Raw genomic sequence first — 71,881 nt, forward strand, 5'->3', positions numbered from 1 at the left:
TAAATCACCTTGGTTTATTTCAGTTAAATTGTTCAAGGTTTATATTACTGTGAAAAAAATTATATATGTAGCCTTAATAGGATTCTAGTAAAAGGTAGTATAAAACCGTAAGATGAAATAGTATACTGCTACTAACTAATATGATTATACTTTTTGGATAGGAATCTTAAATTCTGGTCTGAAAGCAGAACTTTTGGTTTTGGGACCTGATATGTGTGCTGAATGTTGAAAGCATCTGGAAGCCACTTAATTTTATATCAAGTTTATCTCCACTCTGAAGAAAATACTTCATCTTTGGTTATTGGTAGAGGCAAATCAGAAGTTGAGTGGCAGTATGCCAGTGAAAATTTCCCACTTCTTTGTCCACTTGCCACTTAATTAAAAAAAAAAAAAGCATCAGTCAGCACCCATTGCTGTCACACTATGAGCCATGCAGCTTGCCCAACCCCAAGTTTGTTCATCTGCTGCTATTTTCCTTTGTGGTATTCAGATTCTTCCACTAAATGCTTTCTCATGTACTTTCTTATGTCTTCAGTGAAATGAAGGGAATTATACCTCTACGTCTGGGGGCAGAATCTGGCTGTGATGTATGCACGGACTGATTTGATAAGGAAAAAGGACCAGTACAGTGCACGGACTTCCCGCAAGGGCTGGGTGAGACATGGCACTGAGAAGGGCCAATAGTGATGGACATGGAAGCACACTGACAGCAGTGAAACAGGAGCGAAGCTGCAGCCAAAAGTCCTTGCCCAAGTCCACTCCAAATGTCTCTGCACCAGTCTCGTGAGAAACAAACTATGTCAGAGACTCATGGAAATGTTTCTGTAGAAATACTGTTTGAGATGTGCAACACAGCACCAAGCAATTTCTATTTATCTAGTGCTATTGGTGTTATTACCGGAGAGTGTTTGTGGCCACCCTGTTTGATTTGTGAGTAATCCTAGATCTCCCTAAAGCTGATTGGCATGACAGCTGCTTGTCTCTCCTGCAAATGAGAATATTGCCTGTTCATATCCCTTGGGAAAGGTGTGGGATAGAAAGGCCTGATGGGATCTGAGCTGAGCCCAGGAATAAGTATGAGAAGGGTGGAGAATGATTTGTTGCTGAGCAGCTAAGCAATTTGAAGATGGTGGTGGATGAAGCCTGAAGTGAAAAGGATTAGAAGATGAGTGCACAGTAAAAGGCACAGACTGGCTAAAGCCTTGGGAAAAGAGCAACCCAGAAAGAGCTTTTTGGCAGGGGGTGAATGCTTGAAAGTAATTTCTTTCAAGAGAACAGAGATACCTTGCTTGTGTGTGGGGACAGGAACCTTGGTACTGCAGACACCCCCACCCACTGAAGGGCTTGTTCCTGGAGAAGGCTGCCCATGTTGGTGGACAGGCATTGCAGCCTCTCTCTCCTGTTTCAGCAGCTTTGGTGCTGGGCACAGCTTGCTGGGGGACTGCACTTGTGCTGGGAGGGAGGCTGGGGCACCTCTGCTTTAAGCACCATGTCAAGGTCTGTGTCCAGAAGCAGCTGCTTGCTGGGGAGCAGGAAGACACCCAGGGAGGGGAGATGGAGTGGCATGGAGGATCTGAATCCCAGAGGCAGGCATGAGTTTTGTATGCTGGGGTGCAGCAGAGCAGCAGGCTCAGGATAGGGGGAACACAGGAATTGCGGAGGTGAGAAGAGTTGAAGAAGTGAGGCTGAGGTCTTGTTTCATGAATTAGAAGGGCGTGGGGATGCACTGAGCCACTGATTTCTCAGAAACACATTTTCCAAAACCAAATTTACAGGAATGACTATGAATAACAGTTGTTTAGCTAAAGGATGATGCCTTCTGCTTTTGGTACAAGGGCTAAGACATGTTTTTGTGATTTTCCCATTTTACTCCTCCTCTGGCAACCTATGACTTATTACTGTATGTGTTTATTTCTAAGACAAGTCTGTGGGATTCCCCTGTTTTGACATAAGTAGTAAACCAACTCCTCCTGCTGTCTCAACACTACTTCCCTGAGGACTTGGTGAGTTATGAGGTGAAATATATCCTATTTATAGTCTCATAGAGCACCAGAATGTGCAGTAGTGAATATTTTATTGACATTTTATTTTCGCAGAATAGATATACTAACATCTAGAGAGCCTAGATTACAAGTGGAAAGCATAAAAATTCATTAAGATATATATAGAAAGAGTGTGATTACATGAGATCCAATCATCCTAATATACATCTTAAATGCATTGACATTAAAGAAATTATTAAAGCCAGAACATAATACAAGAGAAGATTTACTGAATATCACAGGGATCCAGTCAGAAAAGCAGGGCATTCATTCTGCAGGTGGTGAAGAGATTGGCCTTTTGGTTGGTAGTTATCCACTTCATGTCATAGCTTCCTACATTTGAAGTTCTTGTTCTCTTGGCTGCTAGAGAGCAGGTGGGTGTGATGTTCAAGTCAGTGTGCACAATGAGGAGATACACCAGCACCACTCCACTTCAGCCCTCTCCCTTCTTACTCATGGAGCAATATTTAATGCTATCATGGATGAGATTTTACTTTCTCTGTCAGGGGAATCATAACTGTGTAACTATCTAAACAGCAGCCAAAGAGAGAGGAGAGCAATAAATCTGTTGGCCTGGTAAAGTTTTGCTGGTCACGGCTTCCCCTGCTGAAAAGTCCCCACTGCAGTACAATGATAGAGAAAGGAGGTATTGAACAAAAATTTCTATCTGTTTCTGAAACTCTACCTTCCAAACCAGAGACTGCAAGTACTGCAATATTGGAAAGTTCATACTAGTGCTGTGGAAAAAAACCCATTCTCCTTCCCAGGAGACTTCTCCTTCCTATCTGTTTGGTGGTTTCTGTTATCCCTTTGAAGTGCTGTAGCTGGTAGTTGGTAGCTGTATTTCTGTCCAGGCCATATAGATTAGGTGGGAAAGTGGTTTTTTTCCAACACAGTGATGAGTCACCTCAAAAGATGAATAGTCATTTGCCTTGGAAAGAAGTAGGCTTGTAGAACTCTGGGTTTAGGAATAAGACTCATCCTTCATTCACTGTAAGAGTCAGCAGTAGGACTGAATATCCTACTGCTGTGTACAGCAGTGTATGTATACTTGTCTGCTGTCACTGGAGTCCTATATGCCCTGTTTTCAAGTACTACATAATTGTTCTAGGGCAGGAAAAAGCCATAGGCAAACAATTTGGAGGAGAGGTTTCTTTCAGAGTTATGGTGTCACAGGGAAAGCAACAACAGAGGAAAGCTAATCTCTCCTTTTAACTCACACTGATTTTGAAAACTGAAAAGCTTATGCAGAAGACCTCCCTGTCAATTTCTTCATGGTTTTGTTATGGATCCTGGCTCTATGTCTAGATGCATTTTCTCCTTTCTTTCACATGTGCAATGTACATTTTAATATTTTGTCCCATCTTGCTTTGGTCTTGCACTTTTTTCTTTTTTTTTTTTTCTTTTCACTGCAGATTATGTTTGGCTAGTGATGTTGCTGACCGCTGCCCATACTGGAAAAGTATTCAACTGGAAGAGTCTAATGCCCCAAGTGTTGATTGCCACCATGACAACTGCCAGGCCAATCAGATTTACACCCAGGCCAGCTTTCACCTACAAAAGCATCAGAACATGATCAATGACAACTTGATCAAAACTAGTTAACATAGAAGAAAGAAGGCAGTAGGGTGTATATATGTATGTATATTGATTTATGTACAGTGTGATTTTTACAGTCAAAAAAAGCACAGTGAGTGTTATGTATCAGAGTGTATGTTGTGGGAGTATTCAGGAGTTAGTCAGAAGTTGATGCAGCTCATTGGAAAACTGCTCAGTTTGTCACTTGAACTCAATCAGATAATCAGAATGGGGAGTTATACTACACATAGCAGGGTGATAACTACGTGACTTACTGTGGAACTATGTGATAAATCTAATTTCTGATGCTCTCCGGTGCTTGTCTTAACAGGTCAATCCAAAGGACTGTTTACTCCTGTTCTCTGGTACCTCTTTAGACCATTACATTCATAAAAAATAAAGATGAGAAATGTGCATATCCTACAGCAGATGTGGGGATGTTCTTAACCTGACAGCTTGGTTGCATAACAACAGTGCAGATCAATATGACTTTATATTAGCACCAATATCATCATCATTATTATTGCCTGCTGTATGTGGGGACAAGGTGTTCTGGTTGGGAAGCATGGGAAGATACACCCGATCTTAAGACTTACCATATCTTTAATCTGGCAGTGCCCATAACTGAAGACAATGGCATTTGGAGGATTACCCACTGGCAGCATCACCGCAAATGAGATACACATGGTGACAGGAATCAGAGTGTATAAAGGGTTGATAAGCAGGGTTTCTGACTAGAAGGAGAGAGGGAGAGAGGGTTTCACTTAACCAATAAAAGCCACTGCTCACAATTAGGATGAAAGGACCCTCTCTGCTTTATGTGAAGATCAGATTCTGTGAATGTCACTGCCCTACTTTCTAAACTTAAGTGTGGAAGGTTTATTTGGTGGTTTGGGTTTTTTTTTTAGAGTAGTGCTATAATTTGTAGCTGCTCCAGGGATTTCTTGAGACATTTCACACTGAGGGAGGGTGGAGATTGCTACTATTAGGCTGCCTTTGCTCTTTCTTCCACTTGTTCTCCATGTCATTCTGTGTTGTGTCTTCTGGATCTTAACACTAACTGCCACTTCAGTCTTCATCAAGAGAAGTCACAACTGATTGACACAAATACCTTCTTTCTGTTGCTGAAGATACTGAGACCATTATGTAAAGTCATCCTGAATGATGGTTAAGAATACTAGTTGTTCATAGTCCAAACTCACATGGTGAGAAGGCAGTAATGATGGAATATTTGTTACAGTGGACTAAAGAATAGTCCTTCCACTGCACCCTTCACTGCACCTTTCACTAGTGGTGAAATTCTGTATTTTTGTTTATATTGCTATGGCCTAGTTAGAGGGGAAGGGGAGGAGGGTGTTCACAAGGCTAACTTCATTTTGTAGAGGGAAATGTTTCCAGGTTACTTTTACAGTCAAAAAAGATACACTGTCTTAAAATGTCAGTTCAGACTCCTAAAGGTAGATTACTGCTCTAAATTTCTCTTTAGGAGAGTCTCTTTCTGCATGGAGGAGAAATAAATCTGAACTCATAAGCCATACAAACATAATTACTTATTTTCATCTGACCGTATCTTCCTATTACCTCAGAGCTGTTCACATAATGTACTTTGGGACAATCCCATAAAATTTTTGTAATAGGGAAACACTATTAATGACCTGCGTTCTTGGTAAGAAAAGTTTCACATAAAGGAAAAGAAAAGAAATGACAATTTTCTATAACTGCTATTCCAATATAGGATGAAATTTGTATCTCTTTCCTCTGCTTTTGTCACAGGTCTCCAGATTCTTTTCTATCCCTTACAAACATCTCTGCTTTCCATGCTGGGTGATAGTACACTTACCAGATCACCCCCTTGAACACATTTAAATCTGGAGGGATTTGTCTGAGAGGTAGTGAATAAATTTCTTGGTGCTAAAATATGCTTTTGGCTGCCCAAGTTTATTGTTTTTCCAAAGCTCAAGACTGCAGAACAGTAACTTGGAAACTGAGTCTGGCTTTCATGCAGAGTGCCAATACCCTGACATCCTGAAACATTCTCATAAACATGTCAGGAAACAGCAGAGTAAAAATGTCGTTGTTTTTACTCACCATGCTGCATAAAATAGGCAGAAAGATGGTTATGGTTGCTGGATTACTAACAAACTCTGTTACCAGAGACACCAAAATGCAGGCCAGCAGAGTTACAGCCCAATAGGGAAGGCTGCTCAGGGAGAGCATTTGTCGTCCAATCCATGTAGAGAGGCCAGAGGTCTAGGGAAAGGACAGAACCATAAGAATTAGTAAATATTCAGTGTGTTTGTAAAACAGATTCTTCTCTTTGGGGCAGTTTGCATCAGAGGATCCCACCAGTAAATAAATAAAGTTTAGGTCAATGCTTTCTTGCATTTCCTTTTGTTCAGTAAACTGGATTTCACTGCAGTGCCTAATAAATAGTTGTCCGTAGTAGCAAAGAGATACATTTGGCAGTTGATAACATTAAAAAGGCACCAAGTCTGATCTTCCCACTTTCTTCAGCATGTGGAGTATTGCAAATTGGTGATGAAGGTTTGCACAGGCTGAGTAGAATTCATTTTGAGATTAAAATACACAGATTTAATTGTGTACATGTAGGAGTCTATAGGAGACCAGAATGTGCACTCATGAATTACACTGAGTTTAGATACAGTCAATAGAGCCTGGAGTGTGATTTGTCCAGTCAGGGCTAGGAGCTTGACTCAGTTGCCCAAAGAGGAGCATCCAGTGGCAGCTGAGATGTTCCCCCTCTGTCTGGGTAGCTGCTAGTTGAGAAGGTGTGAGGTCTCCCTCAGATCTCATGCCACATCTGCCGGTCTTGCAGGAATATGTAGATATTCTAAAGCATCTGAAATTGCACAATTGACTTAAATCCTAACCATCTTTTTGTTAGCTAGATCACTGTCTATTGAGTGAAGAGAGTAGGGACTAGGTTATACACAAACTTGAAAGTATCCACATTGTAAATCCAAACTAAGGAGCATACAAAGGCACAAAAGTACAGGTTTATAATTTTTTTTTAGGAAGGAGGATAAAAATCTAAACCAGAACCTTGCATCCAGCTGCTAAGGCATAACCTCCTCCAACCAACACTACAATCTCCCAGGGCATGGTCTTCTGAAAGTCCTTCCAGGTAATGATGGGATCCACTGTGTTATTGTCTGTTGACTTTTCACCGTTTCCTATATCAAAATAAAACAAGTGTGTGACCAGTATTACATTGACCTTTTTGCAAAGATCTTCACATTTTTCACACAGGTAGGAATAATGTAATATCAATGGGAGTTATGTTCAGAACTATCTTATCTGTGAGAGAGGTGAAGAAGAAGTGTGAAGCATATTTCTCTGGTTAGCTCAGCCTCAGAAAAGGCAGCATATTAATTCCAAATGTCCTGACTTCCTCTTGGCTGCTCTGTTGATGTGAATAGTTATAAACCTCTGTGTTTCATTCGATCGCTTTTTGAGGGACTGTGTGCTCTGTTGTGTACACTGTGTTGTGCATACACATGTGCAAATTATCTGTAGAGTACAAAAATGGAGCTACAGTGGGATTATTTTCTCCATGAAGGGCTTTTTCTCTCTCCAGTAGGCCATGAAGCTTTATAAAGTGCATTTATGTCCATAGGTTTTATCTGAGGACATTATTTTTGTAGACTTCTGAGTGTTTTCTTCAAGTAGGAGTTGCAGCGTGTCATTTTTACTAAATGCTGCATAATATATGTCAGTATAAAAAAACCCACATCAATATACATTTGTAATCTCTACATAAGACTATGCAGGCGATTCTGTTTTCATATAGGACTGCTGAAAGTCTGGCACAACATACTGATCAATACCACCGAGTGTTACCCAAACATGAATGTGAAATAACAATTCTTATTATCGACTGTGAGAGAAGCATTGCTCAAAATTGGAACTTTGTCTGACATTTACTGACCTCTTTTATGTTTATGATATTATCAATGATTTCTGCTGTGTAAGTGACAGACAGATTATTTACTAGAGCCTATCTTCAACCAATTTTACAAACATCTGCCTTATAGTTCTCTGCAAGGAACTCTATCTGAACCTTTCCTAAAACTCAGTCCTAAATTTTGATAACTGTTAACAGAGAAGAGATGGTAGCCTCAGGTACAAGATCTATTTGTCATCCGCTGGTTGAGACAATATGAATTAAAGCAACAAAAAAAGGGAGTTTGTTGTAGGAAGGGCTGGTGTCAGAGGAGAAACTGAACCCTGACCGTTCACAGTAAAAATCTCTTGCTTGTACATTTTACAGAGAACAGAAATAGGCACTGGAAAACATGCCAGATAGCTTGCCTGCTGCATCTCCCTCACCTTTTTCCTGTTTTCCAAAACATGGCTTTTTTGCTGGAATCAGGAAAAGGAGAAAACCAAGAAATAGAGAGACAGTGGCATCAGTCCGGTAACCTTTCCTACAAAAGAAACAATGTGGTTAACATAAAAACAATGAAACATTTCCAAACAAGGTACATGGCTCCAAACAAATCGTTGCAGGTGAAGTTGTATTTCCACATCTTACTAGCAGCCCACTAGAAAAATGTCTGCATATTAAGGATACAAATTGGATTTTATTCCCATTTGTTATACTGACTCCTGTAGCCAACTTCAATCACTGCTCAACAATTTTTAACATTCCAGTGAAAAAAAGAAATCCCTTTTGGTTTACAAATGTATTAACTCTGAGGTACAGAAAAGTAGTGTGTTTACTAGAAGCAGGAAACAGTAAACACATTCTGGGGAAAAAGCCAAACCCAAGTGATCTTTTGAAAATGGACTGTAGATTGATTTTAAATTAAATGTTTAAAACTCATTCTGAAAAAGTATTTTGAGGAGTGCCAAACTTCAGAGTTCCCCAGGAAATCCCAATATTAGAAACTGTTTTTCTGACAAAATTAGGATGAAAAATTAAAATAATTTTATTCAGTAAAAATGTAAACAAAATTTCAAATCACTTATTCTTTGGTATACATTGTGTGTTATAGTTATTTTTAATATAATTTCTTTAAACATTAAAAAAAAATTACTTGTTTCAGTCACCATTCTGTGTAATATTTAGTTGTACATTTTCTTGATAAAATTTATCTTCCAAATAATACAGGTTTTGTCAAAAATGATTCTTTTTAAAAAATAATGAACAAAAAGAGTTTGAATTACAGTTGCAATCTATTCCAGTGACAGCTTCTCTATGAATGCAGTAAAATGTTTTAACTTTGGAATCTGACCCTCCTATTTTTTTACATCTGAAATATGTTTATTTTACTTTCTGAAGTCACTGCTTACTGAGAAACAATACAAATTAAACAGATGTAGGTTAAAAATCAAAAAGTTTTATTTTTGAATAAAGACTTCATTTTTTACCTCCTTGTTAAAAGTGGCTGATAGTGTTTTTAAGGCTAAAAGTTATTGCAGAAAACCAGAAGAAGCAAGGCCATATTCTTGTGAAGTTGTTTAGGGAATTTCACTTACTTCTCAAAAAAAGATGACCATCCGGGTACAAAGCCAGGTTCACGAGTAAACCAAAGCAAGGTCATTAGAATGAAGAAAAATCCAGTCACCATCTCAGGATAGCTAGAAATAAAGGCAAAAATAAAAGCTAGGAATTAAATTAAAGGTCTGTTTGAAAACTGCAGAGTAAGTTCCAGAAGAAGTAAGAAAGGAGAAATTGGTTCAAAAAAAAAAAAGAATAAAAAACATAGGGAAAATAGAAAGGAAGATTAGTTTGTATTAAGGAATTCTACATTTGGCTCTCAGCTGGGAACCATCTAAATCCAGTTGAAAATAGACTAAAAATTTCCATTTGTATTTGCAGTTCAATAATTCATGAGTCAGACCTGAAGGAAAATATTTGTAAATGCTTGTTTTGTATTTGCATTATTATCTGATTAAATGTGTTAACAAGGTAAAGCTCATGTTAATATTTCACTGTAAACACTTTCTATTGTGTATTTTAAAGTTTAGAAAGCGTAAGAGCAAATGAGAATGTAAATTAGCACAGATATTTTAAACACGTGGTATAAATACAAGGTGACTTGAGGATACTGAATTTTAATTTAGGATAGATTTAAATTATGTATGGTATCATATTTAGGCACAGTCTGAACAACGGTCTGGATTCAGTGTTGATCGTATTCAGCAAGTTGATCTGTCAACATTTCAGCTGAACACCACAAATGTTTTGGGAAAAATGGATTTTATGAGGTATCATCCCTTTTGAAAAATGAAAATCTTGCAAAATAATCTTTTCAAGACACATTTCTTGCCACCATGAATAAAGATTATGGGCAACTGGGAGGGCTGGACATCTCATGGCATGGGAGATTGCTGCAAAGCGCTTGCTAACAGTGAGTGTCTGAACTGGGAAGAGGGGTGCTTTAATGATTTAGTTTGTTCAAAGATAGAGACAAACCTTGTCTCAGATAATCTTTGGACCCTGGTATAAACCTGAATGTTTCCTTTTATTTACTTTTTCTCTAGAAATAAATAAATGAGTAAATAATGCATGCTTGTAACAAAGTCTTAGATTTTAATTAATTTTTGCATTTAGTTCTACTCCTATCCTGGAAAAGAGAATAAAGAGCTGACAGTTTAAGAATAATCTACATGAGCCAAAGGCAACGTGGAGGATAATATGAGAGGATGGTCCTGCCTAGAGAGGTAAATTCCTGAGGAAGGCAGGTCTGTTTTACCTAACATTTCCCAGTTTCTTATATTCTTCTTGAATTCTTCTCTCTGACATTTCTTCCCGTTTGGTCTTCTTCTTCTTGCTCACAGAACAGGTCTCTTTAAAACTGAGGTAGATAGCACAGTAAAATTAGACAAGGGCATAAAGTGAAAAAAAAAAAAAAAAAAAAAGTAACAGCAATGAAGCAAACCGAGAATTCCAGTTGCCAGGGGCTCTTGAGCGAAGATGTGGCTGGGGCAAGGCCTGATTGCAACGGAAAGGGAAATTACTGCGTGTGCTTTTTGCATAGTCTAGTTTCCAGATCTTCTGAGAATCAATCCTAAACATAGTAGGAAGGTCCTCAGAGTGCTCTGACTAATACTGACTGGTATCACTGAGCCATTTTGAGCTGTGACTGGTCTCCCTTTGTGCAGGCTTCCTCAAACAGCTGGTGGTGGCCAGATTTTTCAGGTGCCAGAAACCTCTAAAGGCTGTGACTAATTTCTTCATCACATGGAAAGACCATGACAGAGGACAGCTATCAATAGATCTTTTAGTGGGGGAACTGTAATGCTTTCCAGTTGGACCAGGGGTGTCCAACACATATGGGGCCTCGTCTGACTTTTGAGCCCAGATTTGACATGAATATTCAGGATTCACAGTAAGTAATAGGGGAATGTGCTGAACGTCCAAATAGCTTTCATGACCTGTCTGCTTCTACTAATGATGTTTATAAACCAGGCACAATCAGTGTAGCACCAAATTGCCTCTGTCACAGAGGCCAAGGCAATCAGCCTAGTGTTTTGTCATGGTGAAAAATACCTGCACTTCTGCCAGGAGCATACGAGCACAAGCACATTTCATAGCTGAATGTATTTAAATCTGTTATACCTTTGTGTGAGGATTAGGTGAAGTGCATAGTCTATTCAGACTGCCTTCATAACAAAGCCTGCACATTCCTAATTGAAGTTAAGTTACTTGCAGGCTCACTTTATCCTTTTTGGTTTATTCTTTTGAGCAGCACTGCTTTGCTGTGCTTTGAGCCACAAACCTCTGCTCCAGCTGTACCCTCTGTCACACAGAGGTGTGCAGTGGGTTGAGAAACCTCTGCAGCTAAACGAGTCTAAACTAGGCTGTAGCAGCAGGGACTTCAGTGACTGAAGTACCATGGGAGCACAATGGCCTGGTTTTATAGCTCCTTCTGTTACATTTTAATATCTCATTTCGTACCTCACCAGAGATCCATGCCATAGCAATGGCCAAACCATGGGCTACGATCTCCCTCCATGTATCTGGTTAAGGCCAGATTGTCAAAGGAATTTGCATAGGTCAGGATGCAGGCAGGCCCTGTCTGGTTAACAAAAAGTCTTAAACAGGCTTTCCATTTCACTTGTAAATAGCCGTCTATGTGACAGTTGGTTTTAGCACACTGAGCACTGCCCTGCACTTAAGGGCATTTAAATTTCCTTGCAAACCTTTCTGTTAGACTCCAATAAAATCCACCAGCAATAATGCAGCTGCTGGAAGAGAGGAGCTATATGGTTTATAATGTCCAGTTCTATAGTAACAATTCTACCTTCAGCTCTGCTTTGCTCACAAAAATCATTTTGTGATTTCATTATCCTTTCTCTTTGACCTAGTCTGTAGCCTAAAAACCAAGTCTGACATGTTCCAGCTGAGCCAAATAGACTAGACTGGTGACATTGGCCTTCCTAGGGAAAAGCATGAACATTACGGGAATTCAGTGCGCATTTATTCACAGGCATTAGGCAGCTCTTTCAACATTTTATAAGTGTTTCTAGGCTTAGAAGGATGTGAAGACAGACTATCGTAACCAAGCTTCTAACATAATATATTCTTTAATGAACTGCCGTGAACAGGAGTCAGAGATTAAGGAGGCTTGGAATCAACCAGTACTTCTCAAAAAGTCAATAATGCTTCAGTCTCTGGTATTATTTAGAACAATATTAATCAGCATGAGGTCTTGGATGCAATGTGGAATTTCAATTATATTTATTTTGTTTAAAAAAATAAAGTAATTGAGGGTCATGTTAGGGCCTGTTCCCTCTCAAGATAAAAAAAAAAAAAAAAGGACTTATTTTAGCCTTTTCGTTTGGAACTACAAGGTTCAAGAGACTGACTGAGAGAAGGACATGGAGCTCTTCACCTCTAAATTACCTCTTCAAATCTAGTCAAGGTCAGCAGCAAACAGAAGTCATTATCATTTTATTCAATGTCTTAGGTGAAGTAAATTAGTGATGTCAGTTCAGCTTACTTTTAAGAGTAAACTAAATGAAATTAAGGTCACTTTAATTCTGAGTAAATATGTCTGCACCACAATTTAATGCAGATTAACTAATCCACTCTAAATGCACACATTTAGTCAATTTTCATTAACTTTGCTGAGTACCTCTGCAAAGAGAATACATGGTGCAAATTAACTAGGAGACTGAACCTTGTTCTTATTTTGGGGCTAAGGGACTCACTGGTATCAAAAGGTATTTGTCTCTTAGGCTGTGAGTCCTTTCCACTTTAAAGAGAAATATATATGGAGTCTATTTAATTTTAACTGGCCTTCCATTAATTTTACTGAACTGGGGGCAGATCTGAAAAGTAACTTGTCCCCTTGCAGTTATTTTTCTATTCATCTTTTAAACTGTACTTTTCCAAAAGGACTTTTAATAAGATTTTTGGCCCACGGTGAGATCCTCATGGTCATGAGAGTCAAAAACTCAGTTGAATGCATAGTGAGGATTTCCATCAGCTATACTTAGGCACTACACTCTCAAGCAATTATACTGTACACTGCTGTCTATGCAGCACAGCTAAGCAGTAAGATTTCCTCTGGTAATTGTTCTTGCAAGAAGAAGGAAGTTGTGCCTTAGGTTTTGTCATTTCCAACCAGAAGCATCTTTATGAGACAGGTTCTAGATGAGCCACAGATGACCTGCTTTTGTAACCCACGCATCTTGAACAACCCGCACTCACTTGCAACCCAAGAACAGCCAATGCATCCAGAACCAAGTCAGGACCAACATGATGAGGGAGATGGGAAAACTGAACAAAAACCAAGTTCCAAAATTCACAACTTCAGCATTTGGGTAGTGGCTGTAAAGTTAAAAAAAGGAAGCAGAAGAAGTTAGAACGGTAAAAGCACAGGCACCTCCAGTATGCACAGATGCATACACATATATATGTATATATATTTGTCATGACATGATAGAAAAATTGCATCAGTATGTATTTGCAACAGCTGTGTTACATGTGCATAGTGAAACCAATTGCCAAATAAAGTCAATCATTGACTGTGCCTCACCAAGAGTAGAGCAATATAGCATTTGACACCTTTAAGACCAGATGGTATGGATTGTCTAGTGAGCTTCAAAAACCCTTAGAGTTAGCAGGAGTGAAATTCTGACTTTACCTGTGGTTTTTGTTAAAGCTCTTTTTAGTGTCAGCAGACTTCAGAATAATTTCACACAGAATCTCTTTGTATGTCTTATTGTGGACCACACAAATAACTATAGTCTCCTGGCCTCTGACAAAGATGTCTGATACATACATTTGAGGGAATTGTCATAATAGCAAGATCTTTAGAAATTCTGTAAAATCCAAACCCCCGTGTTAAAGATGGCTTCTGAAATTAGTTTTCTTTGCTACCATCATTTTAGAGGGAGAAACGAAGGATACCATGGCAGCAGGGGCAGAGGTAAATGATCAGAATCCGGTTTGAGTTTGGACGCATATCTGTTCATGATGAGAAGTACCACCGGTCTTCTGACAGAGGTAACATTCATGTCTTTGAGAGCCCTGGGCATATATGATAAAGGAAATAGCTGATCAGAGAGCTGCCTCCCATCTCGGAAGCAAAGGTGTAAGGCCACACTTCTAAGTTTATTTATTTTTGCACTACATGTTGAGCAGCCCAAGTAACACTAATGATGTCTTTAGGTTCACCATAAGAGCTTGGTTTCTAAGAACCCATAGAACAATTTGAAGCCGATTTTAGGACATTTCTTCTTTTGTGGGTATTTCTCTTTATCTTCTTTACTGTATCTTCATGGCTTTAGTGTTTACTTTTCCAGAGTTCCTGCTCCCTTCATGATAATTTGTTTGTAAAATCAAAAGAAGTTGCTGAAAAAAATTAAATGCTACCACATGCTGAGGAATTTTTATTTTGCATGGAGAAAGACATAGATATGTATTAATTTAAGCTCCCCCTTTCAATCATTAACATTAGTAATAACATTAGAGTAGGAAACAAAATTGCCTTCAGAGAGATGCTGTCTTACAAAGTTTCCTTGAGGCAGTAAATAACCCATGGGGAAAGCCACAGAGGTGGTAACGACCCAAACACCATTCTCGCACAACCACAATATCACTTACTTGTTGAAGTGCTCTAAGAATATGAGGCTAGTGGAGGTCCCTATGATGGTTGTCAGTCCTCCAATTGTTGCTGCGTAGGAGATACTCAGTGAGAGGCATTTACAGACCATGTGGTCATGTCGGGTTTGATACCGGTACTTAGTGTTCAGGCCCAGTTCTGAGGGCTTAGGAGGCAGGACCAGTATCTGAGCCTGTAAGGGGATACATTCACCAGAGAAAGCAAGTGATCAGAACAGCAGCCCAACTTGCTCTAATGCCAAGGTGATACTGGTCCTAGAGAAACAACAGGTTTGTGTAAGAGGGGACAGGTTTTTTTCTTCAGGGATTAACTGGGATCAGAACTAGAAACCTGTCCAGGGGCCTGAAATTGCCTGGTCTGTGGCAGAAATGTAGGACAAACAGTAATCAGACTTCTGGCTGTGGTTTGGGCCAGCTCCAGCTCTGACTGGAATCTCAGCAGGATACCAAAGCCTTTGTGGGCTTCAGGGGAGGGATGCCAGCACTGCAGCAGTAGAAATCCATAATCCTTGAGGTTTATGAGTGGTCATGTTGGACTCAGAGCCTCTAATTAGGAATGGAGTGCTAGAGGTCTCAGAAACGGCATGAAAAAGGCTGGACAATAAGAATATAGAACAAAAAAGATGCAGGAAAATACTGCTCCAAAAGAAGCTTTCTTAGCAGTGCCAGGAAAGTTTCCGTGTTGGTTAATAAAGTTCTTGTAGTGGAAAAAAAGGTACAAACCTTCCAAGGACTTCACATGCAATCCAAGGCTGTCATTTAGGATCAGGAAAAAGGCAGCAAGTGGTTCAGATGGATTTGTTAATTTATTAATTTGTGTTTATGTAGTAAAATTAGTCATGCCATAGGTTCATCATGATTGTGTGGGTACCCTGTCTGCAATCTGTGTAGGTTAAAAGTGAAGTGAGTAAACTAGTTACAAAATAACCACTGTATGTGTATGGGAAATGGGTATAAGAGGAAATTAAATATCAGGAACAGTGCATTAGCCTATTTTGGAAACATATTCAGATTCTTTTGAACTGTGAGTGCAAATTCGTGTGTTGATTTTAGCCTAATCTTCAGGACATCAATTAAGATACTACATAATTATAGTCTAAACAGAAATCACTTTTTGGATCCACTCACAAGAAGTAGAAATACTGGAATGGACTGCTGTAATGGAGGATTTTGAGGGTAAAAGGAGATGGATACTAAGACTACCTAACGAACTGGCTGAACAGTTCAATGGTCCATGCGTGCTGCTGGTTTAGTTCTGAATAGGATTTTGTGTGACAGGGACTGTTATTTTTGAGTTGGGCTGCTTTCCAAGAAGGCTTTGCAGAAATAAAGTGGGTAGAACAGCCAGATAAGAAGGGAAGCTTGTGATCACATTACTGAATGTAAAGCTAAATTAATTGTATTAGCCACTGGGGGAGAGGCTTCTGAACATACCTTTGCTGGGGGCATCTAAATGGGAGCAAGAACTAGCAAAGGGCCCAGCCATGACTGCTGTAAGATGATGGAGAATGATTCCATGTAACACAGCTTACAAGGAACAAATACGAAACAGTTGGGAGCAGATGAAGTTCATGTCTGTCTTTTCCCTCACCCCCCAGGTCTAAGATCTCCTTACCTGAGGTAGGTGCTGCCCATTGCTCTTAGAATTCATTGTTCCAATAGGGTTGGCTATCATGTGCACACCATTCATACTCTGTAGGGAGTAAAATGCCTTTGGATTAGTATTTCTTCCATTCCTAGGGGCACTTAGATTAGAATTTATGATGGTTTCTAAAGGTCATGGATAGTGGACTTTTGAAAAAAAAAAAAAAAAAAAAAAAAAAAAAAAAAAAAAACCACACTAAAATTTCAGCTGCAAACTTTACACTGAAACAAAAAAAAAAAAAAAGGAGATTCTTTTTATATAAATCTCTGGTTTTATTTTAAAGTGATCTTAAAAGTGAGTTTATAATAAGTTTAGGTCTTCTCCCTCTGCCATGTAGGTGAATCTAACAGGTCTTTTGCTAGAGACTATGACCTCGTTATATGCTTAGTTTCTAGTAACTGAGATGTCTCAGCTGCAGAAGCTGGCAATACCTGGACAATAAAATATCATTATTTGAACTTGCTAGAAACCATATGGAATTGTTAGTGTACTGACTGGATCTCAAGATCTCCAGAAATAAAAACAACGAACACTACAGATCTAATGTTCCCCAACTTCTTTTGTGCAAGTAGGCTGATAGTTTAAATGCAAAGCAGGACACTTTGCCAACAACCACTACTTCCTTGAAATAAAGGAAACAAGTTTGTTGCACAGCTGTGTGGACTCTGCTCTGATGGTTCCTGCATTAGAATACAGTGTTGCTCAGAAGATACTACCTATGACAATACCTTTGAGTGCATCAGGGAGCTGAAGTCAGTAGTAGTAGCACTAAAAACAAAGAAAGAAAAATATACTTTAAAAATGCGTGTTCACCCAGCTCCCTCAAAAGGCACACATCATGGGTAGGAGAGGCAACATCTGCAGGAGAGCTAGTGCCTACTGAAATGGTGAAGAATACCATTTATTAGTGCCTCTTATGTTGTGATTTAGCCAGACACATAAGAGTCATTACGTTTCACAGCTCTATCTCCAACTGTGTAGCAATGGGGTTCCACCTTCCATGCAAGAAAAAAATATGTATTTTAGGTAGTATATACCCCATTATAGCAATGGACTCCATTCACATTGGATTAAATCACCATGCAATCCAGCTCTACCACTGTCTTGTTCTATTCAAGTTCTTCTGCTGACCTCTCCAGTGCTGTTTCTGAACACCTACCTGTAGTACATTAAAGCCTTCACTAAAATCTGTCCTGTGCAGCATGTGGACCATGCAAACAATCTACTGAACTTCTACTTTTACACTGAAAACAGATTTAATTCCAGAAGATGAGCTACTTTTCTTTTCTGAACAAATTTCAAGCTCTTTTTACAGTAATTTTTATAATAGCTCTGTTGTGCAATATCACATATTCTTCCATAGGGATTAAAGGGATTAATGGCACAATGCCAAAATGAAAAATTGATTCTATACTGCACAGAAAATATAGCTGGGATAAAAAGAGATAGCAGAGGAAATATTGGAGAACCTGTTAATCTCCAGAATAATAAGAAAATTATTTAGATCTTGCAAGTCATCAACATGTGCTCTTTGAAAGATAATGCTTATTTCAAAGTAAATTTTTAAAGGTGTAACAAGAACTTGTTTTACTTTTATTTTGAACACTTATGAACAATATAGAAGGATCTTAAGAACAGACTCTGTAATTCATTCTCACACCTTGTAAGAAAATGCTCCTCAGGATTTATCTATAACATAGTTTTGGGAAAATTACTTTGTATATTCTCCTGTATATCTTGAGCTGCTGATTAATTTGATAATTTGACAAATAAATTAGTCCTTTCCTGAATCTGCCCTTTTCACTTTACTAGATTTTACTCCAAATAGAAACCAGATTGAAACTGTTAGTGTTTCAAACTTCTGAAGAACTTTGTCTATACTAAAATAAATATTTTACATTTTTTTGGGGGGGAGGAGGGGTGTTTTTTGTTGGTTCCTTCTCCCCCCACCTTAAATGCTCTTGACAATTCACATTTTCCTCAAGAATCCTCTGTAAGTGTCTTCCTTCTGGATATGTCCTGTGGACAGTCCATACTGTGCTTGAGTCCTCTCCATCACTGTTCCTTCAGGGGAACAGAAATAAAACTCTATGGATAGCACTCTCTTATTCAGCACAAATACAGACTTCAACAGAGCTTTCAAATCCTGAAAAACAATTTCCTTCTTTCTAAAATGGACATGGTGTTAAAAAATAAATGAATACTGGGAAGCTGGAGTGAGATCCAGACCATTACATTAATCCAATTTCTCATATAAGCCTTCCTTGTCAGTCACATCTGAAATATTCAGTTGTAAGCTTCTGCTTGCCCTTCCTGACTCTATTCCTGGGTTCATCTCATTGCAACCTGTGTAGGGCTCAAATCTCCAGCCGTGATGTACAAGGTTCATTCTTACTCCTCATTGATGAAGATAAGCTCCAGTGAAGGTTGGCCATGCTTTTCGCTGAGACCTGCAACAAAGAAAGAGAAAGCAGCCCTTGGGGTAAGAACTGAGTTGAGCCCCTGGGCCACAGCACTCAACACAGAGAAGCTATTGCAAACAAAAGTTTGTCCAAACCCTCTCAGGTTTGTGACTTTTATGAAGCATTTTATTGTGTCGTACTGTCCCGATCATGTGCCTCTGGCAATTAAAAGACTATCATACCTAAGTATGGGCAAGGTTAGATGATATTATTTTCAGCCTGGTATCTGTGAATTGAAAGAAGATTTTTTTCCTTCCCAAATCCTTTCTTTCTTGGAAGTAATGAACAAAATGAACCTTAGAGCTCTTATCAATGTTTTTATGTTGCACCTGCTCTGACCTGGGCAGCCTGGAACGTCAGGGGTAGGATGGGCAAGCGTAGGATTGTCACAGAGTACGCTTTCAGGCCTCTTCTACATTTCTTTGACTTTCTTCTCAGAGATTTCCTTCCAACCTCATGAAATCCTATGACCTAAGCGTTTATCACACAGAAACTCCAGTACATGGCCTAATTCAACATAAATAGTTTCCCAACTCCAGTTTTCCAATTACATCTTGAAACTTTCTTTCATTTTTTGAAAGAAGTATCAGAGTACTAAAAGAAAGAGTCTGGACAAACATCTTTGGCAGTACAAGTCAGACAGCTCTGACCTTGATAGAATTTGCATAATGTGTATCAATGAGTGTGATCACTGTTACACAAATGAGAAAAGAATGACCAATATTGACAAATACCTATTGGCTCGTTTTCTTCAGTAATGGTGTTGCCTGCAGTACTGATGACCTCATGCTCCTCCTCAGCATTCACTAGCTCTTGGAGCACTGCCTCCACGATTGGCATCACCATGGCTGTGGTGGATGTGTTGGAAAGCCACATGGAGAGCACCGTGGTGCAACACATAAAGCAAAGAAGCAACCTGGAGTACAACACAGGGAAATCTCTTTGAGGCACTTTCAGAAATATTAAAGGTCTCCTTGCCTAACATTTTCATTAATAAACTGATAACAACATGAGGTCTATTTCTTTTTGTGGGTTCCAAAATATCATGCTGGGCACAGATAAAACACTGACAATATATCATTGGAAGCTGTTTGCTGCCCCAGGTGAAAATCAGCATGTGATGTGACAAACAGTGATTTCAGCATATACAGGATTTAAGCATCCTTTTGTGTTTACTAAACAACAGGCAAAGAAGGAACAGAGAGACTAATATCAGTATGAGTAAAAAAGCAAAGGGACAAGAAGCCAAGGAATGGGAAGTGGCAGAAAGAGGATGAGAAAATTTTTAAGCTTTCAAACTCTGAAAGGAAAGGTGGGTAGGAAGAAGAGCACCAAACCAAGGTAGATTTTGCCCAGGGATGGGACAGTCAAAGTTGTTATTTGCTGTTTCAAGCTGCTGCTGTCAATCTCAAATTACTCTGAAGTCAAAGGCTCACTCACATGCCTGGCTTTGCCCCAGCCATCATGACCATGCGCAGGGCGATTCGTTTGTGGAGATTCCACTTTTCTACAGAAGCTGCCACACAAATAACACCCATGAGGAGCAAAGTGGTGTTCTTGAAATATTCAGCAGCCACCTGTATTAAGGGCATGGGGGAAACAGTCAGTTAAAAAAGCAGTAAATAACCTACAAAGATAACATGCTGAATGAGAGGAAAAATAGTCTTGTAGATTTTTTTCCCCTAGAGAAAGATTGACAGGAAGCTGGAGAAAATGAGGAATTCATAAGTTAAAATGTTCTTTTTAATCCTTTCATGTTGTGTTTACAAATAACAAGGCTCTATGCCCACTTGTAAGTAGGTTTCTCAGCTTTGAGGAGATCAAGAGAAATGTTACTTCGAGTTCACTGTTCCCTGCCTGCAGTTAATCATACTCAGCTAGGTCCAGACTGAAACAGTCACAGACAAACCTCTGTACTGAAGGCAGCTAATTCGTGTGCTTCATCTGCTTTTTCATTCTAGAGAAGTTGTTGTCTATGTCGTTTGTATTTCTTACATCTTGTACAACAGTTGGGCAGAACGTGGCATCCCTAGAACTTACAGTTTCAGAAAAAAAGTGCTTTGGGACATGCTCTCTGAATGCAATAAAGAAAGGTTGGGATATTGCTGTGGTGATCCACAAACCCTGTGCCAGAACTTTTCACAATGGAAAGCCATCTCCGTTGTATCAGGAAAATAGGGCAAAGTTTCAAAAAAGAGAACTTTAAATGAGCAAAGATCATCAGTTGTCTCAGGAAAAAAAAATCAGGGACCATGTATGGTCCTATAAAGCAGCATTCCTGAATGTGGGGCTTGCTAAGATACAAGAAAATGTTCTGTGAAGTGATTGCAAAAAATAACAAATGAAGCAAACCGAAACATTCACACATTCTCTCTTGTGTGACAGCAAACAAAATGGGAGAAAATAAGTTACAAACAGATGCTTAGAGTTCAGCTAAAATTTTCATTTAATTCTGCTGAAATTTTTCCCAAGCTGTCGCTGGAATATTTTTCAAAAAACCATTGTTTCTTCAGTTTAAAACTATTCCTCTAACCAAATGTAGGTGCCAGCATTTTAAAACAATTAAAAAATTAAAATCAGTACAAGCAGTGTTTTTTCTGTTGTCCTCAGTTATACTAACACTCCTCCATAAAAGTGCAAGAATGACACTTAATGTTATTTTGTGAGAGCTGCAGCAAGTTAAGTATTTAATTATACGTATTTAACAAATCCCAGTGGTGACCTAAATAGACTTGGCCATCACAGCTGTGTGCCAGAACTTTTTTTGGCTTTCTTCCACTGGTTTCTTTCTCATTAACTTACTTTATTTTCCTGCTACTTTGTTAAAAAAAAAAAAAAAAAAATCCATCAATCCAGCAGCACAAAGAATCTGTTGTTTTCCTTTATTCTTTTCACAGTCATTTTGAAGAACCAAGTGAATACTAATATTCTTATTAATACACATGTACACATATACAACACACTAGCTCATGTTCTTAAGCCCCTGTGACTTATTTGTAGCTTAAACCACTAGGCAAGAGCCCTGGGTTTCTTTAGCATTCCAGAACAGCAGACTGGAAATACTGCAGAATCATCACAGTTGTTTATTTTAAAATACAGGGGTTTGTTACTGTTCTTAAAGCAAATAATATATTCTCTGCAGTAATTTCACTGTCACTTAATCTGATGTTACACTGAATTTCTGTCAGGCTGCCCTTAGATTTTCCTTCTCCAATATACTGCAGAATTTCATAATGAAAATGCATAACTACTTTATGTTAGGAAAAAAAATCCTGAAAATATTTAACTGTGTCAGTATGGAAATGTATCTGATTATATTACATAGTTATACCACTGGGAGGACTAAAACAGGTCACAAAACTCTTGGTTCATGCTTGGCTCCATCCATTTGTGGGTATACCCAGTGCTAGATTGTGCTAGAAATTCAACAATTTTATGGTTGCTATATATTTTTTTGTGTTCTTATCTGTATTTCTAGTCCTTGTAAATCAAGTGTGATGCCCCCCTCACCCTCAAAAATAAGAGGAAAAAAACAGGGGAAAAAAAGCTGTAGATGAAATAAAATAGATCCTGGACATATCACGAAAGAATGTAACATTCAAAAAAAACTCAAGTAAGCAAATTCAGAACTGATCATAGAAAATTTTTTGTACAACTACTCCTTTGCCTTAGAACTCATGGCTACAAGGCAACACTAAGGTTACAGCTTGGAAAAAGGACTAGATATATACCTGGATAACAAAATTATCTAGTCTTACACAGTAAATAGTAACTGGTTTTAGAATATGTAGCCTCTTCCCTTACACATCATCTATAATAGATATAATTGGAAGAAAACTTTACAGTTTATCCCATAACTGCTTTTTACATGGTTTTGGAGGAGGGAAAGGATGAGATCCTTTGATGCATAGGTTTGGGGCATTATCAGTGGTGCAGTAGCTAACAGGATGAACAGCCCTTTTTGAAAATATAGCCTTTCCTATATCTGTCTTCAGTGGAAGAAGGAGCTGGTTGGCCCAAGTTACACATTACAAGATGTACATTTCTTCCTCCCATACCTCTTAGTCTTGCTAGTCCACTAAGATTAGTTTTATTCAAATAATTCACTGAGATAAAGAATATTAAATGATAAAAATGTGCACGCTGGTCTGACCTCACTGGACTTCATGACTCCAAAAAGTGGGTATAGGAAAGCAGGGACTAAGGCTGCTGCACCAAGAGGTACCGCTTCAGAAACCCAATATACAGCCGTTACGGTCAGCACGTAGGCACATGAGGCTTCCTGTAGGGAGAAAGCACAGAGGTTATGTGTTACTGCCCCATCCCCTTCTTTGGAAACCTTGTGAACACATTCATAGGACTCATCAGACTGCAGGTGCCTGGACTTATAAAACTCAACAAGGACTGCGTAAGGACCCCTAAAATGCAGCTGTTTGGGTGTGAAATCTAGGTTACCACCTGAAAGGCCAGTTCCAGCAGATGATGCAGATGAAAGGTTTTGCACATAGGCTAGGGCAAAGCATTGGGATAAACATATTTATCAGCAAAATAACAGTTCCAAGTGTATTTACAATTTTGTTTGATTTCCATAATCTAATATTTAACAAGTGTTCAAGCATGACTCCTCAGATTGGTCCTGTGGAGCTAGTATATCTACATGCCTTTCTCTCCAATATTGGACAAGAACAGGAACCCAGAGTTTTCAGAATCAGATGAGAAAGTTCACATCTGCCACAGACCCTTGGAAGAAGACCACAGACATAAAAGGCTTAGAGGCAATGGGTTAAAAGAGTTAATCAAACACATTTGCTGCTGTCCAAGGTTCAGGGAGAGAGAGTCACGACAACACTGTGACGAGCATTCACAGAGAACTGGTGTATGATGAAGAAAGGTACTACCTGCTGAATATTTTTACAAGAAATACAGCTAGTCCACCAAAGTCTTCTGGTCCATTTTTTAGATAGGTATGTCTTTATTTATGGCATTCAGTGGAGTTCTTGTTGGCGTCAGTTTGTTATGCTTAGAAACCTGGGGATATTTCCTGCTAATAATTACAGAAATTACCCTCAGGAAATTGTTTTTCCTTCCCTTTCCCAAATTTAAAGCTAGGTCCTGTACTGGGTCTAACTGGCAATTCTGTGGAAGCTAGTCAGTGTGCACATATTTAGAGCATCTATAAATCTACCTGTTCATTATTCACTAGATGTTCCATATAAATTTATTGAGCCATATGGATTCATAGCTTACAATGGCTTTTGTTTAGAAAATTCACTGTTCACAAATTGTATTCGAGTGTGTTAAAATAAAAATTCATTACTTTTGTTTCTTGACTGGATGACTTCCAAATTAAGTGGCTTTCAAGAAGTCACACAAGCAATTCCCACAGATTCTTATGTAATCACGAGTGTGTATTACACTTCATTATTTTTATCATCAGTTTTGTGAACAGGGTCTAAAGTAAGACTGTACAGGGATGTGGGTTCAATGGAATGAATCAATAGGCTGTATTTAAATTCACATTTATACATGTCCTTTCTACATTACCTCTAACAAAAAGCCACAATCAGCTGTTCCTCATTTTTAGTACAGCTTATAGTAATAAGAGACAGAACACAGCCCAGCGAAAAAGTTAAGATAGATTGCTATGTGCAATTTCCTTTACTTGCTTAAAAATTGCAGACAAGCTTACTCAGAAGCTTGGCTTTAAATTAGCTGCCAGACCTTGCTCTGACTCCTATTTCAGAAAAGTGTAACATTAAACAGTTCTGATTCAGATAAGCAGTTCCACCAAAATAACTGAAATAAAGCTACCAGGAAAAATAATTTCCTTGAATCAGATGAACTCAAATTACTTTAGAGACTATAAAAAAAAAAGCTATTGGAGAAATTTAGCTCTGGATTGTTCCTGTATGGATCAACAAGTACTCTGAACCACACAGAAATGTGCATATTTGTTTCTCTCCCTTAAATATTATAGAAGAGTGGTTTAGGTTTTAAGCTCTTCAGTACAGGTTTTACTAGTCCTCTGTGATCAGGTCCTTCAGCAACATATTACAATAAAAGATTGTATTGGAGTTGTAGCTTCGTTGCTACAAAGAAGAAATTGTAAGAGGCTAGAGAAGGTTGGCTTAGAATGAATGAGATCAGAGGGGGGGGGTTTAATATTAATGGATTATGAAATATGCATTTCAGAAAATGGAATTGCTACGCTGTTTGAAACTCCAAAGACTGGTGTTCAGTTGGTGACAACTTCAAGTGATTACTCAGTAAAAAAACGAACAAATAATTTTGACTTAAAAATGGAAATAATTTAAAAAGTGAGACAATATGCATTAAAGATTTTTAGCCCTCTCTACTAGGAAGACAAAATGTTTTAGGATGAGAGTCACGGAGCTGATGGACTGGCTCATGATCATTAGCCAAATTGCTGCTCAGTTGCCTTTAACTACATTACACTTCATGGTTAGTATTCCACAGAGAGGAGAGCAAAGGGCCATTTTTGTGACCTAGTGACTGACACATTTTTTATTTTTTAACTCATTAGTTTCTGCTAAAAACCTACTATGTTTGCATGGGGTCTGTATGACACCCAGCAGTTGTCTGAGAAGAATAATGCTTTTTAATGAAAAAATATTGATTTTTATTTTAAAGCAGTGCAGATAAAAGATCCAAGAGATATGTTTTGACAAAGTAATAAAATTCATTTCATCCTTACCTTATTCCAAACTATTTTCTTACTCCAAAAATATCCTTTTTTTAAATTTCTTTGAGCATAGATTGTTATATTCTATTGCTCCTCTGTGTGTAGGAATAAAGTAGACAGTGGAAATGCAATAGGATAAAGGGAAGTTGCATCTCTATCAAAACCTATCTGGGATAGGCACTGAGTCTTTCTGTTTCCTATGCACTAGGCTGTAATCGGTTTACAAACAAAAACTAAAATAGAGCACATTTTTAAATGGTATAAAACTGGGTAGCAAGTACTAGGAAAGCCAAGTTTGATAATCTCCACTAAAAATCAGCTTGTCTAGCAACTTTCTTTCTTTCTTTTCTCAGTGCTTTAGACCAGCTCATTTCCAAGAGAAATCATCTTAATCTCTTCTATTTAATCAATCTGAATTTACATATTTAATGGTCACCAGAGCTACTAAGTACCGGACTGAAGTAATGGCTGTATAATTTTAACTTATTTCACCCTTCTCAACTTCTTGTTGTACAGACAAAAAAATTACTGTTTAACCCACTTCAGGGCTTGAAGCAGGGAATAGGAAAACATGTGACGGTTGGAGAGACTACAACCTGTCTTCAGTCAGTCCCTTAGGGGAAAAGAAATGAGAAACTGAAAGGAAGCCATGGCTAAAATTTCCACAATAAGGGCCATGCATAAAATTTTTATAACTAAAACATCTGAGGATCTCAGAGTGATTACAAAGAAGGAAAAATTCTTTGTTGGAGACTTGTCCACTTAAGGATGTGCACTGTGTATTTTGCATGCAGGCACATGAGTAATCTGTGCAGAGAAGAGGTAGTCTATCCTCTGTACTACCATCTTTGAGGTGATGGGATCAGACTATAATTCCCTCCCTTCAGCTTGTGTAAATAAATACAAAGGTGAATGAAATTACGCTACCTGTGGCTGTTCAGAGTGTGTTCTGTGCTTTAGGGTTCATTCTGCTGATTTGGTATGTCAAGGTGACAACATCACTTGATGCTACAGGTCTCACAATGTACAGCAACCCTTGCTGACTTTTGAGGAGTCATCCACATGTCCTTGATAGGGTTTGGTGTGGCCACAGGATCAGCAGTTATAGGAGATCCTGCCCATGGCTGACCAAATTCATGTGGTATGCTTTATGGTATCACTGGTGGCTTTATGAAAAAAGTTGGATAAAGATGAAAAAAAAAAAAAAGATGGAAAAATGATCCCATGTCACTGTTAACAATGAGGGAAATAAGGATAGAATGAAAACCACAGATTGTAAAGCACACAATGTTTCTTTCTGTATGTGTCATGACCTGGAAGGCACTCATCCATGTCCCGAACTTGCTCTACAATTCGTAGGTCAGATATAAACTTTGGAGAGGGAAGAAGAATTCAAGCAAGTTTTCTCAAGTTTATTTTTTATCCAACTGCATGTTGTCACAAAATAATAGAAAATAAACTGTGGACATTATTCCCATTAGCTGTATCTACAAACAGTTCTGAGTCCTCACGATCCCTTTAATTGCTTTTGCCACTATACATGTAATACTCCTTTGACATTTACAGAGCTGTGATGATATCATCAAAGAAGCTGCAAGCTGATTCCTTGTAGAAATGCAAATGTAAACCAACTGGCAAGACTAATCTCTATAAGAAAGACAGAAAACTAATATAATTTTCTGATAAATTAAAATATAAGTAAGTCAGCAGGCTACAAATTTAATCTTCAAGTTTAAGAAATAGTCATAGTCAATGGGTTGTAACAAAATAAATACTACACTCAACCACTTCAATAGTGTGTTGTCAACTGAGTTTATTTGGTGTAGATGTTTTCTTAACATCATTACAAACATTTGTCCAACTGAATCAGATTCACAGCTATACTTTAGCATCTGTGGTCATTCATGTATATATAAGATGGATGTAAAACATCTGATGGTTTTTCTTATCGCTTTGCAGTAAAGCAATGCCATGAGGTGCATAGTAATAGCACAGAGGAGCTTGTACTGTATAATAGTAATTCTTGCAACAATACTGTCAGTGAGCTTCTGTTTCAGCACCCATAGGACGCTATTACAATTCCCTTGGTTATTGAAGAGTTTCCTTGTTGCATCCTGTGCCTCTGAATCCAGTAGAGAGCAAACATGAATGACAAATTTTAGTGAAATGAATCTAATGTTTCCTAGGAGAGATTCTCAAGGGACATGGAGCATGATGCAGTTACAGTGCCATATGGGCATGCCAGGAAGTATTTGTTCTTTATGTCACCCTTCCAGTGACATTGGGGGAGATTAAACACTCTTTTAAAACAAGCCTCTGTGAAATGGTGAGCCCCACTGTTCTCTGAAGAAATGCATGATTGTCTATCATTCATTTCCTCTCTCTCAAAGAGATGGAAAACTGCTATAAGAGGACAGCCGAGATGATATACATTGAAATTCAGAGAAGAAAATCTCATTCAAAGTGCAACATACAGTTCAGTGGTGTAGGAACATTTCCTCTCTATGAGTCCTGTTTTTCTTTCCGAACAAAATACTACAGTTTTACTTTTGAAAACAGCTATACAATTTCTAATCCTTTGCATTTCTACTTGATAAAGTAGTAGCATTCATAAATCCTCTGGTACTAGAAGGAAGAATTAATCTTTAGCAGGGTAGAGGAAGGAATGGAAAATGCTGCACGATTTGGCCAGGGTTATCTCTAGAACTATGGAAGCACCAGCTGTAGAATTTTTAATGCGTTGCAAATTTTGATAAGTTAAACATCATCTCTGTAAGGTAGGAAAACATTGTTATTCTATAATTTACAACTGCAGAGGTGTGCATAAAGGAAAGCTAACCACATGGCCAAGGTTATTCAGTAGCTCCAAAACTGTCAGGAATGCAGCTGCATTCACTACCATTCCCTTCTTTGTACTGTTGTGTACGTCTCTGAGCCATAATTTATTAGCCACTGTCAGAGCTGCAGTGTTTCAGTAGAGGTACCTACACCTGCTTCAGAGTAGTTAATGCCATGTATGGTGCTACATGTCTGTCACTGAATCCTAGTTCCTGACTCACTCGGATTGCTACCCTGTAAACCCACACTAAATTGACAGTCCCTCCATGCATACTTATTACTAAAAACTAATTACACTAAATGTATTCCTTTTAAGGACCCCTCCAAATTTTATGGATATGTTTATTCTGTTCCCCCCTCCATACACACATTATTGTAGAAAAAGAAGAGATACAACATTCCTGCTTTAAAGTAGTGCTTTATTAGATTGACATGGTTCTTCAGCTCTGCTTGTGACATGACTCAGGGTAGCTCTGGTTCTTACTGTGATGACTTCTCAGTCCTTCAAATTTGAGTCCTTGATTTTTCTAAGAACTATGCTTCTTTAGATACTTGCCTTTCTTTTTGCACACTGCAGACTTATCCAACATGACTACCTACTGCACTCAGAGGATTTGATAAAAAGAAAATGAAAATGTACTTACACTGCTGGGGTATAAGAGTGGCAGAGGAAGCAACAACAGTGGAATGAGAACAACAAGCAAGAGGTTTCTGGATTGGAGAAACTCCTTCATCATTGCCATACTCTTTTATTTTCTGGTGGCTTTCTTCTCCTTGGGTTTCTTCTCCGGTTCCTCAGATATTCCCACTTCACTTTTTCCTTCACCTGTGTCTGGATTTCCACAAAACGTCTCTCACTGCCTCATTTCTATCCCTAACCAGTTACCTAAAATAGCTTTCTTAATCTCGTTATTCTTCAATCTGTTGTTTTGAAAAGTTTTTCAATTAAAAAGACATTCAGTTTATGTAGGGCTCACCAGCACATCCAAATTATTATCACACCATAACATGTAGAGATTTGTAAATTGGAGCATAGTGATCTTTTGACAATTTTCCTTTTAAATTCAGAAACACAGGTGTAGCTGTGCTGCATCCTCATCCCCAAGTTTTGGAAAGTTTTCTTTCATCATCTAGCAATATAATTCCCGTTTTCATAAACTAGAAGAGATATGTTTCAGGATGTTTTTCTTCCGGTTTGGTAGTCTGAATGTCTCAAATACAGGTTTCTTTTCTGTGGAAAAATTATTAAACTCAACAATTTATTGTTCGCTGTACAGAAGAGAATTTGAAGGTATTCCTTCTTAATAAAAATTAAAAGAAAAAGAAAAATAAACTCATCTGCAGCTCCACCAGATTTTGTCTCCTTGCTCTAGATTTGGCTTCTACTTTGTATCTACCTTTACCCTACTTTTGCCCTGAGCCTGGAATTCACAGGGCAGCAATTCCAACACAGATTATACTTGGTCTCAAGATAAAAACTTATTAAAAAGCTTCATGCAACCCTAATTCTCCAATAAGGACTGCAGAAGGTAGTAGTTGTTCCACCCATTATCCAAAACCCATTTGAACATTTGAGAAAAACAGCAGCCTCCTCTTTCTGACATACACACAAATGTACAAAAGACCTTTTTGAAGTTGCTGAACAGTTGGTTTTTGTTTCAAGGTCCCAATACTGATGATAAATAAATAATCCTTTTCTAAACAGTATCTTTTGCCTTTTGTGGTTCTTCCATCCTGATCCATGAACATCACTTATTTATAAGGCATGGGCTGATCTCTGTACTGATTCACGTGCCCTCGGTAACCATAGGATTCAGACTCAAGTTGAGAATTTTTAGGCTTTCTACTCTAGTCTTCTAGTGGAGAAACATTTCTGCAACTCTGCCATTATTAATGCTTTTTGTGGGGCATAAATTACTGGAGGTTTAGGACTTAATCTACTGTCTGGATGCATGCATGACCTGTAGATGGACATCAATTTGTCCTGTATCTCATAGGAAACCACACACCTAGGATTTTCCATCCTCCTAAACCTTGACTGCATATTGACTCCCCACCCTCTGCTAGTCAGACACATACTGAGCTCCCCAGCCTGAGCTGTGATGCTCCTGTGACACACTCCTGGAGAACTGGCAAAGGCAAACCTGCAGACTTTGATGTGCAGGATGAATTCTTCCTGAAATTAGTAATTGTATTAAGACCGTAACATTTGTATACCTTGCAACTTCCATCGAGCAACAGAACCTTGAGATCCTTCAGGCAAATTTGACAATTGGTTCTGGATGCAAAAATGTGAAGATTTTGGGTTGGCCAATACAGGCCAGGAATTTATATCTGTTTCATCAGTTGTTTCAGAGAAACTAAAAGAATGTCTAAAATACTAAAAACAATTTAAAATATTCTGTAATAAATCTATTCTTCTTTCACTTTTTTACAATCTGTAAGGTCAAAGGGTGGGTGGGTAAATGTTGCCATGTAGAAGCAATGGCTCTTTACCCCGTGAGAGAAGGGCTACTTATAAACATGACTCAGTCTGAAGTGATCACATGCAAACTGAGCTAGGGGGAAGCTTGTCCTAAGCCGAAAGAGCTGCCCTGAGGCAGAGTGCTCCTTCCCACTTGAACTCTTGTTTCTATTTATTACCTACAGCTGCCCGTCAGAGGGAAGAGCTGTTCCCTCTTCTCTCCTTTATGGTTTCTCCCATGAAGACTTTTGCAGTCTGCAAGTTGCTAAATAGTAAATCTGCTGCTGAAATCAATACAATGCAAAACCAATTATCTTATGTAGCATATTTTTATTATTACATTGATAGTCTCTGTTAAATTAACCTGGGCAATACAAGCACATTCCTAAGGAATAAAACTTTTTCCTACACTACACACAGTAATGGGAGGAAGGAAACAAACTCAGAAAAACTTTATTTTCTGTTGAGGAGATAATGGTTTCAATTACCATTTTGTAAGGTACAATAAGGTATGTATGCCACAGGAAATCATTGGATATTCAAAATTATCTGTGATTCTTTTCTACGGCATACTTACTGATGCATAAATCCTGACTGCTGGACAGTCCTGTTGTGGGATGAAGATAGTGGCTGAGAGGTATTTCTCTGAATGATGACTGCTAGCAATTAATCTTGCTGCAGTGCTCTTTCTTGTTTATCTTTGCAGACTTTGAGTCACTGGCTGTAAGGAATTTATGAATTGCCCTAGTTCCAGGATCTTCCGGCAAGTGGTGCTTCAGGAAGCCAAGAAGCAGAGATGGAAAGGCAGGAGTGCACTCATGGCGTTTCCCCTCCATGTGTTTATAAATCATGGTGTGGGAAGAAAACACAAACAGATCATCACTGTTAATGCTGAAGGCTTAAAGAGCATGTGGCAAGGCTGCTTTGTGGGCACTGAGCTGTGTGTGTGAGTAGTGGAGACAGAGGTACTTGTGACTCATAGCTTTGTGGGTGAGGTTTTCAGGTTCCTTTGCCATATGCCAGCCAGGCTTTGAAGATTGCCAACAAAGATCTTCAGGTATAAAAGTGTACCCACACGTACGTGCATCTAAAGGCAAACATGTGCACTCATGCATACACATAAAGAAACTGCTGGGAGAAACAGGACTGACTGTCTATTATAAGCCCTTTGTCCAGCTGCTTAGGCCATTGCCAGCCTGCCCCTAAATCTGCTGTGGTTCCACATTCCCACGGGTGACTGCCAAACCCAGTGTGCTCTGACTGACTGCACTATTTGCTGTTTGCTGCAACAAGGTGGTGCTGGATGGAATTTTTCAGCATTTTTCGGAGTATCCCTGTTAAGGCACAGAAGAGTTCATTCTTTTTGCTCAAGTAATGCAAAAGCGGTTAAACGTGATTCAGAACTGGGGCTGGAATCCTCAATTCTCTTTTATAGTCTCAGGGATTTGTGCTTTGGGCCTGTCTCCTTAAGATATTATGCAAATAGAAAGTGCTGGTGTGAAAGGATGAAAAATATGTTCAGCTGTTTTCCTACGCTCTGGAAGTAGAAGCACCTCTAATATCAATAGAGAAAGAGAGTTCATATAACTTGTTTACAGAAATTAGGGGATTTGCTTTAGAACAGTTTGGATTTGTCATTGCTAGTCATCTGCCTGACAAGATATACCTCCTTTTTTGTTCATTTTCTGTCCATGTCTCTTTTGCAGTTTATAATAATAAGTTGCACTATTTCTACAAAAATTTTTGCTGTAAACAAGTACTACTTTTCCACTGCTCCAAAATTCATAATTCCCACCACTAGACTGGTGAATGACCTTTTCTGCTAAGTGGTCAGATACAACTGTTCCCTGATTGAACAGTTTGGGATTCTTCCAGGTACTCAGCACTTACGTGCACACACATGCATGAACATACACACACATATATACAGTGAATATAGTATTTACCTTTAAAAATGAGTGACACTGCTAAATTCAGCACCAGGTATGTTTTAATGCACCTTCCTCCCTTGCCTCAGGGGGATTCTGAAGAATGGGTTTAGATGACTTATGTTCAAGTGATAGAATCAGGAAAAATGTGTCACTGTTAAACTAAACAGGGCCTTTGTTTTGCCTTTGCCTCCGCTGAGGACAAATACATGTTGTCTTCAAAAAACAAGGAGCAAAAGCAAATTCATGTGCAAATAATGAAAGAATCATTGCAGACTGTTGGGGAGGGTGGCTCCAGGAAGCAGGGAATATGCGCACAGGCATTGTTTGCTGCTGGTGTTCACAATGCCCTTCAACTTCTGCAAATGTTATTTCAATTAAAAACTGGTTCAGTCAAATGAAGTGAATCAGACAGTGCTTATTTACAAAAGTATTTGGAATGAATAATATGTGGCATGATTTCTGAAGGCTGACAGTTATGAAACCTCTTTCTTTTATAGAGGGCCTTTGCATCTTTTTATAATATCCTTTTACTGGCAAGCCAAAATATGACCTTTTTTTCCCCAGCTAGGAAAGCAGCATTCTCCAGCACATACACAATAAACATGTGAGCATAAGCATAGTATACTTATGTATTGCTTATACAGAAAACCCACAAGGTGAAACAAAAACATGTCTGTCTGGGGTGTACACCAGAATCCCTTCTTTGCCTGTCACAGAATGTGCCTCCAAGGCAGCATAAAAATCAGATTCCCAGGACTGAACATTTTTCCGCATTTTACATGGAACTATAAAGTGGATTCCACAAGAGGGAGCTAGAAAACAAATAATCTTTCATGAAGCAGGCTATTAAACTCTTTACATAATAAAGTGGTGGACGTGCTACATGTGTCCCGTATCAACCAGAAAAGGTGGCTGAGTTGCCATTGCATCAAGTCTCCCACTGTGATGGCTCTTTGTTGTGTGGGAACATCAAGTCGTGCTTCAGGGCTTTGTAAAGATTGACAAAGGATTTAGCCCAAACGTCTTTCTGGTGCCCCTGGGACTGAGCAGCCCTGTAGGCCGTGTAGACCATAGTCAGCACTGTCCTTTCAAAGTCTTCTTTCTTGAGCACCCTTGGGTAGGAAGACAGCCTGCTACTAAGCCTGTGGATCTCTGTGATGCTCTTGGGAATAACTTCATTGCAGATGGTGTCAAACTCAGCAGCCTTCCTGAGTGAAGCGAGCTCCTCATCTTTGATGGAGATCCTCTGGCCTTTATCAATGTCAAGCTCAGCTAAAAGAAACTGGTACAAAATCAGAACACAGAAAGCTATTTATCTTCTCCAAGAGATTCTAGGTAGAGTAAATGTGAATTAAAAACCTGTCCCTAGGTCATTACTTCAGGTCAAACGGAAAAAAATCTCTCATTGCACTGGCTGGAGATGGGGCAGACCAGAAGGTCTCTGTATGAACATTGGAATCCTGTGTTACCTACCAGGGGAAATTAGAGAAAGTGGGTAGTCTTCTGTTGTCCAAAACAGGCATGGGTTGCTGCTGGTGCCACATGGGGATTAGAGAGATGGAGGCAGCACACAGTTGGGAAAGGTCATTTACCTTACCAGGGATAGCAGTGGCTTTCCATCCCATCTCCACTGTTTGACATCCAATCTCAGTTTCTCAAGTAGTGGGATAGATAGGTTTGACTTCAGGTGGGCCACTTTGCCTTAGCTAACCATATGACATTGTTCCAGACTGTGCATTACATTTGCACTGTTGTGAAAGAGGGAACCGGAATCATTTTGAAGAGAAACAGTCATGCCTTTGGGATTACTTTGAAATGACTGATACTCATGGCTTTAATGATTTGAACAAATAAGTTGGGACTGAGACTTAGACCAAAGAATTTAAATGCATTGTGTTGTTAATACCTAACTGTTCTGGAAGACAGCTGCTTTCAGTGGAAAGGCATTTGCTCTGGTTTTCACTTTGCCTGTCAGTGAGCTAGAACCCACATTTAAGGTACTGTGGGCAACTTGCTGCCTGCTTAAGTGCTGAAAGAGACAATTTTGTCATAATTATGTCTGTCCCCTCCCTTCTGGTGAGCTATTACATAGTCAGCAATGGGTTTACTGCTGGAATGAGTAAAAGTGACATAAAGACAGATAATGGATAGCCCCAGTATGGACACTAGCCCCAGTCTTGGTTAGGGCTTAAGGTACCATCTGCTCCCATATACTGAACCTCATAAAGCAGGACCACATCTTCCAGCGAGTTTTGTAGCACTGGGCTAAGGAAGGCAGCTGACGTCCTCTTGACTCGCTGAGCAGCTGGGAAAAGCATAGCTGGAAAATAATAAAGGGAAAAGAGATATTCCATGGGGTGGCAAACACTGAAGAAAGGAAGCACTTTTCAAAAGTAGATTCAACCAAAGGACTACCTTTTGTGAAGACTTACTGTACAGTATGACTTCTTACTGTAAATAAAATGGACTGCATGGACTTCTTTGACTATAATCTACTAGGGATGAGGGTTAGCTGTTTGCCCTGTATCTATACAGTGTCTAAGACAGAGTGGTTTATAATCCAACCCTGGGACTCTGAGGTGTAGCCATGGGGTAAGGAATAATAATAGTAACTGCAACATCAACAATGCCTGAAATACTTGTTCTTCTTCTGGTTCTGCAGTATTGACCCTCAGCAATGCCTACTTTCCTCAGGCTATTCTAATACTGTCACACTTCTAAGACACTACATTTCTCCTGGTTTCAGATGTCTAAAGGTTGATCTCTCCTTAGGTGATAGAGACAACTCCTCCAGAGAGCAGATCACCTCATCTGTCCTTGGCATATATATCTCTGGAAGAAGTGACTCACCCTTCGCCAATGTCTGTTCATTGAGCCTGTTACCAGCTTAGAGAAGACAGCTACATTCAATGAGGTAGATCTCAATTTATTATGACTTTAATACTTCACAGTATTATAGCTAGATAAGTCTGATATGATCAGGTATTTATCCACCACTGAGAAGTGTAATACAGATATTGTCATAGGGAAATGAGACAGAAAAAGTATGTATCTCCCCTGAACTCAGCCCCCCAGTGAGGTAGAGCAATTGTGGAAATAATGACCTGTACAGTCTGGAGTATAGAAAACATCTGATGTTACATTACAGACCACCTAAATGCTTTGAGTTACTAACTAGATTACTAACCAGGTAACTAGGTACTATTAAAAGGTGAAAGTTCCTTTCAGAGCAGAGGGAAAATATTGTGCTTTGTTTAATGCTGTATATGTGATTTAGATGTTGATGTTTAGGTAGCCATAGTTTGGATTTGTTGGATTTTTTTCTAATACTCAGTAACAGGAAGTTTATTTCAAGCTGGTTTTATGTGACTATTGGTACATTTCATAAACTTCATTTCTCAAATTTAACTGCTGTGCACCAATAGATAAATTTGGAAACCAGTTTAAAATAAATGGAAAAACACCTTTTGAAAGGCATTATGATTCCCCACTCAAAACTTAAGAGTTTTACAATTATGAGTAACATTTAGTAGTACATGCAACTTTGAATTTCTGAAAAGTTTCACCCTACCATCTCTCCAAAATATTTTTTTCCACAAAATATTTTTAATAGATTAATTTTGCCTTGTTTTGCCAAAGTTCTTGTGATGGATTTTGCATGCTGCCTGTAGAAAACATGAACATCATTTAAAGCTCTCTCTTCTAGGCCTGTAAAAAAAAGCTGGAGCAACTGCAGTCGTTTTATGGAAAAGTTGTCCCTGGTCCCCAACTACATGGTTCCTCAGACAATTTGCTTCTTTGATTACCCAAGCAGATCACAAATACGCAGTTCCTTTTAGACTCTGTAGCATAAATGCAGTCCTGCTTCCTGGGCCACTGCCAACTGTTGACTTTGTTGAAGTTTGACTTGTTAATGATCTGTAAGTTCTAGTAATGCAAGGTAAAAGAAAGCAGGCCCTCAGACATTGTGCTAATTAGGACCTTTACTATCTAGCACAAGGAAAATTTATTGGGATAATACTAGGTATGAAGTAATTCATGCGTGACCCAGCAAAGGGTAATTTGGCCTTGAATTAACTGGGGAATATAGTATAGGTAAAATAGTTTGTTGAATTGCAATGAACATACGGCAGCTGGATACTATTAACTGTAAATGCATCCTACAGGGAATTTTGGGGGCATTTTGGTAAGAAACTTACAGGGCTAGGAGCTTCCTATTGGATCCATGTGAGTTTAGATTAAAACTTGTTTAAATAACTGAATAGTATTTGCAGGGTATGACTGAAACCTGAAAGGAATTAATGTACCAAGTAAAAGAACAGAGACGTTGAAAAGGGCTTGGTCTCTGCAGTAGCCTTTCCCCAGCATGATGCATTTACCACCTGACGATTTTATCTGGCCCAGCCGAGGAGGTAGTGAGTTTGGGAAAGGTCACAAGCTGTCTGTAGGTTCTGCTCAGTGAGAGTGTTTGGCTGGTCGATCACTGGCAACTGGGGCTATACCCATTTTCTGTTGTTGCTCCATCACTGATGTTCACCCATCTTGCTCAGAGCTTTGTTGAGACACAACTGGAGCTATTCCATCTTTTGCTCTTGGCAATTTGAGAATGCAACTGAGTGCATGTGCAGCACTTGAAACTTCAAGCACTAATTGCTGAATAATTAAAACTTTTATTACTGGGCAATTAAAACTCTAATTACTAAGCAGCTGGCAGAAATCCAGTCCATAATGATGACAATTCATTTTTATCTCTTTTAGATGCCCTTTCAGTGGAAAGAGCCTCAGAGTACCGAGTACCTCTGCATATGCAGATGGTTTACATCTCAGATATTTCCTGAGCCATGGATAAGGTGTTTGAGGCATCTTACTTCAGTGCTGTCATGCTTATTGTCATCACACCATTTGCTTTTAGCTTTCAGGACAAGTGCAGATTCTCGCCATAGAGCTGAGCTAGGAGTCATCAGATTCTGCGCATCACTACTCACCCAGAAAAGCCTCACTGAAGAACTTGCACAAAAATGAATGCCATATTATTGAGTTAGTACTGACCCACTTGCTGAATCACAGGTAACACCTCAGAAAGCAGCTGGGTTTTCCAGCTGTTCCCAGGATAACATGGATTAGGTTAGGAGATTCAAAGGGATAGCCTGAGCTGCTATATTGGGAGAAAGGACTTTGTACGCATATCAGGAACACACCATCCTCTGTAGGGACCAGGCTAGCACTGACTCCCTCATCTCATTATCTTGTTCCTAAAACATATCAAACTTTGTTACAGTTCTTAGAGACTCTACTCAAACTCTTTCAGAGCTCATTTGTATTTGTCATGGTGATCTGATTTTCCTGATTCACATTTTATTTCAATCCTTCCCTTTCTTTCTCTTCCTGCACAGTAGTGAAATCCTTCTACCATTACTCCCTTCACAGTACTTTCCATGAATTCACAAGTTCCTCTGAGACTGTGTGAGCATTTAGAGCAAGTACTCTCTGATTTTCATGACACTGACTTAACACACACGTAATTTAAGCCTAAAAGATGAGACACAGAAAGATTTGCAGACAGTTTCTGCATTTAGTGTTTGCAAATTACTTTTCTGCTGACTTTACTTCTTCCTGCATTTACTTACATTTTTGACATGAGTTAGCTGGGCAGTAAAAATGAACAGCAGAGGACTATTACTGACTTACCATCTCTTTACTATTTTCTTTCCCAAGGGAGATCCCTGTAAAAGTATCAAGCAATTATTTCAAAGGAAGATGCAGAACAATGTGCATCATTTTATGTTGATATTGCAGCCAATTAATTTCAATAGCAGTAGCCATGAATATCTGAGGAGCAAAGATCCCTATTCAGTATTGACAGAGAAAGCCCAACCCAGTGATCTCTGAAGTCAGTGGAGAGACTCCTACTGAATTTTTATTTTTAATTCTTTTACAAATTTGTCAGGACATCTCCAATGGAGATATGGGTGCTTCTGTCCTAGGGACTTAAATAGTTACATAACAAAAATCTTATGATCCACAGAGATGAGGTAGGAAAAATACTGTTTTGATTATCCTTACTGAAAACATTTTCTATTATGTATCTGTGTACTACCAGGCCCATCCTCTACCAAATCTCTTCTTCAGAGGGGCCTTGGGAGTGCTCCCTGATCTGACCTCCCTCGCTGCCCACTGAGGCCTCAGGGCTGGAGGTAGATGGGAGCAGTGTGCCACAGCCACCTGCTCCCAGCCCACCTGCCTGACCCTGAATGGCCTCATCCTGTGCCCTGGAGTGCACCACTGCTTCTGCTTGAAGGTGGTGTGCAGCCAACAAGACTAGTCCTAAGGGTGGCTAAAAGTGCCCATCAAAATGTGATGCAGGAGTCCTTTTCTGCACTGCTCACTGCAGGAGTCTGTTCAGTCTCCTATAGCTCTGCTGACTCAACTCCACTTCTTAAGGACTACCTAGGTTTTTAAACAAAAGCTGCAACCGTGTTTTCCAACTTGTTGGCCTGCTTCTAACTCTTTAGCTCATGACAGCTTAGAAAGTTTAAACATAATACATCTGAGGCTGACAATAGCTTTATTTTAAAGATGCTTTCATCTTTCTTAAGAACTGTGCCAGAATTTTCTGGAACTCATTAGCCACATGACAAACATTTGTGATCCTCTCACAGGTTTTCCATGCAGTTTCACTGGTGAGGGTACAGAAGTTTAGTTTTGCTTTCCAGTTCACATTCCTGCTTATGATTTCCCAACTGCTGGCCTGTGATGTGTTTGCTCAATAAATACATAGTGTAGCTGCAGGAGTGCTCAATTATTTGTGCATCATCAATGCCCTTTTCTTCTCTTACAAAAAGGTACAAAGCCAAGAGCATGAATCAGGCCCTCTGCAGGCCATTGCTCCAAAACACATACAGCTCCCTGGGGCTCTAGAACATGAACACAGTTTAACTGGGGTCATGACTCATTAAGAATTATTTTGATTAACTTCAGGGGCATGGAAAAGGACTATATCATTGCTTCAGTACATCCCCTTTCATGAAGGATGGTAGGAGCAGAGGAATAAGAAGGACTTGTGAGCCAAAACTCCTGACTCCCTACAAGCAAAGCAAAGGAGAGTCACCTGTTGGCATAGGGAAACTCAGTGGCCCAGCTGGAGTTGCCCTATAAATCAGTCAGCAGGCTGCCCTCTGTGTACCCTGTCTTAGATTACTAGGGCCTGACTCTAAAGAAACCCGTGAAAATAATTTCTTTGGGCATCCCTGGCTTCCTGGGACCAGCCCCCTATTTCTGGGAGTGCAAGGCAGGGAGCGGTTGTACAGGCAGCAGCAGTTCCTGTTCAGCAATGAACTTAACAAGAAAATTGATTTCTGAAACTCCTTTGTGTGTTTGCCAGCAGTTGTAATGTGGATTAATAGAGCTCTGCAAAACCATATCATCTCAGACCACCACAACCATCTTTTTACTGCAAGCTCACCACCACCCCTTAGTACTGAGGAACTGCTACAAGCTCAGTAGTACATCCAGCTTGGTCCCTCACAGCAAACGTTTCTCTTTCCTGCTCAAAGCTTTTGAAGTCAGGACTCCTAGACCTCAATAGAAAGAAGTTAATACATCTCAAATTATAATTACAGCAATTTCTTCCTATTTGGCTTTGTCTTATTGGTAAAACAGGTAATAAGTGTTTACTATAAAATCATTGTTCAGTTCTGTTAGTGCATTTGTGCATGGAAACAAATATGCATACTGACCCCTAAATGAAAGGATAGGAAAATATTAAACTTTATAGGTTATTGTTCATGAAGACATGGTAAAGTATGGTTGGTTTGTTTGTTTGTTTGTTTTAAATAAATTAATTAGCTTGTGTTGTTCTATTTTGTTGTATAACAAGCCCAGAGAAAAAACATTTGAATTATACTCCAGTGGTCTTTTCCCCTAGCCTAAACATCACATGGCTAGAAAAACAAATTAAAAAAAATCTGTGGCCATACTTTTTATGCCAGCTTCTGCCAGAGTCAAAAAAGCCATCTTTTGGGCCAGATGCATAACCATTTTAAGCTGCTTGTTAGCCAGCCTGGAGCACAAGCTAGATCCACTAGTGAGCTGGAAATTTTTCTTGTGTCTTGACATTTTTCTCTAATCTGCCTGGAATTTACACAAAATGGATCTTAGCACACACAGAGGGTCCTGTCAAGCGAAGACATTTGTTGACAACAGATTTTCCCACTAGCACTGATTGAAAGATGAAGATAATTCTTCAAGATGAACTCAAGTGTTTGTCAAAGCAAATGAACTCATCACTGTCCACAAATATGGCAGACACAGCAGCCATTATAATGCCATGCAAAAATTATGAGTGGTCTAAGCGAACCTATTTTGTTGCAGAGACTGCCAGGCAGTTCCTAGAAGTCATTGTTACTTTGGACCTTAGGGCAAATGCTCGAAAGAGGGTTTTTCTTAACAGTGTATGCAAAGCATTGTTTTGAGTTAACTCTACATTTCTCCTTGACCATGCTCTGCAGAAGAGGACATGAGCGTCAAAGTTTGCACACTCTTGATACTCTTTTTGTTTCATGTTCCTCTTTGATCACCTTGCTTATGAGGGTTTACAATCAGACCAGAAGTATATACAAAGAGTTTTATTTCTGTCAGATGACTCTTTGGTGGGTCCTTATGCTGAGTTGCTCCATTGCTAAAGTGACAATTCATTATCTCCAATTTACTGCCTCAGGCTAACTGTGAAATACCTGTCCTTACCATCCTGCACTCACAGTCACTAAGTGTTTTGGTGCACTGAGCAACTTCCTCGTTTGTGCCTGCAGCAGATCTTGGTACCAGAAGGACTGCTTCCTCCAGGGCCAGGTGGTGTTGGCCTACGAGAGGTGTGTGGTGGGCAGTGAAAGTAGTAATGTAAAGCACAAAAAATGCAGTGTTAATAAGTGATGAACAGGTTTTATACATAGTAATCCCATCTTTTTTCATCTTGCCCTTCATTAGCTTCATCCCCAGGATGCACATTCACCATCTGCAGTCATTGCCAGGGCAGAACCTGAACTTTGGCTGGACAGCCCTGCAATGGGGCATGCTGAGGCATAGCTCCTCTGTGCTTCCTGACATTTTGCTTTTCTGTATCAAAACTGCTATATTAGAAATGATTGAGCACTTTGCCCTATCACAGGAGAAATGGAAATAGCAGGAAGCTGGAGGAAGAATAAGAGGAATAAAATAGGGGAAACACACACAAAAACCTAGAAAGACAAGGAAAAAACACTGCAGCACTACAGGCTAGCTTCTGAAACTTGTATCTGGAATTGCAGTTACTCACATAAGTAGCTCCCATGACAACAAGTGCAATGCAAAGGCTGGCGCATTCCAACTTCAATACATTTAAATCTCCATTAATGGGAGATTAAATCCCAGTGCCCCTCAGGAGAACATAGAAGTGAGATAGAGAAGACATGTTAATTACTAACATGAACTAGCACATTTTAAAAAACAGCTACCAAGAGAATTTGCCTCTTTTTACTTTCACCTCCATATCCTTGCTATCTTAGGTCCTATGACTAAAATTAATAGCAGCAATGGTCTCTCTTTATTCCTGCTTCTTGGCTAAAAGTGAGAATAGACATTAGTTTCTTCGTTAATTATAAAAAGGATGGTTAAAAGAAAAAAATCTCCATCTTGAAAGTCTAAGTTTTGCCAAGAAGGATGTAGGAAGTAGATGTCCCTACAAAAGTTGGCAACAGACAACACTGTTCTTAAAAAAAAAAACAAACAACCAAACAACACCCCCCCCAGTTTAAAGCACTTATAATTAATAACAGATCATATTCATTTCCATAGTTCATGACACAATCAGGTTTTTGAAAGTTACCTTTTGTTAATTTATGTCCTTTTTAAGAAACACACATATTCTGAAAGGGGGTCTCAGTTCCAGAAAACAGAACTCACTCAAACCTACACTTTTGTGCTTCATAAATATCCTGAGATGTGTTAGATTGGATTAACATGCCACAGAGTTTCTATATAAAAACTAGAGTGGTAATAGCCTTTCTAGTTGCTTGGCATGAGTAAGAAATGGAAAGGTGTATTAGAAAGACCAAAAAAACCCTTATGTTTACAAAAATGGATTTTGCTAGAGAAGGAAATGGTGCATCTGAGCCTATGTTTGTGAGCAGCAGAGGATATTTCTTTCTTTAATGATTTAAGTAAAATGGTTTCAAAGATATGACTAGCATCAACCAACGGAAATAGTCTGAGAATTTATTCCCTGAGATGGAATTTCCATTATGCATCATTTTCACCCGTTCTCAGCCTGGAGCAATATATGCTGTCTTATTTATTCTTCCCATGGTTGTAAGGAGGGGGTCCCTACCTGGAATTATTTATGCTCACAAAAAACAATGCAGTCAGTCAAGAGAGGCCTTTAACATGCTGGAGTAAAGTTGCTGCAGCAAGCATGGAGAGAAAAAATGCACACAGAGAAACTGAAGGAATGAAGAAGTGAAATATATTATTCTTCAGTTTGCTGCCATATTACCAGGAACTGGAGACAGGCTATGGTGAACACTGTATGAGTGAAAGGCAGTAATAAAGAAAGGAAATATCAACCCTGTTCCACAAGTTTAACACAGAGACAATAAGCAGTTTTGGTAACTCAAAATTTCAGGCAGAGCTGTGTAATGAACCAGTGCTTTATATCCCTGTCTTCATTTCAGGGTCACCTCTCTTTCCTTATCCATGTTGCTCACAACAGCCCTTATGCAAGGGGAAGACACAAAGCAATCTTAATTAAACACATTTGAAAATGTTTCTCACAATGAACAAGTGAAGGGATATAATGATGATCCAATCTACTTCCATTTCTCCCAGGAAGGAGCAGAGAAAGGTGAAGCAGAGTGAAGTGTTTTGGGGCTGAGTCATGGGGAAGGACCCTAGGAGGAGAGCTAAGTAGATGATTCTCCTGTTGAAAGATGGAGCTAGAGCAATGGAAATCAGAGCTCTGCTTCACAGGAAAAGACAGAGCTGCAGCAGCTCCAAGAACTCTGTGTGTTATGCTATTGCTGCTCTGAAAGGAAAACCCTTCAAAACCAAATCTCTCTCTCCAGTTCCCTGTCCTTTTTATATTAGTGTCACAGAGCCCAAAGGGGTGGGCTGGAGCCCTGTGCCACCCTCCAGCTACGTATTTAAAAGAGCTGAGACACTAAGCACAGAGGAGAGGCATCCAGTAGTTAAGACTGACCTTTTCACATTTTGTTGTAATTTCTTTTTGTCAGGCTTCCTTGGTTTCCTGGCAGGGAAATGCGACTGAGTAGCTAAGGTTTTGCTGAGGCTGACCTAATCACAGCTGCAGCTGCAAGGGGCAGTCCAGCACGCCTGCCTCCAGTCAGGCTCTCCCACCTTCCCTTTGTGCTGACACCACTTTGTGTAGCCACACAGTGAGCTAAGCCAGAGATCTGTCTAGCCATGAATGAAGGGAAAAAGCAAACCAAAAAAGAATGGTAGATTTTAGCTGTGTCATTCCCCATCACAGCTGCTACAGTAGCAGAGCTTATGTATGTGAGAAATCCCAGTACAAGTGTGGTCCAACAGCTCTTAGGACATTTGATGATGATTCCAGTTCTCAGATGACATAAGGCTGGACACTAGCCCTGGTTAGGAAAAGCAGAAGCCCCTTCTCATGCCTATACACCCTTGGTCTAACCGCCAAGCTCATGGGCTCCTTCCTGTAGATGGCCACCTCAACTGACGTAGTCATTGCTCCTGATAGAGGTGAGGATCAGCTGCAGGACAACTAGTATGTCATCCCCCATAACTTTTAACAGGGTAAATTCAATTGGGAAAAAGAATATCTAAAATTTATTTGATGACTGGATGGTGAGAAAGGAATCAAAGGTCCAATTTGAACCACAGACCTAGAAAGGAGCGGTATGAATTTTGTTTTATTATCATGAATGACATTTCAGATTCTTCAGTCCAAGTATTAACTGTTGTCATTGACTAGTTCTATAAAAGGTCTATTCAGAGAGTAAGAACAATATCATGTGTTTTATCTAAGTATCTACAATACTATGTAGATTTAGGCTCTCTCTTTGAAATTGCCTTTTTATCTGGGAGAATGATGTCTTCCAGTGCAAACTGTCTGCTTTCAGAAGATATTTATGAAACACAATGTATTGGATCTGTTGAAAGGGAGACTACATGAAATTCTCTACAGGTGGCCAAATTAAAGAAATACATGGGCGTTCTGACTTGAAAATCTACAGCCAAATGATCTGCAGATTAAGAAAAATAATTAGGGTTTCTTGTTATTGCTGACTGAATTGACCTGTGCTGAATTATCCTATGAGAACTGTCCCACTGAGATCATGGAGCTGTTAATTGAGGTGAAAAGAAAGAGAAGAAATTATGGGGACCCTTGAATTATTCAATTAAGCCATCTGTGAATAGTTTCAACTAGCAAATAAATTCAAGTGTTTGATGGTGGTTCTAGGAACTGTTATTGAACTGATAAAAACTACTTATTATTTTATCTGTGTATGAACTGCTCACCCACATATAGTAGCACACATGCAAAACAAAAAGTGCTACTCAAACTCAGCAAGTGTCAATATTGCAGCTCAAAAGTGAGAACTAAGCATTATATTGACCATTTATTCTCCCTCAGGTTAGAAAGAAACAGAATTGTCTTCCCCTTTCCTTCAAATCCCCATGTGCGTTGAAATAAATTGTTAGGAGAATACATAAATCCCAGTTTTCTGCTTCCCCTGCTCTGGGATTTCACTTGTTCTTCAAAACCAGGGAAACCCCAGCTGCCTTTCCAGCTGTTCATTCAGCTCTGAACATCAGTGCACCTGCTGCTGGTTTTCTTAATGAATGAATATATTCTGGATAGAGAAAGTGTATAAATCAGCCTTGCCCAATAAACAAAAAGCAGGGGGATGCTGGGTCTTTTTTTGTGAGGAAATGAGCTATTTTAGAAACAATGCCTTTTCAAAACATTGTATGTTTTCTAATAGTGATGAAGACAAGAAGTCTGAGCAAGTAACGCAGAGATGAAGGTTGATTCGGGAATATTTCTGATCTTGACTGGTAGAGCTGTTTTGCCACCTGAGCAGAACATGAAGGGTGAAAAACTGTGCTGGATGCCTGGGTAAGAGGCAGGGGAACCATATGTCTCCTGGAGCAGTGAGTGAGGGTAACCATGAGAGGGCATCTATTCTAACAAGATCACACCTGTGTGAATGTCTGAGCCTCATTATGTTAATTTCTACATCTGTATGAAAATAATATTAAAAAATTAATTGAACTGAAATATAATTGTCCACAAAATCTAATCAGTAGATTTCAATGTGCATAGATGCGATGGTGGGCCAAGACAATCTTTGTGATGCTGCTGGAAACATAAAGAATTCTGAAGGATGAATGCAAAATGAATTATTTTTATAGCTGCCTTCCCCACACCACAAACACACATATGGGATTTCCATTTTACAAAGCTGTCATTTTTCCACTGTTCTTTGTTATTTCATGCTCTCCTAAAATCTGACTATTCCTAGATCTTTCAGGTTTCACAATCTGCTGAAATAAAGCTGAGACTGACGTACAACTGGATTCACCATTAAATACAGAAAGCCCTGCCAGAACCTTGAATATTGCAAATTGCTAAAGGCAGCTGGACACTGTGGACGAGGTCCTCATATGACCTGAGCTGGCACCACCAGCCCCGTGATGCTGCTCTGCTGGCAGCCAGGTCAGAGGGCCCTGGGCTGTGAAAGGCATGCTTGGGGTTGGAGGGGAGAGAGGGTAATTAGATTCAGGCTTTCAGGAATCTTACAGCCAGCAAGATAACCCAAATATCTTGTTTTCTGAGGACTGGAACCTGAAAGGGAGGTTGCTGCTGACAGTTGCTCCTGAAATTGATGGAAATTCAAAACTCAACATCTTTCACTGCTGCAGTTCCTGCCCCTACAGATGCCACATCTCAATGGCTCCCAGCCCAAGAGGACCCTGCCCTGCCAGTTTGTCCTGTGTATTTGATTCAGTGCTATTCTTCCTTACCATAATTTCTCTTCTCTTGGAGTCTTTTGACCTGAACTTGTGAAATAAATTTTGGCTTACAGAAAAATACTCTAAGTAAATGTTTAAGGCAAAAAAGTTAATGACCTCATGCTCTAAATTTAGGAAGAATAAATTTGGAGAAAGGGTGGAAGACTTGATCTCCAGTGAAAACTTCTAGCATGTTGCTGACTGTAACCAGCTGGGAGTTTGCTTTAACTCCTCTGTGTGTGGAGACTGGTAAAGAAGACATTACTGTAGAGAAGGACTTTAGATAAGGTGCTGTGATAGTCACATTGTAAATTTCAGTCTGTCTTTTCCTGGATTTGGGCTTTCTTCTTACTAATTCAAACACTCTGAAGCTTGCATAATGAAATGTGCTTACTTAAAATTTTTTCTGCCAGCATACATACATTTTGTGGGTTGTCATTATAGGCTGCTAATGAGAAATCTTTTGGTCAATCTGACATCTGTTTTCTTGTGCGTAGAGAAGCACTATTTGCAAAAACTAGACTTCATCATGTCATAATTCTGCATGACAGTTCTTCCTCAGCTTGGTAGTGATGATGATCTTCCAGGTAAACTTAGAGATCATCTGATTATGAACACGTGATTGATATGCATCTTCTGTCATCTTCATACAACTTCCTTTTGTTATATTAGGGGAATTTTATTATTATCTTTGGCCTATAAAGGTAGAAGGTAAACATTGTCTGAGACACTGGAGCACACTAATACAACAAACTAATAATTTACAGAGGCAGATTGGCATTTAGCATGGCCACAAAATAAGGCAGGGACTATTTGTTCCCCTGTTTATACTTGTAAATGCTAGCCCCAGTAACCTTTAAGGTATGTTTTCACCTGTGATCAGTGTGCAGATATTAAGGAGGAAGCAGAATGCATACCAGTTTGTCACACACTGGATTAGTAGCTGTTACCCATTGAATTGTGTTACAGAGAGGATGGCATGAGCACTCCGGTTTGTTGTGAAAGGGACACTCAGAAGGTGGTTTACAACTTTGTTCAAATAAAGCGTGCACTACTTTGTCACAAAAGCACCCATAAGGAAATGCACTGGGTTTTGAAAACAGGTAAGTAAACCACAGTATGTTCACGTAGCTGCTCCCAGACGAATTGCAGTAGGACTAGTACTCTTTTCCATCTCAGCAGGCAAATATTCCGGGGGTGCTGAGGTCCAGCCTTGGGTCCAGCAGCATTCACATACAGAGGTGTCAGAGGAGATATATTTGCTTCTTTGACAGTTTATGTCTTGTCTGGCAACATGAAATAAACCAGGAGTGAAAAGTTCCTGGGGGATATCATAGACAGGTCTGAAAAGCTGACTGGACATGATACTTGCTTTCCATATTTGATTATGTAAATAGAAAGGTGGGAGGGGTGTAGAGTATTTAAGAAATGTGACAGATTGGTTACATTTACCTCACTGATAAATCTGTGCAAATAGAAACTGAGCTCTTTGCCTTCATGGTGATATTTTGCTTAAGAGTCCCCAGATGTTCCTTTGGAGGATGTACGTACACATGTTGTTCAGCTTTGGAGTTCACCTCAGCTGGACCACGCTAGCTGTGAGCAGCATGCCCAGAGATTGGGGCTGACATAACCAGATGCGTGCTGGATTGATGGTCTGTGGCACATGCAGTTAGTCATTCAGGGTTTGAAGGACATCCAGAAATTCCCAGCAAATGTCCAACAGCCTTCTCCCTAAATACAATTTCTGGCTAGAAAAGGAGTGTCTTTCTAGGGAAATAAAATTTTTCTTTGTATCCCTAACATTTAGCTATTTACCAGGCACACTCTTTAAAGACAAGCTTCATCATCTGGAGCTCACAGCAACTCCCTGCTGTGAATGTGAGAAATACAGCACTGTGGCAAGACAAGCCCCAAATCTGTACAATTGTCAGTTTGTGACTGCCTCATCTTTCTCAGTCCCGTCACTAAACATCTCAATACCCCTCTCAGCTCTCTGCATTCCTGGAGTTTTCCCTCCATCCACAGCATGCAGCATTATCTAGACCTCAGCCAAGTGGCTGCTGACTTCCCTCTGTGCAGCAGGGCTCGTTTTAGGGAGAGATGGGGCACACTGAGAGACAGGTACCTGGTACAGGAAGGCAGGAAGGTTAGGTAACATAGCTAAAAACCCCAAGCCTGGGTCAGAAAGCAGGTTTTGGCTGTTCTTAATGGTTAACAGATGACACCTGTTATCTCTGGTCCATTCAACAAAACTGGGATCCTCTGAGCTGAGCTCAGGCACTGTGGTGCCTGTTCATTTCATCTTGGCTTCTCCCAGACATCCTGTGGGGAAGCAGGGCCATGTCATCATCCTTCTGCTGCAGAATGCAACACAGCAGTCACACACTGCTCTTTGTTACTTGAGCCCAATTAGGCTTGATTGTATCTTATTTTTGTTGATTGTATCTGATTCCTGTTATGGGACACCCCAGTGTGGAAAATTCTTTGGGTTCTTTTCTATCCTTGTATCTTTGTGAGTACCCAACTAAGCTTTAGATTTGCTTACTACAAGTCAAGGTAGGTCAGACCCTTTGAGCAATGTTTATTAAAAAAACTGATAGTGGAAAGCAACAAAACAAGCAGTATATACATATTTGTCATTAGACTTATTACCTTCCAAAACTTTCTGCCAAATTGGCCTGGCAATCCAGAAAACCAGAAGTTGCTGAGATTATGACAAATCAATGGCTTCACTTAACACATACTGTACTATATTAGGATGTCTACAAGTAGTGTTTAACTGAAAATGGAGTTTGTTCAGTGCCAAGCCATAAACAATTACAGTAAATAAAAATGAAACATGCCTTAAATGTCTTTTATTTTAGGAGAGGGCTTAAGACACAAACAGTTCTCTCTGACAAAAAATCTGCATTTAATAAATAAATTCAATAAACAATTACTTTGTGTTTCTTCAGAGCCAGGCACAAACAAAAATGTAATGTCACAGCTGTAAGCATTATGAAAACCAAGAAGGAAACTGAGAGCTTTCAGAACTTGATCCATTCCTCCAGGGACTGATGGAGGGAAACAGGGATTTGTGCAGTTGTGACACTGTTACTATGACTAGTAGTAATGGGAAATGCTGTAGTCCCATAACCCTGTAAAAGAAAAAGAAAAAGGCCGTTTCTTGGGCAGTGGGAAGAGTAATTTTTTTTTTTCATACCTACATAGTTTAGAAAGTTCAAAGTGGGGAAAAAAAAAAAAAAAAAGGAAAAAGAGATATGAAGAGACCTCCACATATTGCTGATTCAGTAGAAATCACTTTAATTTTTATACTGCGACCAGTGGTGAATTTCCCAGACAAGTGTGTCTCATTATCCTGGGTGTGCTGAGAGACTGGTGGGGACCAGAAGCAAACATGAATCCTGCTTCCATGAGAAAAAGGCAGTGCCAGTTCCAGAGAAATGCAACCATCCCATGAGCCTGAGAAGCAGATGGATAAGATGAAGACCAGCTGTGACAAATGGACATCTTCTGAAGGATGGGTTCAAATGCCGTTGCATACCATGCTGGCAAGGGGGTAAATGCTCCCTAATCTTAAATGTATGTGTGCTTTAATCTTTCTCATGTACATTTATCACATCTTCTCTCTCTCCACACTTCTCTTTCTCTTTTTTTCTCATTCATACTACTTTCTTCTATTTTCCACTTTTAACTCTAACTTTTTCTCTGTTGTTTCCCAGCATCTCTCACTTTTGCCTTTGGCTCTCTTGTCTCACTCTCTGTGGCTCAAATAAGCCCTGCCAGATTGGAAACTCTTTCCAAGACAGAGAAGAGATTAGAAGCATCGGCTCTGTTTGGGGCATCCAACACCTGCCAAATAGATGGAGACAATGAAATCCTAATGTTCTGGCTCACAACAGATATCCACATCCAGTCCAGCACAGTTTACTCTTCACAATTAGGCAAAACTTAAAGTTGTCTGCTTCCCCAGCACCATGCAAGGGGGTGGGGCGGGTCACGCAGGCATCGCAGAAGACCTTGCGTATTTGGGTCTCCAACATGAGACTGCAGTGCAGCATCACCCTTCCAGCGCCCCATTTTCTCTCAAAAAACCTCTGAGCTTTTAACAACTTTTCCCTTTCTCAGTGACTTTTTTTCAGCTACCCACCTGGCTCCTCCTGAGCGGATTGAGACTCAGTGAGTTTGGAGCCTGGCTCTTGGCTGGTGACCTGTTTCCCTGTGGCCAGGGAGGAATTTCCAGAAGACGAGTGGTATGCATACTGATCTCAAGGGAACTGGGGACCTGCCAAACCCAACTGGCAAATTGGGCCAGGAAAGGCCCCACATACACTTTCACCAGGAGAAAGGAATGTTTGTGGAAACTGGGAATAGTGGAATTTATTTAACTCCACTTTTCTCCTCCTCACATTCTTCTTAGTCTCAAGCCCAGCACTGAGCTTGACCTGCCACAAGAACTGTGATAGGGAGACAAAGAGGACCCAGGTTATTGCTGCAGCCTGGAGTACCTGAGAGGGAATAAGAAGAGTTACTACCTAAGTCTTAGCCACTGAGTAGGCAAGGGAGCCACATGACTTGTGGTGGAGGCTCAGGCTATCCTCCAAGCATGCTGTAGAGGATATATCATAAAGCTGCCATAGTAGTAGCAAAATAAAGCAAGTTTTCAGGGTAATGAGAGACACAGGGACAATAGAGGCATACAGGATCCCTTCCTCTGCTTTCTTTCCTTTCATTGAGAGAGCAAACCCCATAGATGGCTGTCCCCTTGGAGACTTTTGTATATGTGTCTTCCCACAAGTTTTATTTGCAGCTTATGCTCAAGTTGCTTTTTTTTTCTTTTTGTGATGTTCTGATGTTTCCTCCTCTGCTTCCCACTATCCGTTATCCATGTAGCTGACCTGCATGAGCTTCATCCATGCCAGTGCCATTTTGCTGAAAAACACTTTAACCAAGGAATATTCCAGCATTTGGGCTGGAAGCTTTTAACAATCAGGGTTATTGCAGGAAATCAAATTCCAGATAACGACTGAGATTGTGGCCTCATTCCCGAGAGTGGCAAAACTCAGTGGTGCTGGTCTGCACATTTCAGCGCTTTTAAAATTAGAGCAAGGAGCAGACTGGTTTACCCACTTCAAACCAGGACACTTGCCCAGCTCCCAGTTTTGCTAGCTTCTCTGCATCTTGGATGGACTCGGCTCCCTTCAGCAGACCCTCCAGGGTGTGGAGGGAGAGTGCATGGTTTTGCAGAGCCCCAGTTCAAGATAGGTGCAGGCTGTTCATACAGGCAAGCACCAGTGCTCATCTCTAGCACCCTAGGCCTGCCCTGCCTTGAAGCCAAGCACAGGCACTGTGTGCAAAGTTAATTGCTCCACCACTCAGTGCTTTACCTAAGTAATTTACATCTTGCCTGTCACTATTTGAGTAATCAGAGCATCTGCAGCCTGATGATGTTCATTAAGACCTGCTGACTTTCCTTTCAATGACATTGTACTATTCAGTGCTTCTGACAGGATTTCTTTCTGCCAGAGATATCATTACGCTCCTGCTGAATTCGGCGCGATCTACCCCAAGAAAACAAAAAAAGCACTTTATGCTTCAGAAACAGAATAAAAGAAAATCACCACTATTAACAACATACAGGACTACACGCATACAGTCATCCTGAAGAGACCTGGGGCAAGTGATTTAATTATTCTGTGCTTCACAATGAAAAGGGATGCTAACATTTCCTTAATTACACTGAAAATTCTTTGGAGAATTAAAGATTTTTTTCACACTGTGTTTGCATAATTCCAGGTACCAGTGAAGTCTCTGGGCCCAGCAGCTGAGTATAAGATAAAATCAGGAGGGGACTCACAGAGTGCCCTACAGTCTTTGCATGTGTACATGAGTTATTTAATTTGTAAGAAAGCTGCTTTGTCTGTGGAAGGGAACATTGCCTTAACAGCATGCATTAAGAGCAGTGATATGTTTGTTAAAGCTAAGGTGAGGGGAGTTATTTCTATGTGAAAGTGTAAGAAGGGATTTGAATTGCAGGAGGTGCTTCTGAGCTGGACTTTGGCTGGAACATGAGGACCCTTGTGCAAACTGATCCAGATCCCATGACAGTTCTATAACTGGGACTGAACCAAATAGGTGGGACATTATGGCATGGAGGAATCCTAAAAAAAACAACCAAAGTGGCAGCAAATGCCTTACTGACTTGTCAGTCCTCAGTACTGGGATGGAATTGGGATCACTGAAAACAGTCTACTGGTGCCACTTTCAGCTCATAGTTCTCACTTAGGCTAGCACATGTCAAAGAGAAAACAACTTTACCTCATGTATCTTCCTCTCTCTGTTTACCCAGATTTCCTCAAAATTGTCTCGCTCATTTCTCTTTTTAACTTTTGATTCTGTCAACCCATTTACCACTGTATGAGCTGTAAGCTTTACCCATCTTTTGGTTACTTCCTGTGGTGAAAAGAGCCTCAGAATCATTTAGATCCCTCCTTGCTAACAGCATGACTGTTTTTACAGAGTACAATATCCATCTGTGATCTAAACTAAACTATGGAAGCTTCTATAATCTATCCTCCCTCTGATCTCATCACAGTTTAGCATCATTGCCGTAGAAGAGATTATAAACTTTGATTTTTCTTAAACATCTTTTGTATGTCTTTCACTTTCAGGTATCCACTGTGAATTCTGATTCAGAGATCATCCTCCATGCAGGTTAATTAATTTAAGTCTGCCCCTAAAGGAACATTTGGGGAATCAGGACATGTTAGAAAGGATTTTGATTAGTCGCAGCCCTACCCTATTGGATATTTATCCTATGCAGGTTAAATCATTCTGAGGCTATTATATTCTAGGTACCATTCACAAGACTAAGCAGCTTTCCCAGTACTAATTACTAATCTCTTTCCAGACTCCTCTTCAGTTCTCTCCCCATGCTTCCAGCAATAGCAATAGTTTCAGACTGCCACCACAGCTGATGCCCAAGGGATTTACCACAAGGAACAAGATGGTCACATCTGCACCACACAGCAAAGCACAGGGCAGAGATGTCAGAGCCAGAAGCACTGTGGCCACATCAGTGTGGCACTGGGTTCAACCAGGTGATTTCTGTTGAAAGACAGAGCTCCTTCCCTTGGGTACATGCTGTGCACATGAGTATCACCCTGTTGGGACACCAGCTAGAGTCCCTGCACTGTCCTGTGACATGCAAAGTGGGCAGCTTGCCTCAGCCCTGGGTCTGTGATCTCTGCTCCACACACCATTGTATCATATAGATAAACTAGTTGCCTCTTTAGTTCATTAACACTAAAATATTTTCCAGACCTGCTTGAAAACTTATTTTTGCCTTTGCTTTCTTCTAATTTCTTAAAGGACAAAAATATTCTTCTAATGCCTCCTTCCTAATACTTACAGTGTAGGACAATTTGTTTTTTTAAGGATCTAATTTTAGGTCTATGACATACTTTTATGTTCATCTCTTACACAGCTCTTTGCAAAAGGATTCAGGAAGTAAAAGCATAGGTATATAAACTGTCTTCTTCAGGTCATTCAGCTGCAAAGCTAATTTGTCTGAATTTTAATCCCAGACTGCCTTCCAGGCAGTGCCTCCCCCTCTTCACAGGTACGGTTGCAATACTTGCTGCAGTAGTAATTTGCCTCAGACAAATAAACCCCCAGACCAGGAGACTCCAACCTACAAACATGCATTCCCAGGAACTGGTACAGATGCATGGAACAGACTTGGGGTAGGTGGGGAAAACCTCTGCAGCAGATTGAGCAAGACTTTTGCAGCTCCAGTGAGGTCACTGGGATGGGTCCAACAACATGGAAGTTGGGGCAGTTGAGGCAATTTTCCAAGTGATCATGTGGGAGAAAGAGAAAAGGGAAATACTGACTTTTCTCCATAAGAAGAAACATTCTTTACACAGCCGGGTTTGGACAGAGAAGGCTCTGTTTTGTAACATTTCATATCTTTCATTGTTTTATGTACATTACATATTTTAAGAATTGGATAACAGGGTGCTTTGGGTTTTGTTTGTTTGTTTGGGTTTTTTTGTTTGTTTTAATTTAAGGACATTAAATAGATGTTGCATTTTAAAAAGTTGTTCTAGTTGGTCCAGCTGGTGTAATTTGTTTTTACCCTTGGACCAAACCTTTGGAAACCTCAGCATGTCCTAAATAAACCAAGATTATACTCAAAGCCTCTGAACATATAAATGTCCATATACGTGTTCGACCATTTGTGTTGTAATTACATGCTGTGTTCAGGCCACATTCCCTTTGCTCATGCTGTCCAAGCCAAAAATGTCAAATGAGTGTTACTATCAGAGGTGGAATCACAGAAGCTGCTTGAGAAAGGATTGCCTGACTCTCAGGATGTAATATGAGATGGCAGGGGAAGAAAGGCAAATAAGGTCAAAAGGTTTGAGGCTGCAGTGCATGCCCTAATCTCCAAGGGACTCATCCTTCGCCCACACAGCAACATCACCAGCAACCTGGTAAGCAGCAAATGATCACAGAGTATAGAATACATTAAGCACTGCTTCCTTATAGAAGGACTGGCTGGCTTTCTAGCAACAGCCAGTCTCTCCTACTCTTTTACATAGTCCTCCCTCTCCTGGCACTGAAGATCTGCCAGCCTGCTGAAGCTAAGCCCACAAGCAGAAGTTGCTCATGTAGCAGCTGCTCCATCGAACTCACAAACTCAGTTGCCACAACACTAGAGCAAATACTGGAAGTTTGTACTCTTGTGGAGAAATCAAGAAGGATTGGCCTTCTGTTCTCCTTATGCAGAAACCCTCTCAGGAGAACAAACAGTTCCCCTGGTGTTATGGAACAACCATTTCTCCAAGCCCTAGAGTCTGGGTACAAAATAACGCATGTGGTCAGACAGATCTGGATGCTACAGTAATACTGCTTTTTGAGGTCTGGAAGGCAGAGCACAGCCATTCCCCAAAACCATGAAGCAAGCCTCAGTGGTGTTAATGTAGCTAATACATCCTTTTCTGACTCATGGGTGAAAAGAGTTTTACCTTCTTATTTTGCATCTTTCAACATCTCCTTTTCCAGCCTCCAGTAAGGGACGAATTTACTGGTGCAGCTGCTTCCCTGCTGTCCAAGAAACCATAACCACAATAAATCATAGTGCACCTTCACTCCCTGAGCAACCATGTAGCAAGCAAGCTACTGTTTGTGTGCCGTTTATTTGAAACAGGAAGCCATTACAGAAAATAAACTACAGCCAGCTGAGGTGAAACGTGCTAATAAGGATTGCCTTAGGGTTTCTCCTCAGGAAACGGCAATTCTTATAGTGCAGATCTCTCGTATGTATCGGTACTCATCAGAGCAGTTTGATGAAAGCAACTGGGCAGAAAGCAGTGACACTATCTCAGCTTATCACAGCTGCATGCGGTTTTTTGTTTATTTTTGTTGTCAAAGAACAGGATTTGTTCCTTGGCTTCTCCAGAAAAAATATTTCTTAAGATCTGGAATTCTTATTTGGTACCTTCAGAAAAGAATATGACCTCACCTCTACCATCACATAGGTCTCACTAGAGACCTAATGTTACCTTGTCTCCTTAGATAGGTGCTTCACAAAATCTGAGAGGGTAATACCATACAGCTAAGCCTACAAGGGGCTCAAGGAAACCTGAGGTGATGAGAAGTAAATTATTTTGTCACCACTCAGGATCTTTATTATTCTGAACATGTCCACCCTAGAGACCAAGCTTTGCCTGTGACTTCTAGACCAATGTCCACAGCTCGATCTAGGCAGGTTGAGGAATGTGTGAGATTTTTAACACAAATGGCTAAGGGAGTGAAAAAAAAAAAAACACGTTCAATTTTCCTGCCAGAAATGTTTTGGGGTTTTTTATTTTTACTTTTTCATTCATTGATGCTTGTAATAGCAGAGGGAAAAGGAAGGTGACAGTCTGGAGTTCCCACTCACCAGCCAACACAAATATGTTCCCCTTTCCTCACATCTGACTTTTTTTCTTGAGCCAAAGATTACTTGGTTACAAAGGATGGCCACCCAAGGCTACCGCAGTGCCCCCTAGTGAAAACCCGATAAAAGTAAACCTTACTTTATCCAATATTGGCTGTTCATTTCTTTTGCAAACAACTGTTGGCAATTAAAGCAGGACCCTTTGTCCTACTGTTTTGTAAACAGTCTGGACTACTAGTCAACATGGAGATGATATTCAGATCTGTCCTTCATTGCCATCAGACCAGATGCTGATCTGTCTTTGTTTTTCCATTGCAAAATTCAGATCAGGAGTTGGATAAGACTTAAATGACTGAGATTTAACCCAGACAAGAGTCAGTTGCCATTTATGGAGGGAAGGAAGAGCTCTGAGTCTACAGAAGGGTGTGTCATGCTTTGGTACTCAAATTTCCTCTTAGGTTTCTAAGGAATTAAAAAATTAGGACAGTGGTTTGGCCCTCTAGATGCTGCAGATTAGAATGGGATTGGTTGGGTTGACACAGAGATGTTTTAGTGAAGGAGGTTCTCTGGAGTAGCTGTTGTTGAAGGAGCAATGCCTCTAACACATATTTGGAGCTGAATATTCCCAGCAGCTGTGGAGAAAAATCTGTTTTTTCCTCAGAAGAGGTCTGTATACAGTATTTGTGAGAACTGAACTCCTTATCACAACAGGGAATGAATCTTCTCTTCCCTCTGAAGTCTCCAAAAACAAGCTCTAGAGCTTACAGCTTGGAAACAATCTGCTTTCCCAAAAGGCACAATAGAGTTCTGATGTTTTACTTTAAATATTTATGCTGATTAAAATTGGAGTTTAATAGTTGCATGGATTCCTTTTAGGGTTGTGTTGTTGTTGTTTAATTAAAATAAGTGTGTTAGCAAAAGTGAAGAACATCCTTAAACCGCATAGTGATTATTTCATGGAAATTAACCCCTTTTTGCTTTTTTTCCATTTCATAGATAAGGTGATGTCATTCTTCCAAAAGGTAGGGATTTTTTTTTTTTCCCGTATGCAGATCTAGTTCTGATTTCCTCACCTATTAATGTGTCATCCTTGGAAAGATAAATTCTTGTCTACAGAATTAAGAGCTTTTATGACGACAGTTGGTGTCATTATACAGTAAGAGACACAAATCACCTCTATTATACAGTAAGAGAAAAGTAAGGTACATGAAGGTATAACAACTCATCCAGTATCATCCAAGAGGCTGATAGAAAAACTTGTCAAGAACCTGCTATTCTGAGCCCCAGGTCAATGCCTTGTCAGTGAGTCCCCAGTAATAGTAAGGAACAATTAAGCATTCATACAGCCTTAGCAGAATTGCATAGCTCTTCATTGCTTCATTCAGCCATTGCCCCCCCTACAAAATCAAACCCAAACCCAAATAGCAGACTAGAAAGGAACCAGATATAATGAGGGAGACACAGGAGACTGGGGTGGGGAGGGGGGCATCTGAATGCTTGGGTTTTTTAGCAGATTCTGGTTCCTTTAAATATCTGTGAATTTCAGTATCAGAACCATAAATCTTTTGGGAAGTTTCCTTTCTCTACTTCCAGCATCTACCAAACTTGTGCCAAATACCAGAGGAGAAAATAAAGCAAAAAAAAGGAAAGGACATCATCACTAGCTTTTAAGCAAGCATCTTCTACATAATCCAACAGTCCTAAAGCATTTCATATGTTACTATCACACACTGAAATACAAATATGTGACAACTATATATTCTCATAATGGCAGCTGAAGCCTAATAACACCACAGGCTACTTTCTCTTTGTTGTACATGCTAGTCTTTAGGGTAGGGTTGTAGGCATTCCCAGGCACCTTGCACAATGCAGACATTTTTGTTTACTACTACTGGGTATCTGCCTGGTGACTGCAAAGGCTTTTGCTTTAAGGTTTCATGACTTACGATTTTTGTTAATGCAGGAGAAAAATGAGGAGGGGAGAGAAAGGAAAAAGTGACAAAAATGTAGGTTTGGTTCTTGGGATATTTCATATATATTTGTATTATAATAGAATACATATATCATTTTACCTTTATGCGCTTATGCATGTGTATTTTTCTATTTGTCTAAGTAATTATTTAGTTGACCTGTTTAATGGAGAAAAAGAATTCCAGAGTTGGGAGGGATGCATTTTATCTATATGTATAGATATGTATAAAGGGATGTAATTTCAGAGCAAATCTAAAACTCAAAGTTTTCTCTTAAATAGATTTTCATGTTTAAATCTTACCTCTGCTCCATCTGTGGGTCATAGTGGCATGAGCACTGTAATAGAACAGCAGCAGCAGCAGCGTCTTCCAAAGCATGCTTCTCTTTAAAATATGTATGTCTAGCTCTATAGTAGCTTTTTAATTTCCTACCTCCTTTCTTTTTAGGAATAAATAAATAGCTTTTCCTCTCCCCCTCCCCCTTTGAAGGAGAACCTGTCTGTTCTCCTGAGTACAGCTGAAGTCAGTGTGCAGCTCCTCTCCCAAACCAAGTCTCCTCGGGATCAGGAAACTTACTTTCACAGACAGACTTTGTTTTCATCCACATCTGGAATGACTCATGGTGCATGTGAGTTTGCTGGCAGCTGTGAGAATAAATATCATTACATTTTTGTAGTTGAGTTTCGTTTGTTATATGGGCCAGTTGGAATTTATTTTTGTCCAATAAACAGCCACAAGTAACTTCATTAAAGCACACTCTGGAATCCTAGCTCTGTAGCTACTCCTCTGTAACTTAGTGGGCTATACACTAACCCATGTCTAAGGCGAAAGGCTCCTCTGGAATGATGTACAGCTGCCCTTGGACGCTTAAGTTAGGGAGTGGGGCATGTGCTCTGCAAGAACATTTTGCTACTGTGATTCATATAATCACTCCTTTATTAAGAACATATAATGCTGTGCTTAGACTTCAGTTCTGCCACACAAGTCCTGGCTTTTTCCTTCACTTGGGCAGTGCAGAGAACAGGAAGGTCCAAATACTTAACTGGCTCTCTTCAAGGGTACTATGGGAACACAGAGCAATTCTAAGGACAATCTACAATAGCCAGGCTGGATGTAGAGAGGTGATGCTGAAAAAAAAGGTTACTGATGGACATCTCATTGACACCAGCCCAAGAGAAGACAACTCTTGAAATGTTTATCCCAAGTTGGAAATGTTTATCCCCAGAGAAGACAACACTGTAAATGTTTAGCCCATGCAGAGTGATCCAGCATGGAGGAAGCTGCAGGTATGTACTGTCTCTGGCACAGTGTTATCATCAGCATCAGGGGATTCTTTGTGGGAATACAGCACTGGAATAACAGCAGGTTGCTGTGTGTTGGAACAGACTGAAGAAAAATAGGAACACAAGCAGTATTTAGCAGAATCAAAGGACAGGGCACCCTGTTTGGTGCCTAGAAGTAATCTGTCTCATTTTCTTCTTTTAAAGGTGAGTGTAAGCCAGGAACAAATCCAAAGACATCCATGAATTTACACTGGTGTAAAACTGGCACATAAGAAAGGAGACTCCAGCTCAGAAGGTATAAATAGAAGAATTAAGGGGAAGGACCAAGAGTTGGAATGACAGAGTTCACTGTGGCTCAGGATTAATGGACACTGGCAGGAATGCATGGAGAAAACCTCTTCAGCTCCTGTCTGCCTCATGCCAAAGTCTAACCTTAGCCTCAGTCCCTTCATTCTTTTCTGTTCCAGCTTCAAGTAACACCATTTATAAAGGAAGAAGGAGGGTCAAATAAGGTTGTCTTGCTTAAGGCGACTCTACTTCTTTTCCTACATGTACAGATTTTCCTTTGCTCAGACTGCCTCAGGTTACTCCCACATGAACAGCACATGAATGCAAGACAGTATTTTACATTCCAAGGAGATGAAAAAATGCGTATTTCAAGCAGAGGGTGGCTAACTAACTCTCTGCTATATGTTCTTCTTGTTACCGTAACATTAGAGATGGGTCTGAAAGCAAGGTTAAAGCTAGGAGTGAGGTCACTCACATATATGTCTGGAAATTATGGAGCTGGTGTAAACTAGTTTTACATTCCCTAGAGAGGGGAAGAGAGAAAGAGAGATGCCACAAGAGGATGATTATTACTACTTAGTACAGATAAGTCACTTATGATGATTTGCTCTCTGGAGGAGGTGGATCCAGACATCAGCATGGTCAATTCTGAGAGGATATGCGTCAAGATGACATACATCAAGAAGGTGCAAGTTGCACCATAGGAAGGGAGTAATGATCTATCAACTGCTGAGGAATAAACATTGTATTATAACTCCTACTGGAAAGACTTCAACCAGTAGGGAGGGCTTGAGGAAGTACACTTTAATTTAGTAAACCACCTTAGTGAAAGCCCTCTAGCAAGTGAACACAGTGGGTATATATGGTTTCATTAACTTAACTTCATCAGCCTAGCTACCCTGGCATGACAGTCTTAATGTCAGCAGGGTTTGTGAACAAGATGTTTCAAAGTGAGGTAGACAAGGGAGAGGCAGCAATTAGGATGTGTGTTTGCAGGCTTGAAAAATAAAGAAGATTATGAGAAAACTTTAAATCCTGTGGGGTAGCAAAGGAACACATTTTCAGTGATGGAAGCTCTTCTGAGGTGCTGTATCATTTCATTGTTTGCATCTAGAGAAATGGTAGCTGATAAGAGAGGGTGAAGAAGGCCAGACAAGGTCTGTTTCGTTCTAAACCAGAAGGGGAACTAATTTGCCGAAAGGTTCCAACAGGATGGCTCTGCCTCCTGGCTGCCAGCAACAGGACACTTCCTCTGCTCATTCATTGTCACTGCTTTATGTATCCAGACTAGAAAGGGAGAGGAAAAGAATCCCAGGAATTTCATTCCCTAATCTTCCCCTCCACCTCCACCTCTGGAGCAAGCACCCTAGGAGCAACAGAAGAGCAGCAGCTGAGACAGAAGAAATGTGTGATAGGACTGGCATACAGGTCAAAGGGATATGAAGGTATGAAATAATTACTGATCTCTCCTCTTTCAGACACTGATGTTGCTCTGAAGCTACATTAAATGTGATTTTTAAATTATTATTTATTTCTTCTTGATCTGAGTCTGGTTACAGAATCCTCTCTTAGCAGCCTTTTCCTTATCTGAGCTCAAATACAAACTATCTGTGCTTCAAGGCCCCACAGTGCAGTCTTCACACATTCCAGCTTTGACTGGCTCCATGTACTATAACTGTAGGGCAAGTTTGAATTTAAGACTGTGAATGATGCACTCACATGTGTTTTATTACAGGAAATGCGGCTGTAAATATAACAGGTCCATGTAAAATAAAGAATGCTTTCCCTGTGGCTTGTCATCAAGAAGTATAAATGCCCCTTTTCTCCCTTAAAACTGGAGATCTTTTCCTGTCCTGTATGGATGTATATACACAGAGAGTCATATCCTCCCTATTAAAGAGCCCTCCAGATGAAGCCAGGAATTAAATCTTTCAAGCATGCTCATGGCACTTCAATTGTACAGCTTCTATTCATCTCATGACTATATTTTATTAGATGGTTGCTCAGTTTCAGCTCAAGGCAGTTTCTGCCTATGATAGAGGTTTGAATCACTGCAACTATAATGAATGCTGAAGCAGGGTAGAAATCCTCACTATTTATAAATATTAAATGCTCCTAGATTGCTTTGGAAGTGTCAAGCAGAGGACCTTGATGATGAAGAATTCATTCTGAAGATGCATCTGGTAGGAGTTGGTACCATGGTGCTGAAGCCAGGAGGCTGAGAGCTGGTCTGCCGGCTCAATATTCACGTCTTAAATCACAGAATCACAGAATCATCTAGGTTGGAAAAGACTTTGAAGATCATCCAGTCCAACCATTTACCTAACATGACTGTTCCCAACTACACCATATCCCTCAGTGCTAAGTCAAGCTTACTCTTAAACACCTCCAGGGATGGGGACACCACCACCTATCTGGGCAGCCTGTTCCAACACCTAACAACCCATTCTGGAAAGAAATACGTCCTACTATCTAGACTAAACCTTCTCTGGCACAATTTGACGCCATTCCCTCTTGTCCTATCACTTGGTTCTTGGTTAAAGAGGCTCATCCCCAGATCTCTGCAACCTCCTTTCAGGTAGCTGTAGAGGGCGATGAGGTCTCCCCTCAGCCTCTTCTCCAGACTAAACAATCCCAGTTCCCTCAGCCGCTCCTCCTCCTACGACCTGTGCTCCAGACCCTGCTCCAGCTTTGTTGCCCTTCTCTGGACACGCTCGAGTCATTCAATGTCCTTTTTGTAGTGAGGGGCCAAAACCGACACAGTCATCAAGGTGCGGCCTCACCAGTGCCGAGTACAGGGGTCAGATCCCTTCCCTGTCCCTGCTGGCCATGCGATTGCTGACACAAGCCAGGATGCCATTGGCCTTCTTGGCCACCTGGGCACACTGCTGGCTTATGTTCATCTGGCTGTCAATCAACACCCCCAGGTCCCTCTCTGACTGGCAGCTCTCCAGCCACTCCTCCCCAAGCCTGTAGCGCTGCTGAAAAAATCAGTGTAGTGCTAGACACTGTCACAGTTATGTTGAGGTGAATATTTATGTTTTGCAAATTCTCATAAATTTAGGTGTTCAATCTGCAGAATCTCCAGTGCCCCTGGTATCTATGAGACAGTCACAGGAAAGTTGTGACTGACTACAGGCTGTTTGGGGTGAAAATGGACATATACGCATCTCTCAGCGATATGATGAGTTACCAAGGGAGCAGCTTTTCCATTTGATTCCTCCATCCTAATGCTGTCAGTGAGTGTCTGTACACCCTGCTACTCCCACACAGTCTTTTTAAGACATATGGAAATAGGACAAGGAGGAAAGGAGTGGGTGAAGACCAAACAGGGAAGCTGCCAGCTGCCTTTTTGCAGCCCATGCACAGTGAGAGCAGAGAGCTGGTAGTGGTACTCCAAAGCTGTCCTTTCTTCGCTGTCATGGTGAAAGGACAACTTCAACAGGTTGGGAGTGTAGAAACTCTGTATTTCCCCGGGGATGCTCTGGAGTGACCAGTGCTTCAGGTGAGGTGCCTCTATGTCTTCTTTAGTAGCTCACTGTGAGAAGTAACGTACAATCTAAAAAGAGAATAGAAGGGGAAACAAGGCAACAAATAATCCAAGACCAACAACCTGTTGATCTTCCAAGAAAAATAATCTCTTTTTCACTGGAGAATACCAGCGCATGATGTCAGTCCAGCTTCGGCTTTGATGAGCTTCTGTCAAACACAAGGTAGGGTTCCAGTCTGCCCTGACGCCTCAGTCGCTGTGAGTGTCCCTTGCAAATCTTCTGTCAAACAAATACATTTTTTAGATTTGCCCTTGTTCATTTTGAACACAGAGTGTATGTGGGGAGGAAGTTCCTCTGAACCAGAATCTCTGCTCTGCAGTCAGAGCCCTGCCCTGCTCCATAGGCCATGCAGTATCTGCCGGCTATTGTGCCAGTGCAGTGGAACAATATTGATGCGTGACACAGACATTGGTCCCCTTCCCACCAGAGGGATAGATAAATGGAGACATACACACAAAGTGACTCGTTCACTGAATGAATTGATGGTAGAGCTGGAACTAGAAACCAAAAAAAATAGCTGTACACAAGCTCCCAGGAGAAGAAGTCTACAAAACCAGACTACTGGCATTTGAACCTCATTATCCATGATGACTCTTGCTGGTCCCCCAATTGAGATTGCAGCTTCCTGCAGCAACAGTTTAGATGGCAGAACCTCAGACACTCAGGGCAACAGCAGCCAGGATGAACCTTACACAGCCATACAGTGCAATGGAGTTGTAAGCTGGAAGGGACTTTCAGGCACCTTTCAGTTGTGCTTCTGCCCCAGAGCTCACTCCCTTGCTACCTTGATCTAGCTGCCTCAGCTCACATTCACAAAAGCACTTAGATGCTGAGCTGACACTTTAGAGATCTACATTTAAATAACCAAAATTTAAATTCTGCCCATGCAGCATTGCAGATATCTGAATTCCTTGTGTGCTTAAGCTTCCCTTGTGGGGCTCCTTAAGCTTGTATCACTGTATCTACCTTGAAAACATTGAGCCGCTCACATCCTATTTCATATTTCAAACAAGATATTGAGACTTGTCTTAATATTTACAAAAAATATATGACTGCAAATGCCCCTCCTCAAGTCCCATGTTGCACATTTCAGGTTTTTTCCACATAATCAGGAAGCAGATGGAGCACACATTTTACTCTGTAACTTGATTTTTTGGGAAGTTGCCTGCTTTATAAGGTGTTCTGGCTCAGATCCTTTCTCCGTCTGAGGAGATGTGAATACATATCACAAAAGATGACTCTAAGACCTGAACTACAGTATCTTCTGGGATGGAGATTTTCAACTCTATTGCTGAATCTGTTACTATCTCCTGGAGGTAATTAAATAGTTGTTGTGGCCCAGAGAAAGAATGTGAGGATGACTCTTTCACCATGATCACAGCACTCACACATGAGATGCAGGTCTTACTACCTACCCATCTTTTTTATTTGGAAGCAGGATACATTCCATTAATATTTCATTATTCACCAGGTTGATAAAAAAGATGAAAGTTCAAGTTGCCTCAGGAAGAAGATGTATCTGAATCCAGGTTCTTGGATCCTAGTTCACTACACCAACTAATTAACTAAGAAGAGATCCCTTTCCTGTTTTAGATATAAAAAATCAGGAGAGGATTCATATTTACAATGAAAACCTGAGCAGAGACAAATAACTCTCACTAGCTTTAAGCTCCAAAGAGACACAGAATTTAATATGCCCCTTTCTACTTGGTATTTCCTCTTGACTAGCTTAGATAGTCTCTGTGTTTCAGCTTGGATTATGTGAATCATTCTCAGACATCAGGCTTTCTCCCCGGGCACTGTACAGATAGCCCGGATACTGAAACTGGGGCTGTGAATAGAGCTCAGAGTGAAGTTAAGCATGCTTACAGTTGTCTAGCAATGCTGAGCCAGGGTCTCTCCTAAATCAAGACTTCATAAAACTGATGTGCTAGTAAGGTTGGTTTGGTCAAAAGTGTATTGCACCACAAAAAATAAAGGATACCAATTTTTTTCCCAAATTTTTCAAGACAATATGCAAGATTTGGGGTTTCTTTCAATTCCTCAAGCATCAGTCAAGGTGGTGCTCCTCACACCAACCCACAGAGGAGTCAGCAGAAGGTAGCATGGAAAGTCAGTGATGGGAGTCTGACTATTTTCTCTTGTTGCACCTTATAAAATACAGACTGATGATTTCCCTTGAGGCTGCTGGGGCAGTTGCTGATGTAAATCACCAGAACTACACCTACCTTAGAGAATCTGTGCTGATTTATACCAGCTAATATGCATGTAATTCTTGCTGGGTAGTGAAGCATAACCCTTTTGGAAAATTAAACTTTTCAAAGATTCCTTCAGTTCTGCTTTTTTGCAACCTGTTGGCTGCCACTGTAAGCTACATGGCACTAAGCCAATGCAAACACCAAGGCCATGACTTGCAGTTAAGCAGCAGAAAATGCTGTTAGCAGAGCTACTGTAGGACAAGGTCTGAAATGAAGTAGACAAGAATTTTCTGTCACAAATCACTGCTAATATCATAAAGGAAGGTCAACTATGCAGAGAATTTCCTGCCTTTCAGACTAGAAAGTCAATAATGACAGCAGTGAACATTCAAAGGGGGAGTTTTATGACTAAATCCTCAGAACAGGAGAAAAAAAAAAGTCTCTTTAGTAAAAGTAGCCATGAAATGTTAAATCCAAACACAAAAAAATATAGGAGCTTGACAATACAAATCTAAAAATAATTTATGCCATCTCTGGAGCAGAGAGAAACACCAAATGCTAAACATAAGCTCATTACGACAATCATTACCAAAACCAGCCAGACCAGATGTTTCTACATATTTTATGTTTTAGTTTAGAGTATAACCCTAGATTCATCAGTCTTTTGAAACTGTGGAAGGAAATTGTCCTGGAGTAAAGAGATAGTCAAAGGCTCTGGCTAATAATTACAAAACTAAGAGATTAGAGACACAGTAAAGATGGATTATGTGGTGATAGTATTAGAGATGGGTTGTAATGCAGTGGTATTACATAAAGAATCAAATGGGAGTGGGATGAGGCTGGATCATACAAAGAGGATGACAGAAGAGGGGTGGGATTAAGAATGAGAGCCAGATGCAGGTGAGGCTATGGCATTAGCATACAGGCACAGGAACTGAGCAGACCTGGGCTCTTTTTTAAAAGGCCTGAGATAAAACTTGAGTCAATGGGAGGTGCAACATGAAAGTTAGATTGCAGTTGTGCCTACTCTGAAAACTTCTTCCACCTACTGCTTCTACCAGTTAACAGACTGACATTCTCACTTGTTTACTCCAGTGTAGCAGTGGTGGGGTTCCTCTGGGGCATGTGGGTGATTTAAACCACGAGTGAGATAAGAGGAAAACTCAACCCATAACCTCCAGATGGAAGCAGTAGTGCAGTCCAGGTTTTCCTTTCTCCTTGAGCAGCTGTGTGGGCAAAGCAATGAGAGATGCAACAGGTGATCTGCAAAGCAAAGTCACAACCTTAAAATATCCTAATCTGAACACTCCCCTCTGCAAATGAATATTCCCCACCCCATCAAGCTTTTTTACATTAAGAACTCAAAAAGCAAATGTATTTCTGTTGCAAAATAAAATCTTGCTAGCTTCTAGTTGTCTAAATAAGCCCTTTAAAACAGTTTGCAGGTAGGGGGGATGCAGGGAGTCAAAACATTCTCAAAAAATGGGAGGCCTGACATGTGCCTGACACTTTAGGTCCACCTAGATTGTGCAGATCTTCACGGATGCAAGAGTTACTTTTCCATGCTACCAGTATTCTTGGCTGTCAGAACTCCAGAGAAGCAATTAATCATTTTCTGAAGCAGCAAAGTTTTCAAATATGAGAACAACTTTGTGGCAAAGGTCTTCAAGAGGAATTCAGGTACCCTTTTGTTTCTTTCTCTGTGTGATGCAGGCTTCAGGCAAAAGGCAAACTTTGAGTAAACCACATTGACTTTCCTCTGCCTTGGTTCCCTGTGTACAGGAAAGAGAAGACAATGCTGTGCTGCCCTTGTTCCTCATCTGTTTATCTCTTTAGACTGTAAAATCTTTCGGCCAGAGACTGTCTGTGCCATACTAAGCATACATGAGCCTTCACCTCTGCTGAGGCCCTGGGGCACTTTAGGTGTTCCATCAATCCACTGCACTGTGCCTCTGATTGTAGTGAGCCACAAAGACAAAGGAAGAGAGAAAGGAATTTTCACTTTATTTTATTCAAACAGGTCATATCCTGATTCATTCCTGAATGACCTAACCAACAGAGATATTTAGCACACATATTTGTTCAGCAGTCTTAGGGGGCAAAAAAATGACCAGCTCCTCCAAGTTAAAAATCAAGACACCTATTTCAGTGATGGAAAGGTGTGAGGACACACAAAAGCAGCAGCAGATACTGGCTCCTCACCTCCCTGGGCCTTTTCTCAGCTCCTTTTTGCGAAACAGCAACTTGATCATAATGGTAAGAGCTGAGACACAATTTTACTGACAGCACAGAAAATAACACAGAGGTTGGAGAGGAAAAGGAGGTCAGAACCAATTAAATCTCCTCAGGTGCACAGACTACAGTAGCAATCAATACCCTAAACACATGAAGTGTTGGATGATTGTTCAAGACACACTTTCCCCCCCTTGTGAACCAAGATTTTTCTTGATAAACAACTATAAAGTAAATAGCATCTTAAAGCTCTAGACTGTATCTTAGGCTTCAGGAGGAGAGACAGCTCATTGATTTAACAGCTCATGTTTATAGCTAAAATCTGTCCAGGATGGCAGATTCATTCAAGGATAAAGGAGCAAAGGTGAGTGTAAACCACGGGTAATGCCCTGGATTCAAAAGAGCTCTCACAGCTGTTTTAAAATGTTGCAGCTTTCAAGAGACTTTCTTCCCAGCTGTGATCCCTCTCTCTGCTCGGGCTCTCACAGGGTGTCCTCTCACTTTGTGTGTACATACATGGTGGGGCAGAGGTAGCTGCAAACTTCTCAGCCATCCTTCCAGGCTCGAGGAGCTGCCTGTTGCTGGGGGGCACGTCCTCATCCCCAGCAGGCTGCAGCCACCCAATGTCATGTTGCTTGACAACTTAAAACTCTACAGTGTAGTGATGAAACTGACCCAGGGCCTTTATAAAATTATTTTCAGTAGTGCCATTTTCCTGAAAAACAAAAGCAAACCAAACAAACAGATTGTGTGAGTGAGTAATAGTGCACAACAGAGTTGCTTCTCCTCCAGAAAAATAATGGATGCATTCAGCAGGCTGTTCCCTTGCTGGAGAGGTCCACAACCTCTGATGTTAATGTATATTCCAGCTAATGGGAATTGTAATCATTGGCACCAGGCCTACATTTAGCTCAGTACCAGTCCTAGCACAAGGGAGGCATTCAAAAGCAGCTCACATCCAAGGGCAGGAGAAATGAGCTGCCAATTGTGTCAGACACGTTGCCTCGGGGGAAAATCTAGCTTGTGGTGCTGCTGCCTGCTACATTTCTCTGATCCCTTCCAGAACAGGCTGCCTCTCTTATGCCTAGCACCCACAAACCACCAAAATTGATAGCATAGCATTCTTCTTATCCGCCAAGATTTCTTGATTGTGTACGGCACAGTGCACAGGTGACAACACAACCAAATTACCTTTCTCGTTGCTAAGAAGGGTGTGGGCTAGTTTCTCTCCGAAGGACTCTTACTTTATTCCTTCCTCAGCTTGGCACAAAAGCTTGAAAGCACATGTAATGGAAAACCCAGCAAATTCTCACCTCTTTTTTTTTTTTTTTTTCTTGAGGAACTATATGTATATGCATGTGTGTGTCTATATGTATATGGAGAGTGTAAGAAGGAACTGAAGGAAGTAAAACCTCAAACATTCTTTGACACAGAAAATCTCAAGTACAACCTGTGTCCTTTGTAATTAGTCTAAGGAATGCCACCCAAGGAAGTGCAGAGTGTATCGAAGGATTCATGGTCTCCACTCCCTTGCAGTTGTATTGACAAAACTCAAAGTGGGGAAATGTGAACTGAGTGAAACCAAATGTTCTCATCAAGCACAAGGGCTGCTCATCACTGACTTCATTGTGTAAGCTCGATACTTTGTGGCTCTATTGTGTAAGCCTGACACCATGCAGGCCTGGCACTGACATTGAAAAGGAGATAAGAACTGATAAGAGGTGAGCATTTCTGCCCCAGAAGCCTGATGGTTGTTCAAGAAGCAGAAAGTCAGCAAAAATCTGTGGGAACTGTGGCAGAAGTAAAGGCAGAGGGGTGAGCACAACTATCGACTGAATTGGACAAAGGGTTTGGTGCACCCCATTCCTCTTCAACACATGTGCACAAGCCATGATCCACCTTTTTCGTCATCTCTCATGGAAATGAATTAATGTAATACCTGCCTCTCCTCATCTAGTATGCTAACCAGCTGATAAGATGAATTTAAAAGATGACAGAAAACTTTGCTGAGTGTGCACCCACCATCCAAGATTACCAGACCTGAGACAACACTGAATCCAGGGATCGTGACTGGATTTCGTTGACTCTCTTTCTTGGTTTGTTTGTTGTTTTTTTTTTTCTTTCCTTTCTTTTCTTTCTCTTAGATTTGTAAGAGACCACATTGCTTATTATCCTTTTCCAAGTTTAAGTTGTTTCTACTGCAAGTAAAATATCTTAACCAGTCATTTGGTGTTGTTTCACCTTAATTTAACTGGAGGAGATCACAGGACCTTTATGACTCCCTGGGCTCCCAGTCTGGGTCATAAAGGAGTGATAGAGCATACTGCTTAGAGCAGCTCTCTCAGTGAGAGGGAAAGCTGTCTTTCATACCTGCAAAGCATGGTTGTATGGAATCATTTGCACTGCAGAGACCTTACCACTCTAATTTTTGCACTTGTTATTCATCAGAAACTGTATCAGCTGCTCCTTGCATGCTGAGCTGTGCTACAGTGTGCCAGGAGATGCAGTGAACAGTCTAATTACCTCCAGACTTGCACCAAACGTCCAGTGAACTAACAGTACTTGCCACACTGAGAGACCTAGCTCCTATCTTTAAGCTTAACAATTCCCTATTGGTAACTTTCTTTATTTCAGCTGGACTTGAACCATTACTGTTGTTCCCAACTGTTTTTTTACACAGTAGAAAAACCATTAATGGAGGCCACACCGACCCCATTTCTTGTACATCACCTGTGGCTAAAACAAGAGAAGTGTTTACATATAGTGATAGCCATACCGCAGAAGAGAGGGAAAAAATACTGTCTCCCTTTTTTAAACTGTAAAATCAATGAGGTTCAGGTAATCCAGAGGTGGTAAGTAACTGTATGATGAGTCTGTTTCTTCTTGGAAAATATCAGTTAAATGATACTGAAAATTTTCAAGGTACAGAAAAATGTGTGTGCAAATTCTAGGAGGTTTCTAAACCCCAGATAGAACAGTTGGTCAAACTTTAGAGAGCATCCAGTCATCAGTGGATGAATGAAATCTTACTGCACATTGCTACAAGGTATGGAAAACTTGGGTTCAAGTCCTTGTCACTTCCACAACTGAGACAAGAGCCTTATCTGTCTTGACTACATGAGGAGAGAGTCCTTCAGGCTCCTCCACTATAAGCACTTCATTTCCTTCAAGTAAACCAATATTAACTGAAGCAGGTATCCCAGCTTGGCTCCTCTACATCCCATGAGAATCTTATAACCCTAGTTAATGCCTTCCTCATTCTTCTTAAAAAGTAATTGCTTACACAAAGTGAAACCACTTTAACAAATGGAGTGAAGCTGAACCTTCTCTGAAAGGTGTTGTATTTGCCTTAACACAGGCAGAACTTTGTTGACAATGGAAAAATCTTTTGCAGGACAGGAAGTCTTGTTTCCTCTCAGCATTGTGTCCTTGTAACAGAAGATACGATAAGCAGAACTAGGCTCAATAAACCTCTAAGAGAAGTTTGGGTACTAAAATCCAAACCAAGAATTACTTGGATTTAGTACTTTGAGTTGAGCTCATAAAGGGCAAAAGGATTATGCAGACAGTTGAAGAAATGCTACCAGTTTGGCTTCTCTTGGAGCCAAATCA

General features: G+C 40.2%; 2 protein-coding genes and 1 long non-coding RNA gene across 4 annotated transcripts; 1 reads left to right on the forward strand and 2 right to left on the reverse strand.

Moving 5' to 3' along the window:
• Positions 1-938: 938 nt before the first annotated feature.
• On the forward strand, positions 939-4,045 carry LOC113491093. Its single transcript, XR_003400349.1, has 2 exons — positions 939-2,003; positions 3,458-4,045. It is a non-coding gene; the product is annotated as an uncharacterized LOC113491093 (long non-coding RNA).
• SLC13A4 (solute carrier family 13 member 4) lies at positions 3,411-29,724 on the reverse strand. 2 transcript variants are annotated; one of them, XM_026867750.1, is made up of 17 exons: positions 29,014-29,724; positions 22,982-23,110; positions 20,269-20,405; positions 19,563-19,744; positions 18,762-18,816; positions 18,317-18,430; positions 17,095-17,134; positions 16,337-16,414; positions 14,704-14,894; positions 13,306-13,425; positions 10,343-10,444; positions 9,123-9,224; positions 7,971-8,068; positions 6,684-6,814; positions 5,709-5,870; positions 4,217-4,354; positions 3,411-3,596 (listed from the first exon to the last, which is right to left on the reverse strand). In XM_026867750.1, the coding sequence occupies exons 1-17, from the start codon at positions 29,110-29,112 to the stop codon at positions 3,459-3,461; spliced, it is 2,016 nt and encodes a 671-aa protein (XP_026723551.1). In that variant the 5' UTR covers positions 29,113-29,724; the 3' UTR covers positions 3,411-3,458. The 2 variants fall into 2 exon arrangements, with proteins under 2 accessions (XP_026723551.1, XP_026723552.1); XM_026867751.1 differs by lacking the exon at positions 18,317-18,430.
• A 1,466-nt stretch (positions 29,725-31,190) lies between these two features.
• On the reverse strand, positions 31,191-59,269 carry FAM180A (family with sequence similarity 180 member A). The gene is made up of 3 exons (XM_026841144.1): positions 59,020-59,269; positions 34,984-35,084; positions 31,191-34,046 (listed from the first exon to the last, which is right to left on the reverse strand). Exons 1-3 carry the CDS (start codon positions 59,093-59,095, stop codon positions 33,693-33,695), a joined length of 531 nt encoding a protein of 176 aa, XP_026696945.1. The 5' UTR covers positions 59,096-59,269; the 3' UTR covers positions 31,191-33,692.
• Positions 59,270-71,881: the final 12,612 nt, after the last annotated feature.

The sequence above is a fragment of the Athene cunicularia genome, assembly GCF_003259725.1.
Source record: "Athene cunicularia isolate RWA chromosome 1 unlocalized genomic scaffold, athCun1 chr1_part2, whole genome shotgun sequence".
In the NCBI taxonomy this organism is placed as follows: domain Eukaryota; kingdom Metazoa; phylum Chordata; class Aves; order Strigiformes; family Strigidae; genus Athene; species Athene cunicularia.

Bases quoted from the DNA above. Each gene is read 5' to 3' on its own strand.
- SLC13A4 (XM_026867750.1), bottom strand. From the start codon at position 29,112: ATGGCAATGATGAAGGAGTTTCTCCAATCCAGAAACCTCTTGCTTGTT. The intron at 16,415-17,094 runs GTATTGTCATAG...TACTCCCTACAG, and splicing joins GCTCCCTGATGCACTCAAAG to AGTATGAATGGTGTGCACAT. The intron at 13,426-14,703 runs GTAAGTGATATT...TTAACTTTACAG, and splicing joins TTCTTAGAGCACTTCAACAA to CCACTACCCAAATGCTGAAG.
- FAM180A (XM_026841144.1), bottom strand. From the start codon at position 59,095: ATGCTTTGGAAGACGCTGCTGCTGCTGCTGTTCTATTACAGTGCTCAT. The intron at 35,085-59,019 runs GTAAGATTTAAA...ATTATTTTCCAG, and splicing joins GACCCACAGATGGAGCAGAG to CTATGCTTTTCCCAGCTGCT. The intron at 34,047-34,983 runs GTTCAGTATATG...ATTTTGTACCAG, and splicing joins ATGTGGTCCTGCTTTATGAG to TTTCTTTTAGCTGAGCTTGA.